This window comes from Hippocampus guttulatus, chromosome 5 (genome assembly GCF_054856545.1).
Source record: "Hippocampus guttulatus isolate MCC_2025c chromosome 5, RoL_Hgut_1.0, whole genome shotgun sequence".
Classification (NCBI taxonomy): domain Eukaryota; kingdom Metazoa; phylum Chordata; class Actinopteri; order Syngnathiformes; family Syngnathidae; genus Hippocampus; species Hippocampus guttulatus.
In genome coordinates, this window is record NC_141265.1 from 11,032,966 (window position 1) to 11,093,913 (window position 60,948).

A 60,948-nucleotide genomic window follows, 5' to 3' on the forward strand; every position below is an offset into this window, starting at 1 on the left:
AGGTAAATGAGGAACATTTGACAATCTGACTCAAGTCATGTGACTCAAGTCCCCTATCTCTGAATTTTAAACAGAATACTGCTTTCTTGACACAAAATTGAGCTGGCACACTGGCATTCTGAGTAGTTAGAAATTGAAAAAGCATAACATTCAACCCCTAAACAACACTTTCTGGAGGTAACTAGTAATGAGAGGCACTGGTGGTACAGCAGTTCCCTTGCCTGACTTCCACTCAAGCATCAAAGGTTCACTGACCACTCGGACACACTGTGATTGGTTGTCTGAATGGCTGCCTGTCTCGACATGTACCCTGTGAGTGACTGGCGACCAGTCCAAAGTGTAGACTGCCTTTCAACCAAAATCAGCTAGTTATGATTCCAGCTTCTCACAACCCTGACCAAGATAACCAGTATAGAAAATGAATGGATGCATGATTAATCATACATTAATAACCCACCCATTCATTATATATCCTCACAAGGGTTGCTGTTCATTTTAATCCGTGAAATAATTACTGTATATTGTAGCATTTCAATGTCAGTTTAGTTCAAGAGCCTCTTCATAGAACTATTATAGACATAAAAAACATTTGTGCAATGTTCCAATGCTGTTAATTTATGGCAGCTGTAATATAAACCTTACACTGGCTAGTGGTCTAGTATATTATTTTAGCATTCCATGTAGCTACCGGTAATTATGAGTAAATATATTTTTTATCAAAAAATGGATGGATGGATGGATGTAAATGTATTTTAGAAAAAGTGAACAAGAAGCTCTTGACTGTTGGAAATGTTTCTTCACCAAGGGCGGAATAAGGGGTGCCAAGTTACTCAGATATTTGTAATGTCTTTGTGCAAGCCACTAATCACACAAAGTCATTTTTACCAGGACCCCACGCCACAGTAATGTAGGCCTTAAAATGGCTGTTGAATTATTTTAATCAAAAGCAGATGGTGCTTTATAAAGGGGATTGAAAATTCAAGATATGAAGCCAACCTGTCATTACTTATAATACATGTGTAATATTTTAAAGATGTATTATGCATTAGTAGATCTACCAAAAAGAGAACAGTGAAAAGAGCCAAAATATATTTTACACCTGCAGACTTTCCCAATCGTCGCAGCCTTTTCAACACGCTTATCTGCATTTATGACACGGCCCTTTGAAGGCCTGAATATTCTGATGGAATGAATGAACAGTTCAAATCACTCGCAGGGTTTAAAACGGGTTAGCTTGACTTCACCTCGCTTCTTTTCATCTAGCCGACGCCAAAGTTTTTTGACAGCTCTGTCATCTGTGGAGTCATCCACCGAAAAAAAAACAAAGCGGCAGGCCTCCTGGATTCATTCAACCTCTAACCTTACCAACTCAACTCTTCGCTTTGCATTAAAAAAAAAAAAAACTTTCGTTATAGTCAAGTCCATGTCTTAAGTGTGGACTGCACTTGGGTAAATCATGACGTGTGCACGTGTGTAAATTGCAGATTCTTAGGAACAAATGGCAAAAAAAACAATCTGCACTGAATAGCTGAAAGTTCAAAATCCACATCAGTAATCTGCAAGCACTTCAAGTAAACATAGGTCGAAGTCAATATTGTAAAGCAAACATCTTTGGACACCGATCCGGCTGCTTTAAAATTGTTCAACAAATAAAAGTGCGGGTATGACGCTTTTAATTTCTCCACATTTGCCCCCTTGTCTCCACTTGGCACAACTTCTCCTGGAGCATGTTCCTGTCTTCTTTTTCACTAGGCTAGCTTGGCATGATGGATGGATGCGCTTGGCAGATGCACAAAGCCACCCTGGTAAAGTGAAGAAATACGGTGCCAGAAAAAGAGATTGTACAGATGGATGCGAAATGTTGCTGTTTGCGGTTTTATTTCCATTATTTATATATTCCATCGTCTCACTTGTGTTTAAAAACATCCTCCTATTTGAATGCTGCCCACAAGGTTGTCTGCTCATAGGCTGAGAATTGGCCATCAGGGTATACCGGTTGTTCAAAGGACACATCATCAACGGCTAATTAACAATTATTAACTGTGCCGCTGTGAAAGAAGACAAATTATCATAAATTACGACCTACTTAAAATGCTCGCTCAGTAGTTATAAATCATTCATTTTAACACCCTTATCACATGCTGAGGGAAGCAATTCAACAAAAGGTCTATTAGACAAAAAGGAATTCATTGGTCTGTTTCAGCACAAAACCTCACTTTCCGCCTCTCACTGCCATTGCAGAGTCATTAGCAATAATTACTCGATGGAACACATTGGCGTCATCCACACATATTAAAGAATAATTAAACTAGTGCCTAATTGCATTAAGTGAAGCCTGTGTGGTAGCTGCCCAAGCTTCTGTATGCAATTAGTGCATGTAGATGCATGAAAATGTTGAGAGAAAAAAACAAGTAAGAGGTGAAAGTACATCCTGCGGATGGACACGCTTCCTTTACAAAGGCAAAATGCTCAATTTTGATGGAAGGAATTTTCAATTCATTCAATTTCAAAATGTTAATTATTGGAGTTGCCGTGATGTCGACATACTGTGTAAAGAGAACGCGCTATGAGTGTGATGCTATGCCACTGCAACCTCAACAGCACATATATCAAAGTGCCGGCCCGCGAGAATGTTTTCAGTGGCCCCTGGAATGATATTCATTTATTATTAGAATCGGCCCGCGGACCGCAGCAAGCCCGCAGATCTTTTACACGCACCAATACTACATTTCCCACAACAACGGTGACACGCCAAGCAGTCGGCTGCTTTATTTCAATATTTATTAGTGCAGCAGTCGTTCGCATAGCAGTGACGTTAGCTTTCAGATCCATCAAAAATGGCAAAACGGAAGGTGGACACTGAGAACCGGGGGTTTCAAACAAGGTGGGAGTCGGAGTACATGTTCACGGATGTAGCTGTCTTCTGTGTGTGAGAAAGTGTGGCGGTTTTCATTAAAACTGTATACTTAAAGTTTGTGGCGAAGTTTGCCCCGAAAAAAAGCAACTGTTTTTAAACGTTGGCTGGAAGTGTTGTTTTTGGTTCATAAATTTTTGCACTTTATTTTATTGTATTTAAATCCAATTATGTTTTAAAAATATTTTATTCGAGAAAATGATCGAAAATTGCTATTATTAGATTTTCTTGTAAGTAAATTTAGCCTACTTTTGCTAAAAGAGAAAATATGGGCTATTGATGGTGCCTTGAATAATACCGCCTTCTTTCATTCATGTTATGGGTATTTTTATACAAAGGAAATTTGTTTTTTGTGCCTGTTGAAAATTAATGTTTACTGACAGAGCCATAAGAAAATGTTGCTTTATTTATCTGATCATATTGGAATGTATTTGTTAGGTTTTCAGTCAATTAACTTTGGTTCAATAAACTATATGTGGTCAGTTTTCAAATTTTCAATGAACATTCGATCAGTCCGGCCCTCGGCTTGCAGCAAATTTTTTTATCTGGCCCTCCGTCCATTTGACTTTGACACCCCTGCTCTACAGTAATAGAAGGAACTGTAGCGAAGGGCCTTATGTCGTGCTGCCACAAATAACATGACACTTAGGTCACTGTCGTAAAGTGACAAAGGTGTGGTGATGTTGACGGCTGCCAGAGCCCTCATGCCCATCGCAGCGATACTCCTTGGGGACGACGGCAACTGAAACGGGACACGCCCTCAGGGTCCTGGACATTGGCATACTCTTTGCACTTTGAGCTGCAGAGCCCCACACTCGTGATCTGTATTGTCCCAACTACAAAATTGGACTGAGCACCAAGTGGCGTTCTCATCGAGGTCACTTAAAGTACTCCTGCTGAACAATAGAAATCCGTTGGGGAGAGGTTTGACCGCATCAAAATGGGCTTCCCCTCTCTGCTACACTGCAACGTCGTTGTATTACAGAGCAACGGCACCTGCCACAGTGGAGGCCTCTCATGCTGGGATGTGATTTGCAGCCCCCTCTGGACCACCTATGACACGGCTCTCAAACTCACAGCACCGTCCCATGGGACTATATTTTGCGGCCCCCTAATTAATGTCAAAGTTTAGTGTTTGTTTCTTTCTTTCAAAATCACTATATAGCTCAGGCTCGGGACAGCTTTTGATGTTGTGACGAGTTACCCAACATGGATTAGCAATGTTAATCACTTGGTTGAAATATGATTCCGGAGAGACGAGTGGAAGTAAAATATAGTCTGTAACCCAGCCACAGTCATGTTTTTCTCACAGCCTACAGTGAAGACAAATGTTGGCAACTGTCACGGGCAGTTACAAGGAGATGGGAGACGGAATTCTCTTTTGGTGATGACAGGGGCACCGCAAAATGTCTTATATGCACAGAGAGATTGTTTGCACGAAGAATTCGACATCAGATGTTGTTACTGAACCGTACATGCTGAGGAGTATGCAAAATCCCGGGTAGAAGAGAGAGAGGGCCTGGTCACAAGGGTTGGTCATCGAGTCTTGAGAATTGATTGGAAGCGGGACTAACATTCCGATTCTCCCAGAATCGTTTGCATTCCTCCCCGTTCCCATTTCACGGTCTCGTCCGCTGACCTGTAGATTGGCTTACGTGTGGCTTAACATTGTTAAAGAAAATGACGAGTCAACTCAATGCAACAATGATAATACGATCATATTGATCAAAGGAGTTTGCGTGACATGTATGTTAACCGAGTGCCGTGTCTGACGAGTTTGGCACTCTCTCATGCTCCGAGCATCAGCTTTCAGTTTACTAATCGGATGAGTTGAACAATAAAATGCCACTATTGTCAACACTGAAGCATCAGACAACTAAACGGCGGGTCAAATAAAATGCAAATAGCCAGCTAACAAAGCATATGGGTTTTGTATGCCCGCGGTTCCAGAGCCGCATGCGCCTCTTTGATACTTCTGCCATGGCTTTCTGTGATTTTGGAATATCATAAATCATGAGTATTTCATGTCAAATTGTGATTTGAAATTAATTTGTTTTCCCCATATAAGTCTTCATTTCACAATTATGAGAGTCTTGTAACATTAAATCATTTGAAAATGTTGGATTTATTTTGTTTTTGTTGCTCAAACTATGCGTCACAGCCATGTCTCCCAGTTGTGGGTTGATTTCCGAGGGGTAAAAGTCTCTCTACAACTGCACGCAGACGGCTTTTTTTGGTTCACCACAGATGGATCATTTCAGTTTGGCTTTCATTTCATGAATATGACAATGACTCAACTAGACATTCACTTGATATTAATACTGGTTAAAAATAACCCTGTGATAAAGTCTTAGTAAAGGGAATCAGAAACTGAGAAGTTAATTGATATAAATTTGTAGATCAGTTCAAATGAGCTTATCCTAAAATAACAAGTTAGGGTCTTCATTTAAATCACGGTGTCCAAACTTTGAAGGGCCACATACAGTATATAAAAAGTCCCTGGTATTGACCGCAATTATTAAGTGATGGAGGACTTGCTCATCGCCAGACCATCACAAGGGAGCAGAATGTCTCGAAAAAGAAATTACAAGGCCATGGGAAGTTTGTTGCTGCTTCCTGTAACAATGGCAGAGCAATAACTGCATATTCTGGGTTAAGGAAAGCCCAGCTGTCTCAGAATACCTCCCGAGACATTTCTCAGCTTCGATGAGCTCATACCATTCAGTGGCGAGAAGTATGTTGATGCAGGAATTTGATCACAACTTTGCAGACTTCAAGACGCAAACTGTTTCTTAAAATCTGTCTCGACACTTTCTCCCTCAATGTGTGAGATGTCCCTCCTATGCTTCAAATGCAGCTCGATGAACTGTAGTGCAAAGCTCAAAGTGCAAGTTCAGGAAAGTGAGTGGAGAGACAGACAATTTTTGACCAGCAGACAATAATTAATACATTGTAGGTCAAGTCCAAACTTACTGAACACCATTTTCAAGCCAAACTGAGGACTAAAGTCACTGCTTGCTTCTTTAAGCCAAATGTGGCTCAACAGTGCAAAAGGAAGCACTGTAAGGTTGATAGCAGCAAAAGTCGATGTTCTGAAGAACTGTTGATGTTCTTAAGTTCTTTTGACACTGTACTCGCTCAATGTGAAAGAGTTGTGCATCAATACGGTAGCCAGCATGCCCGGATTTGGAAGTGTTGATGTCACAGTCTACCAGGGAGTATATAGTAAAAACTATTCATTCATCTTCCGACCCGCTTGATCCTCACTAGGGTCGCGGGGGGTGCTGGAGCCTATCCCAGCTGTCTTCGGGCAGTAGGCGGGGGACACCCTGAATCGGTTGCCAGCCAATCACAGGGCACACAGAGACGAACAACCATCCACGCTCACACTCACACCTAGGGACAATTTAGAGTGTTCAATGAGCCTGCCACGCATGTTTTTTGGAATGTGGGAGGAAACCGGAGCACCCGGAGAAAACCCACGCAGGCCCGGGGAGAACATGCAAACTCCACACAGGGAGGCCGGAGCTGGAATCGAACCCGGTACCTCTGCACTGTGAAGCCGACGTGCTAACCACTGGACTACCGGGCCGCTTAGTAAAAACTACTGTAGATTTTTTTTTTTGGTTTGATCACACCCCGACAAGATGCATTTATCATCGTTGCAAAAGAGAGCTCTGACCAGACGGAGAAGAAGGATACGAGCAGCAGAGAAACACTAATGGCTTGACGGAAACTTGAATCGTTTTATCATGGAGTTACTTGCAAACAGGTGTACCAAAATGACACGAAATCACTCAGCCAATTCATCTTCAATTCCAGGCGCTTGTCTGATGTCACCACCCCGTCGCTCTCAAATAGCATATTTTCCAATATGGCGCCCTGCTATCGCGGAAGATATCCGCTTGCTGCTCCGTTCCTGGCCTCCCATCGACACTCCATTCCGTGGTCTCCTCCCCTCACAAGAAGCAAACACTGAATCACTGATTCAGCCTAGTAAGCCACTTCAACATTGGCATGCGAGCTGCTTCAGGAGAGCAACATTATCACCTCCCGCGGACAGAGGGGCTGGAGCCAATCTGTTTCATTTGGACTGGGATTGGGATTTTCCCGACGCACAATCTGGAACACCGGATGGACATTTGCAAAATCCAGCTGAGACAGTCGTGACTGTGGATCATTGCCCATCGGTGTGAATGTTTTCTTTTATCTATACTGACTGGAATATTATTATTTTGTGCCAGGGTGTACTCCGCCTCTTGCCTAAAGTCTGGGACAGGCTCCAGTTTGCTCAAGACCCTAATGAGGATGAGCGGTATGGAAAATGAATAGAGGGATGTGTTTTTGGAACAACACAGCATACGACACATTTAATCTGTCCACTGACAATCAGCGCCTCATTCCCCGAACCAGAAGTCTGGCACAATAAACCACGACCTGATATATACGGATGGGCCTATGAGAGAATGCAATGTCCTGCGGGTCGTTCAGACTGATGGAAAAGAAGAAGAGGAAGCAATGCCTTTGTATAGCAGTGAAAACAAAAGATCTTACTAAAATGATTAAAAGACGACAGTGCAAGAATTTTTTGGTTGGATTTTAAGAGCTCAATCATAAGCATGGGGGGAGCGTAGTTCTTAACCTTGCCTTAAATCCCTTCACACTTGGGGCTGGCGGACCATGTGTGGGCAGGATAACAAGTAGAGAAAAGCAGCATAGATTCGCTCATCCATGTCAAGACCGGTTTTATACTCAAAATAGTAGTAAGCATAATTTTCTAATGAAAATTTTGTGTCCGATTGTTCTTAAACAGGTTCGTTCATAATCCTAGGTTGCACGGTAATGGAATAAAATTGTTTGACTTTGGAAGTTCCACTTAATGATTTTGTTTTGGGGGTTTTTTGGCGTTGGGTTGTGGTCCCTACTCTCTTCCATAATGCTGACATACACCGTACATGTGCGTCCGGTAACCCAGAGCTCCTGTTTGGAGGATTTCCATCTCTTTGTTTCCTGTTGCCCACAATCTTTACCCATCTCGCTAACAAGCCAGCTACGGGGTCCTGCAAGGTGAGGTTGCAGTGGGGAAGAGGCTTTTTTTTTGTTGTTGTTTAGAGCAGCTTCTAACTGACATCCAGGTAAATGGCTAAACGTGTACTCTCGTCCATATTCCAGCAAGCTGGGCTGAGGCGTTTGTCCAAAGCCGGGCTATGAAATATTAAAAGGATGAAGTGAAAGGTGGAGTACCCAGAGGCCCTGTGGGAACTTAAACAGCTCTTTGTGTGCACGCGTCTTCACCGCGCTAAATCCCCACCTGCCAGCCACCACTCAGAAAGGCTGGGATTTCACCATGCCCTCATTGTGTACTTCCTCCAAGGTCAGTACACTGAGCTTGAATCAAACTGTGCTCTATGATCAGCGCTTACCATCCTCAAGCACAACCACTGATGTTCACAACACAAACAAATCAATAACTCTGTAGACTGTACGACTGGAGAGGGCATGGTGAGATGCTGAAGATATCACAAAATAAACACAAACTCCGTAGCTCAGAGTAGCCTATGGAGCGCAGCCTGCTGTAAGAATGCTATCAGGCCAACAAGGACTCCGATATATCAGGTTTCAATTAACCACAGTTCACAGGGGCAGTCCGCAGAGGTGACATGGCACTCACTCTCTCCATCCCGTGCCAAATTGCAGCCCCGGGGAGAAAGTAATGAGATGGCGCTCCTTTTGGCTTTCCACCTCCTGCCTCTTTTCGAATGAAAGCCCAACACTCACGGCCAAAGAGGGCCTGTTGACACCTAGGACAGGTGCTTTGCCTATTTGGATCCAGTCTGCAGCCTGTAAGCATGTTTGGATACTCGTATCCGTGACACAGTTTGCCCCTCTAGACCGCTGTAGGGAGAGATATAATGAATAGACTGAATGCAGGCATACACATGCACCACAACTACTCTGTGTTTCAAAGTATGTATACGTTTATGTATTGTATTTATAATAGGTCTGATGATAGGGTCACTGGTAGTGTAACCAGAGAACCAGGGAAACAATAAAAAAAAACTTGTGTGTCACAAGGCAAGTGAAAAAGACCATCTAGTGTTGGATGTTTAATCGTTCATTTATTTTGTACGTCATTTAAATTGGGCAGATTTTGTGTCCAATTGTCGAAAACATATCGGTAACATCATAGCTCAATAGTAAAGATTTAGGGGAACGGATGGTTCTAGTAATGACAAAATAAGAAGTGTGGTATGCCTTCACGTTTGTGTCAGAGTGCATGCCCTTGTCGAGGGAAAAACCGCACGCCTTTCTTTACTGAGATTTCCTGTCCAAAACAGTACTACAATAAAGTATTGTGCTGCATGTCAATGATACTGTACCTCACCAGACAAATGCTGTTTATATCAATTATTCTTTATGACTAAGGTTATTGTTGTGTTATGTGATTGTGTATGTTATTATCAAGGTTGCTGCTCAGAATCATTTGTGCTGGAATAGAACTCAGCCTTTGACTGAAACAACTCCAAAAGGGACCAGCCAAGTATTTCCTTGCAAAATTCCAAAGCAGATGAGGGCAGAAAGTTCTGTGGAAGCTACAGTGCATCTGTCACCAAGAGGGATGGTGGCGTCATCACCAGCTGAGGCGGGAAATCACAAGTAGTCGCTCTAAGACACACTTCTTTACGGAGGCACTTTTTACTTTCTGCTGAGTGCCCCTGGAAAAATAAAACCTAAATCTTGGCTGTCACTATGGGGCTTTGGTGCACTATAACACTGTCCAGTACTGGGGCATTTGAGAGGCAACACTGATGCTGCTGCTGCATATGTTATTAAAATAAAAATACATGTTAAAAAAGAAAGAAATGTGTGTACGTGTGCGTGTGTGTAGAATAATAAGGATGAGAAGGGCTCAGTGTAGCTGCACAGCTGCAGTTTCTGAAAATCAAATTTGTCGGTAATGAGGCAGACAACGGAGACTCAGGAAGACCCAGAAGATTTGAAGGGCAGACAGAAAAGAGAGAGGAAGGAGGGGAGCTGAAAGGATGACAAAGGGGGGGAGAAAAATTATTGAATTAGTCAGACAGTAATAGCAGAAAGAGATGAGCATAATATGGACATGCGATGGGGGGGAGGGGAGAGGGTATTACCTCCACTAAAAATCATGCAAACAATGCCGCAATTGAATGAAACGCAAAGGTTGGCATTTGCATTATTTATCAGAGAAAGTGGTGTGCTATAAGGAATTTTATATATACTGTATATATATATTTTTTTAAAGTAAGTATTAAAAGATTCGCTGCCTATTGATACAGAAATAAAACTGTATATGTAACAAACAAAAGCAAGGTTCAAAGTAACAAAGAAACTCAGGGAATAAGCTCAAAACTCCAAGAAGCATAACATGTTTTGGTTAACGTGACTAAAAACAACACATGACAGCAATGATGAACTGACAAAGACTGAAAGAAAGCGGCGAAATAAATACAAGCAAACCTATGAGACGAACAGCCACACCTGGACAAGACACGAGTGGGAAAGAGGGAGCTGAATGGTAGACACGAAGAACAGGGCTGATGAGAACAGGAGGGAACGAAAACCTAACTAGTAGACGTGACATGAAAAGGACCCGGAGAAAAATGGCAAAACATTAAACACAAATAAAAATAATCAAAACAAAGTTATTATTAACACAACGTCAATGGGATCCACATCATCCATGTTATATGCATTAAAAAAATCCTATTGGACGTAACAGTGGACCAATCAATTGAGTCCACAATCAAGCTGGAACAGAAAAGGGCCTACCACAAACTGCTGTTGGTGTTGGAAACAAACAATTGTCCAAAATAAATTGGTTTGGTGAAGAATTAAGATTCGGGGAGAAACCAAGGCTATGTTCACACTGCATGTCAATTACGATATTTTTTTGCCCATATGCAACATGTATCTTGTATATCACAACAGAGAAGAAAAAAAATCAATTGCTTAAAAGCTGTGCCAACACGGTATAGCATTATTTAGCACATAGCGGACTTTCCTTCATGCTCCCTGTATATACAGGAAACGATAAAATCCAAAGAGTCAACAACCAATGTATTGTATTTAAAAAATAAAAAATAAAGATTTATTTGAATCACATCTACTCTTTCTCAAGTCCGGACATGTATTCTATATGACCTCTAAATCTCCACAATGCATTTTATCCACAAATAATCTTCCATATCCCATGGAGTCCGACTTGCTGGAATTCTGGGAAGGTGCTGGTCCAGAGTTACATTATTGTTTCCCCTGATCTGCAGTCACACAGCAGATTCCCAGGGAGCATGTCACTGGGGGTGGCGAAAAAGGGGGGTTCAAACGCTCCGCTCGTTACTCTAAACGCTGCCTAATTAATAATGTATCAGAGCGGATGCAGTGAGGCACAGCAGGGCTCCTCTGCTTGTCACAATCACTGACAAACGCACTCCCTACCACACGCGCCCGTGCACAGACACATACACAGACCCACGCACACAATTAGGAAGCGACTCATCAAACCTCATCACAACAGAGCCCCCAACCTAAAGCCTACAATTCTGGGCTCTGAATATTTACAAGACCTTGTTAGTGCACTCCTGAAGATGTGCATCAGAATACATTTACATCGTCGCACACTGCACTAACTGACCGAAGCAATCGTGACACCTGCATCATCTAATATGATCAAACATTGACTGTGAATAATAACAGTGTTTTCGTTCAAAGTTTTGAGAGGTAATTAATTGAATGATATGTTTCATAATCAGTTGCTGTCTGCCGGGGTTGAGAATCACACCATACTTACTCTTGCCTTGCTTCGAATATTTTTCTTAATCTTTTTGACAAGGTGAAGCCAAATCATACTCTTAAAACATGATAGTACAATTTTTGCGCACATTAATATGTCAACTATGAAACTAAAATTAATTGTGTTTGAAAAACAAGGAATTGGTCAATTGTGCATACAGCATTCGAGACGAACCTTTCACAACCGTATTCCATCAGGGCCTCAATTGAACCTGAGTCCAGCCTAAAGAATATAAATTCATTTATTACTCCTTTTATTAGTTTAGATTGAAACCGCATGACGGATTTTATTAATTATTCCTTTAGAATGCAGTTTTAGTCTTCGTTACACAAAAGAGAACTTTGACACCCAGAATTGTAATGGGTAAGCTTAGAAAATACATAAACAAGGTGGGTGAGAAGGATATTTTGATATATTTATTTTCAATACATGAGCTGGAACTGACAAACATTTGGTGTTTGCCTCTACGCCCCCCCCACCACCCACTGCCTCCTTCACATTTGATTTATTTGCCTCATTGTTTGTGTTTGTCATATGGAGAGATGTAAATTTAGCCACCCCAAGGGAGAGCATCCTCACTAGTGACACAAAAAAAGACCGTGGAAAAAATCAGAATAACATAAGCCACAAAAAAAAAAAGTGCAGGGGGGGTGGGAGTAAAAAGTAAAAGGGAGATTGTAGTTGGAGAACAAGAGGGAGGTTTGAGATGTGCAGGACTCTGTAAACAGTCAGTGCGGGGGCTGGAAAATTAACGCTGCATAAATTGTGTGAAACATGTCCTATTTTCTCTCCATTCTCTCCCTCAGAACGCTCTTTTAAAAGGGTTCAGATGCAGTGCTGTCAGATGAACGCCAGACAGGCATTTTCTAACTTTGTTTGATCCTCCTTCTTTTAAAAACACTTGCCGATGACAGAGAGGAGGCAGAAAAAGGTGGCGGCGCGTGTGCAGGGAAGTGAGGAAGAAGAGAGACAAGCAAACAGGAGACACGTGTAGTCACACATTCGCACTTATCACACCTTTTTCGCTTGATAGCAGGCACCAGCTCTCACTGAGCTCGTGTCTGATAAACGTGTCAACCCTTCAGCACATCCGATAATAGTGCATGAGGTGACACTGAAAAGGTCAACATGCGCTTGCAAAAAAAGAAAAAATTGTGTTGGAAAAATACCTTGCGCTTTCATGCAATGTGTGTAAGCCTATATCGTATTTTAAGGACATGAATCGCAAGCCGCTTCGCTAATGCACTCCGAAAAAAATGTCCACCTGGCACAACATCTGTACTGTATTGTGCTCAACAGTATCTGAATAAAAGTTAGCGTTTTTTTTTTTTTTTTAAAACATTCATTTTGACAGAGTTAACACGCATAGGGAAGAAAGTGCAAACCGATCATGCCACGTTCCAAAGAAATTGCAATGCTTTGTTTGGACGTTTTGATGTTTCGATACAATATTTTGTTCTCTTTGGGTTCATGTGTTAGTTTTCAAATTAACTTAAATTGGAAGTGCTCAATAAATAGCGTGAAGCAAGCATGCCGCTCATCTTATTTGGAGAAGTGTGTGAGCCGGTCTTTTTGTTTCCACAAAAGGATGTTATAGAATCCGCTCCCATTTCTTGACAGCAAGAGGGTGAGAACACGCACAGGAACACATCAAAAGTGCAATCAAACACAATGTGGCATTTTTCACTTTTTGTTCATTTTGTGTCCTGGAATTCCACCTTAGTTTTATCATGTCGCTAAGAGAACACTGCACACTGCTCAAAGAGCCTGGACAATATTAGAACGGTGTTTAGAGATTATAACTGCACAGGGGGGGCTTTGGTTCTTATCAACAGCAGCAAATGCCACCCTTGCATGTAAATGTATGTGGGCACGTGTGTCAACATTGGCTGTTTAAAATGATTTATTCAACTGTTCCAGCTGTTCAATTTACACGTTATTGACATGGAACCACACCCACTGTCAATGCAGGCCAATTGTGCAACGTTGCTCTCACATCGTGTTGAGTCTTTCCATTTCCTGCAGTTGTAAGGTTTGCACCGTTACATGGAGGTGTAAAAATGGATCAAATTCAACGCTTGATTTCTCATGCAGGGTGTTTGATGTTTTATCCCGGATTAATGTATACGATTAAAATGAATCATTTACGATTAAGACCGTCATTCGTGTTCATTGAGTTTGGGTGAGGATATATGCAGACGACAGCGAGCAGCACCTGTCGACTTCTGGCAGGTGTTCAGCACTAATGTTGGAAAAGACGTATTCAAATAAGAGTGAGGGATGGTCAATAAGTCACAGAGGAGTTGTCCATCTGCTCTTGTGTATCAAAGTTATCAAGAGCTCCGCTGCCCAAAACAACAACCCTAACTTCCATTCTTCTGCTAACAATATCGTCTTCACCCTTTGTGTCAAACAACATCTGCCTGCAGTTTCCTCGGCAGTTAATGAATTCCAAACAGTGTGAGGAGCGTGCGAGGGGGGGGGGGGGGGGGGGGGGGAGCATCTATCCTTGGTCTGCTTCTTTCTCCAACACAAACAACACCCATTTCCATTTACAATTTCAATTGTTAATTTGCATGAGAAAAATTAGTTGGGTGACATGCGTAGTGTCCCCCCCCCCCCCCCCCCCCCACGCTTTTATTTTCTGCTTAATTTTCCCACTAATTATAAGCAGCAATGGTGCATTATTTACATAAATAATTGTTGTTCCGTCTGTTCCCTCATATTTTCCTCCATTCTTTGTGTGTCAGAGTTGTTTTGGCATTTGTCGTCCGCAGGGGTAATTCTCCTTGGAGAACATTTTCAGATCTCTCATGACTGAAATATCTTGGATCGTGAGTGTTTTTTTTCCGCCCGGTGTTTGTTATGGTGTTTTGCTGTCCTTTGTTCAATAAATAGATTCATTCTATAGTTTTACTTCCCCTCAAAACTTCTGGCTCTCATAAATAAATATGTCAACTGTCAACACCCTTTTACTATTTTTATTTCAACACAGAAGACATTTTCACAAGTTTAACGGGAAGGTTGTGGTACAAAGCATCAAAAGCAGGCCTTGGATATAAGATTAAGATTAAGATATCCTTTATTGTCCCACACTGCACAAGTCCGAATGTTCTCTTTGTTGTCACCAGTTTGTTCGAGCTCAGTTTTCTTCATATGGCTGTATTCAAGGTTGGAGAGCAGGATGGTCTTTTTTTAATTACAGGTTGAGATTCTGACCCCGGGAAAGAATACTCGAACAGACCACGGGCCCTGTTTTGGTGGACCGGCGCCCGTGCGCTCGGCATAATAATGGGCGGAACTAGTGTGGTGTGTTTTGGGCTGTGTTGCACCTCTCTGGGTGCTCCAGTACAGGGAGTTGCCTCACCCCGGACTCATCTGACAATTTGGTAACAGAAAGTTGTCTGTACGGCGGCATTGTAATTTTCATGCTGGGAAACTGGTCTAGTTCACATGTTTTTGAATTTGGAAGTCACCCTACTCTTCCCTGGGCATTCCTGCCTGAGAGGATTAAATTGTGCCGTAACATGTTGACCAGTATTTTCTATTTGATAAGTTACTGTACCTGTTCTTCAGCTCAAAGGTTGCAATTGATTGTTTTGACTGACCACAATGACCTCATGTGTAACTTAAAGAATTAAAAAACAAAGCGTAATTGGTAATGAAATCATGCATGAAGTTTCATAAAATCCATATATTAACAATAAAAAAGGGTCGTATAACACTTTGGGACGCTAATAAAATGGAATAAACAGTGAAGCATTTTTACCATTGTCCAATCAGAAGAAAGGGGTTTGACCAATCAAAAAAACGGTATGTATAAGATGTTGCAGAACTCATTGTACTCAGGTTCTTCATTCGTGCATGGATGACCCAAGCTCTGAATTTTTCTGTAATAAAACTTGTTGTGTGATCAGCCTGAAGCATGGACTGTCTGGTTAGCTCGTCCGCTTCACAGTGCAGAGATGGTGGGTTTGAATCCGGCCCTGGCCTTTCTGTATGGAGTTTGCATGTTCTCCTTATGCCTGCTTGTGGGCAGTCCTTCAATGTTGTTGTTGTTTTTGTTTGTTTTTTTTTAACACCAAGGAGCCCTTTACACTGGAGAAAGAAAAAAAAATCACAGTTTGTAGTTCATTTTATTGTTTGCAACTCTTGGATGTTGGGTTCAGACAATGGATCTTTCATATCCTGTACAAGAATTGAGAAATGTATGATGAAAAATGAAATATACTAGGAATGTGTTTTGCACGTATGCATGTATTTTGTCCATATTCAAAATGGCATTTTTGTCATACAAGAAGTGTGTGTGGTCCTATGTGGCCCCCCCAGTCGCACAGAAGAAAAATTGCAGTCCCCCTCCATCATTTCAGAGAAGTAGCCCATCTCCGTCCTACAATATAGTCAAAATTGAGTTTGTTATCTTTGTGAAGACATACTGGGTATATTGCTTCATTTCTCGTGTGGGATCTGATTGAACGTAAGGAGAATGTGCCAAGACTCTGTATGAAAAAGTTTAGTAATAGTATTTTGTAAAAGTAGTAACATCAGTATGGGAAACAGTCACAATAATATGGGAAAATAACCGATTTTTCAATCGCATTTAAGGATCATTATGCCCACCACATGAGTAGGATCAGTCATCTTCTTTAGTCTGCCTCATTATATACAGCCTCAGACTAATTCTTCAGACCTAAATACCTGCTTGACTCAGATGTCAAGGCCCTGTTTGGTTTTGGACCTAGACCTGGAGGTCACAATAAACGAGAGAACTGGACGAGACAGTATGTAGGTTTCTGTCTTCTAATTGAGGCAAGAGTGTGTGCATGAAGTGAGGGGCAGAGGGCGATCTTCAGAGGCCAATTAATTTGGAATACAAAGTAGTGGTGCAATCTGCTCGGGTTTCTGTCCTGGTGTGTGACAAGCTCACACGGACCATGTCTGTGAGGTATAAGAGACGGAATACATTAAAGCAAACCATCCTACCTAATCACCTCCGACTTGTTTTCAACAAACTGTCCCAGCTACTTTCTTTTGTACCTGTAAATACGAAATAAAAAAGTCATCATATGCTTTTATTTTTTACATTTATCAAGGGACAACCTGTCTATGTTCAACAGAGACAAAAAAGTACCGAAAAAAAGCAATTTACTCACTAAGTTTTTCTCTCCTGCTTATGCCGAGGTGCGCTGGCAATGTTTGTCACGATTTCATGTTGTCATACCTGATAACGCCAAGCGTGATTTCACACCCATCCCCTTGAGTCCGTTTGTTTTTCCCCTTTTAGACAAGAATGAACGCAACAGGTTGCTCGTCACGAGTCACGACACAGACACAGTCAGCGAAGCTACATCTTGGATAAAACTGCAGCAGTGCATATAGCAGAGAAACAGAAACTCAAATACTGATCCCATGGAACCAATATCGATCAACATCAATCCAACTTCTTTATTGATACTGCCAATACTTGGATTGATGTTGTTGACAGCTTCACAACAAAGTGGCAAAGTTTGGTGGAATCCTGTTATTTATGTAATGCGATAAAACATTGTGTATTTTTATCTATGTTTTATGTATGAAGTTTATTGACAGCGGAGGTGATCACTTTTGTTCTGACCCATTGAGAATCGTTATGGCTTTCATTTGTATGGTTTCTGAGTAAATTTAGGTTTGGTGAATCATGCACATGTAGTGAAAATAACACCGTCATAAATTGATTTCATTTTAAAGTGCAATACGGTCATATACTTTCCAGTTCCAAATACGCTACTTATGCGTTGGTTTCATGCCTTTACAGTCATGACGGTAAATTATGATAAACAAATGTGGATAATTAACTGAAGCAAATTCATTTTTGGGGGGGGGGGGGGGGGCTGTTTGGGGCCCCTGAACTACACCGAGTTTGACAGCCCTGTTTGAAATTCAGTACTTTCAATAAAGAGGTACAAAAAGCCACAGAAATCTGGTTGTTAGCGCCATCTTTGCTGCGCAGTGCAACAAATCCAAGATGTGCATCCAACATAGTCATTGCACCATACATTGTTATATGATGAACTTGAATGTATAAAACATGAGGACATTGGCTTTCATGAGTCCACGCAAGTCCAAGCCTATGTGAGAGAAAAGAGATAAGGGTTGCTCAGTAAAAAGCACAAGCCTAATTGTGGAGGAGAAAGGATTGCAGCATTGGCCTCCTCTGTGCGATGGTTAATTTATAAGATCAGTGGCGAGGTAACGCGACAGTTCGAGCAATGGTCAGGAATTGTTTGGCGGATTCTTTTGTCTTCTGGTGCAGTCTTGCATTGACGGGCACTCTTTTAACTTCTTTTTCCTCACTCTTTGGTTTTCTTTTCCCCTTTTTCCTCAATGTGAAAATGTTGCATGTGCAATGTCATCGATTTTGACCGTGCTATGAATGAAACATTCGTCATGGTGTACACAGTACCATCTCTGGGATGGATCATCCCCTCTGTCACGTTATGTATTTTACAATCATTAAAAACAACAACAACAACAACATAAGGATGTGACATTTTAGATTTCCTTTGAAGCAAAGCATTCCATGTTTTAATATTTTCTTAAACTTGTCAGATTCATGGCAAATCGGACAACAGATATTCTGCCTCCTTGTCTTTCCTCAATCTCTGGTCCTTGAAGTCCACCTATCTCCCAAAGTCACACTCTGTCTCACTCCACCGACCCCTCCCATTGCTCTTCCACCTATCTATATCTGTAGCTCATTGCTCATGCAGGCCGCATAGCCGCAGCCATAGACCTCGGTGTGGAAACACCCAGCAGACAAGAAAAATGACGTCCGGCGCAATCTCATTTTCGGAGGGGCTGCAAGTCAGGCAGGAAATGGCAATGGTATTAAGTTATTTCCTTCTCTAAATACACGAATGTTCATGAATACCTATTGAGTTCCAGGTGCAAGCACGGGAGTTTTTGTCACCGCACACGTGGGTGATTGCAACCCTATATTCTGCGCTCTCACTTCTGAGATTGAAGTGAAAGACAATGGTAGTGGAAATTGGTTAATAAATCCAGCGGAGGCGCCTGTTTGAGTTATACCACCAGTTCACACATGCTTTTTAAGAAAGACAATGTGTCTTTCCTCTCCCAGATGCTTTTCTTCAAACCAGGCTAAATAGCTTCAGTCTTGGTTTACGGTCGCGCAATAGTCGTATTAGTTATGTGCAGAGCAAGCCATTAGACCAGCAGAAAACTAGGTATGTTTACATGCACAGTTTAGTGGAGTTGGCGCTTGGGCCGTAAAGTCATTGATCAGACAAATTGCATTGAGTTCATTTGCGCCTTGTGATAGTACACATGCTCTGGCCGAGTACTGGCCAAGACCACTTTCACATCCAAAGTGCTGCATGTCTCTTTTACTCGTATTACTCACCTATCGCATCACATCATACTGCAATTTGGGTTCACAGTCATCCTATTGCAGTGGATTAGTCCATGATGTCATTGACATTTTTTTCTGTACAATACAGCGGGCTCTAACCTTTTTTGCGCCACGGAACAGCTTTTGTAAAGACAAATTTGGACAGACTGGCATAGAAATACCGACCATTTCAGGGACGGCGGTTACTACAGTCGACAGCTTGCCGTGTTATCAGATTACAGGGTGCATGAAAGGGTTAATATTTCAACTCTTCATTACACCGAATGTAGTCATTGTAAATAGTAGGATTGCTCTGTCGATGTTTTATTCCAACGAGCCCTATCTTGCATTACATAGCATAGCACAGCATGTTGTAAGATGAGACATCATAGCCAGGATAAAAACAGAATTGACAAAAAAGAAAACAAAATATTTCTGTTTGAGTGTTTCTTTTTCACTTTTCTATGATTGTATTTGAGGATAGACCTGCATCTTTTGCTACCGGTCTTATATTTCCACATGCGTTTAGCATACTGCTACACTGACATCAATGTCATGGAGTGAGTTTTATGTGATGATGGTCCGCGCTGTGTCACAAAAGGTTTGCGAAGAATAAAGTTCTTGTTCACATGACATGAAGCACCTCTGCGCCCCTTCCTAGCCTCCGGTGCCACAGTCCGTCCGGAATTCATCTTTTAAGACGAGTGACAAGCAGAAGCTGAAGGCAAACTCAGCTTGCAACCTGAAGATAACTACTATGTTCATCCACAGCCATCTTATTTTTCATACACTCTGAACTGCACGGACGTGGGAAGGCTGTGACCCTTTGTTAGCCCGAAATTACCCTGCTCTACACATCACTATATTAACGCAGATTATCTTTCACCAGCGACAGAAGCGGACAGACGAGACAAAAGTCCTCTATAAACTGGCCTATTGGAAGATGAGATACTAACAACATGCGATTAGCCATTAGTCGATTTTAACGACGCACTACTGTCTGCTGATGGGTCAACATACAATTCTCGGCCCTCTTTGAACTTAATAAATGGGAAAGAAATAGAAATTGACCCTGGATTCAAAGCTTTGCTTTTTGTTTGCAGATATGTTCAGCACACTGCAGCGTACACATGTGCTTATTTTCCTTGTTTGATACGCTGACACAGCTACCACCACCCTGCCGACGCACCTCGGTATGGAAATGCAAAGCTGAACAGCATTCACCTGAACTGAACCTTACTGGGACAAACTGACCCCAATTGCAGGTCCAAAGACATGCTCACAGCGATCCATCCCACACATCTTTTGTCACAGATGTTTGAACAGGAGCAGAATTAACCTGCATTTGGTCGACGAGGACAAATGCGTGTGCAAAAATCAGGAGACCAAAGATGCAGGCTCTTGGGGATGGTAGCCAGATCACATATGCCACGCAGAGGCAGCGCACTCTGTTACACCTCCCCAGTAACGGACAAAGAGATGTACATTCACAGCATAGACGGAGCACTTATGTCAGACCTCGAGTCAATTTGCATTTGTCCAAGATGTGCTTTTCTCCTTTCGCCAATAGCTATACACATTGTTAAGCGTGTCTCCGCACATAGCTTCCATTCAAGAAGTGATCATGGTGGAGGGTGGCAGATGAATAGTCAGAGAAGGAAAAAAAAAAAAATAAGAAAAACGCCAGCGGAAATGGAGAGCTGTGGAGCTCTGCTTACATGTGTTCAGTCAGAGGCAGTTCATCGCAAAAAGGAGACGGGCGCAGAATTGATTGAAGGTGGTGGACCATAAATGAAGGTATTGATTTTGGGGTCAGAGTCACCGGATGAGGTCCTGAAATAAATTGAAATAAACATATCAATACATCAAGTCTATTACAGCCCAAGCGCACACATACACTCTCACAGATATATTATGAACATTGTTTGGCCTGATTGATTAATGCACATGCAATGGCTCTTATAGGTAACTGGGTGAAATAAGTGAACTCGGTAGTGATTTTTGACCGACGGTCAGTCTGTCAGAGATAGCACATGTATTTGAGTTCTGGTGATTCAGGGAAATTACTTTTGTTCTTGGCAATATCTGTTCCAACTAATTTATTATTTGAATGCTATTAACGAAGCTTTTCCCGTCATTACTGTCAGTGTTGCAAAGACAGCAAAATGGTGCTGAAATGGGTTTTCAAAAAAACAAACATTAAAAAAAAAAAGGGGGATTTCATAAATGGCAGTCATGATTGCTACCAGACTTTGTGTAATTCGAAAACCCATCTCATCTGCATAGTAAAAGAATAAAAAGAGCACCATAAAGAGAGCACTCAAAAAAGGTTAAAGCACTTCATATTTATGGGTCAGAGGAAGACCATTTAGAAGCAAGACATGAAATGACTTGGCTGGGAGACCAACAGAATCTAAGTGTAAAGACACAGCAGCCAATTAAGAGAAAGGTCAAACCATAAAAGACGATCCGTACAGGAGAAGCTCCGCATGCATAGCAATGGCATCTCCTTTTTAAACTGACTGTCTCGCCACAGCTTACGGTATATGCTGCTTGTGAGTTGTATTTTGTCTTGTATCTATGATTTTTTTATCATGATTTGTTATGAACCACAGTGCATATTTGACATGGATGAAATGTGTCAAACTGCAGTACATTCAAGTTGTGCTCCATATTGAAATACTGTACAGATTTGTGATGTGCAACACAAAAGACATGAGACAGAGTGTGAGTTAAACTTTCCCCTGAGGCACTATAATGTGTATCATTAAAAAAAAAAACATTACAATGATTAAAAACAGTGTTCGAAAAGTGTTTTTTTTTTTTAAATGATAGTTATTGTCTCGATTGAAACCGTTGCCGTTTGAAAACAGAGTGCATGCATGTCAAATCCTTCAGACCGGAGATGCGCAAGTGTGACAAAAGCAAAAGCAACAATGGCAGACTTGATGCGTGTTTGTGTTTAGAACTCTTCATTTACCGTCGAGCTACATATGTCGCAAAGAGTCACATTACTTATGTGAAATTTTTAAATCCGCAAATACACCAACGAAGGGTAGGCTCCTCCACAAGGCTGTTTCACGATGAGGACGAGCAGTTGGTCCACATCTCACCACATGGTCTAGCATACAGTCATATTTGCTTTTTTAGTTTTATCGTGGATCATTCGACAATGTGCCTGTAAATTAGACTGAATTTTAAAAAAACAAACATATGAAACAAATCATAATAATTTTAATGCTATCAGTAGACGAAGTAAATATCCTCTCGATGGGTGTGTTGCACAGGCCCCACTTGCCGCTGACAAATATTTACCAAAAATTATGCAACCCAATAATAATAAAAAATGCTTCAAATGTAGATGATTTTCAATTGTTATTTTATCTTGAAATACACAACTACAAGTCTTAAATACTGACACACTTGCTCATACTATTGAATGAGGGTTTATGACCAAACTTTTCAATTATTAAATGAGACTTAAACTTAAATCAGACCTCAGCGATGTCAATGACCTCCGAGTATCAGCAGCAACATAAAAAAAAAAAAAAAAAGTCAACTATCCTGCACATAGTACCATTGCCTTATCATCAGCAAACCGTGGCTCCAGTCCCAACCACGTTTAGTGAATTTTGTCGCTGCTTTGCCACTGGTGGAGTGTGGGGGACGCTGGAATCCAGCTGGGCAAACAGGAGGGTGAACAGACCACCCCAGGGAGTCTATGCACTCCCAAGGATGTGTCTCTTGAAGCCCTATGGATTACATTTACTGAGGTAATGAGACAGAACAAAAGCTGTCTATATCAAGCTGTTCCATTGTATTTGTCTTGTACTGATTTTCATGTCCAGAGGCTAAAAACTTGTATTTTTTTTCTTTAGAGATATATGTGCTTGTGTTATATTTGTAAAGTTGCCCCAAGAAGAACTTTAAATCTCCAACAAAATAATAGAATTCCATTCATCCATCCGGAGGCGTTTCTAGACTCTATGGGGGCTCAAGACAAGAAAGATCAGGGAGCCCATCACACAACACCCCTTAACAAAAATCTAGCCAATGGATAAGCAAAGATATCTTATTAAATAATTGACATAAGTAACAATAACTTACTGAAAGCAACCGAAAGAAGAACACAGTGTAATTAATATATTTGGTCAACTTACTGAAAATGTTCTTGCAAGTAAAGAATCGTCTTCAACATTTGAGATCTCTATGGAATAATTGATGAACAGCCATTTGCTCACATTTTGTTCACTGTAAGATTTAGGCCGATACTGCACCAGGAATTCTGAGGACTCATATAATATTCTATTTCAAACACAAATGAGTACCATTATGACAGACCATGCTGACAGTTAAACTAATGTTATTATCTTTTGACAACAAATAATTGATTCGGCAAATAAGAGACATTCCAACTTGGGTAATGGCATACCCGTTACCACTTCTATATAAACAAATTCAAACAGTATTTTGTGATGTATATCATTATTTTTCAACTAGTTTATGAGCCGGTCTGTGTTTAAATAATGTCAGACACTGTAACGCGTACTAAAATGCTCACCAGCCAATCGCGGTGTGATAAAAACCTCATTTTCACACCTATGGACAATCTAGAGTTTTCGGTTAAAAGTGTTTTTATAATACATGCATGTTATTTGAGTCGTGAGGAATTCTGCAAAACAGTAAACTGTTACATCAGAGGTGGAGAAAATTTTGCAAAGAATGCCAGATTTAGTGAGGTGAAAATGTGTTGGGGCTGACCATTCAGCCAGTTTATTTAAAATTTTCCAGACAGTTCGTTCCTAGCCTTCTTGTTATAGTTTGCATGTTTTGTCTGGTTGTGTCTCTTGATATTGAATTCCTTGAAAACCAGTCACAGTCTCTTGGCAAATTAAGCAGACACAATGGTTTCGTATTTCTATGAAAAAAATGTCAATTCGCACTTGCTCGAGAAGCAGCGGCCCCCTCTGTCAACTTTCTTTTACTTCGTTACAGTCTCATTTTAGAAATGGGTTGGAAAGAGTCACACAAGGGTCATTCAGGGGCGCGTTCTACGGAAATTTACTGCGATGCCAAACACCACTCTGACAGTTGTTTGGAGAGGCAGAGCATGCTCGGAGATTATTTTCGAATGCACCCGAGAGTGCGGCCACACGCCTGCTGACATATTCTGATGAAATATAAAATATTTTTTTTGTACATGCGTATTTTCTACTGTGGTCAACAATGCTGACCGTTTTAATTTCATGCCAGAGGCTATGGGCTGGAGGGAATTTGAACACCGGCCACAATTTGGCCCCTGGCTGGACATTGGACATGCCTGCATTAAATTATGAGTTAGTTCCACCTCACTCTTCATTCACCCCTCTACCTTCTCCAGAGCATCAGACTGTGCACATGAGCACAGGGCCGTGATACTGCTGCTATAAAAGGAGTGCAAAATAAAGTATTCACACCCATGTCCTGGTACTACAACGCTTAGATATTTGCACTACTTCTTAAATTGCATGTGTCGTTATTGTTATGAAAACAATCAATTTCTTCATTCATGAATGAATAATTCCGAGGTTGTGAATGCATTTTGTCGATGTAAGCACAACCTTGTTGCTACAACAATTCTGAATTGCGTGGACAATTTACAGATTTTTTTTTCGTATATTATGTTTGCACACAAAGTATGCAGCAAAGAAGGAACATGTGCTGATGTTAATTATCTTCTGTCTGTTTGAATGGTATAGTTTTGAGGAAATTTGGATACTGAGCAGGAAAAATGGAATGTTTATTTTTTTTTAAATCAGCTTCATCATGGGTCAGGTAAAAGTAGAATTTTACGAAATCTCTTTTTGTGACACACAGACAGATCCTAAGAGTAGGGGCAGCTGTCCAGGCTTCTGTTGAGTGAGTGTGGTGGGGGCAACATTGCACATCAACACACATGCCTCCTTCATCCTTCCTACCTCTCTTTGTGGGGCTTTTGGGCAGAATGCCCCATGAGTAGTCCATCTGAGCACAGACGCAAGCACTGCCAAGCACAGCTTCCAGTAGAAGACTCTGATCTGGCAGTCCAACCAGAGTGTGAAGAGGCAGGGCGTAAGGGCGGCCTGGCCGGATGGCTGGTTGTTGCTTCTGTATTGTAAAGAAGCATGGAGCATGTAAAACCACAGCCAGTCCCTCTTGGGACTCCACAAACCTGATTCACTGGAGTGCAGGGGGTGGAATCGATATGCAGCCAAGTGGTGAGAGGCCACCATCAATGGCAACAAGGAAGGGAGGACGGGAGGTGCGGGTTCACTATTTTCTGATATAAAACGTGTTTGCGGTGTTTCCGGTACGTTAGCGATACACACAACGGGGTGCGTGAAGTCGGCCTTTACTGCTGTGCCTGGTTGCCATTGGAATGGACAGAAACGGCCAAAGTGAAGTTGCGAGCGGTGTGGGAACGATGGAGAACACATACTGTATTTCCTAAGACTGGGAGGCAGTGCCAGCATCATTTCTGAGGAGCTGCACGGCAACGAGACTGACTCGGACAATGACGTGAGGGAACCTGGAGTGTTTGATTGGGAACTTGCCCTGCTGTTCATTTTGGATACTGAAGATTAGGAATTTGATGGATTTGAGGATGAGAATTAATCAATAAAATAAAACGAGTACATCGTTAAGTACTTCAACAAAGTACAACTGAACTCAGTTTTGCTCCGGTGGCTTTTTTTTTTTTAACATACGCTAGCGTGCCTGCATGCTACCGTATTTTTTTTAAGCTTGCGTACGTTTTACCATGCCTGCGTCCAATAATACAATGCGTCTTGTGTATGTGTTAAATACAGAAATAGCACCCATAACTGTGACTGCGCCTTTTAATAGAGTGGGCCATATGACCGTGAAAATACGGTAATCTTCATCGTGGTGTTTTTAAATTTGGTTCATCTATTTCTTGTTTGTTTTCTCTTCAAAGCCATCACCCGAAAGTGGCAAGAACAGTAAGTGGGCTTGCCACTTGTAACGGTGGTGCGTATGGCAAGGGCAGTTAGGTTCTTCTGTATTGCGTTGCTGTACCTGCTTGCTGGCTTTTTGTCTCAGTGAAAATGAACAAATCAACCTTGTAAATGGTTCATAAATTTGAAGTTGAAAAAAAGAGCACTTTAGTCTCCCTGGTATGCATCCCACCATTTTTGGCCTATGACTGAAAGTTGATTTCCCGGACTTGCACAGGTAATAGATGACTAAGGTTGCTCGAAGGCTGCCCACTGTTCCATTAAAAGGCTTGCTGAGTTCATCACTGTTATGGGTTAAATGCAGAGGTCACATCTTCTGCAATGAACATAAAATGTGGTTGTGACTGTAAAAAGGTTGTTCTTTAAAGTTAACCTTATATTTTACGCAGATTTTCATGTCTTCCATTTGAGTACCGGTATATTTTCTGCTGACTGCCATGCTGTTCAGTCCGTCTGCTGGTTTCGTATCCCGTGGGTGCTGCTTTGATACATATGGTATCAGAAGTGGGCTTGCTTGCCATGAGGTTGTTGGATGTTTGCCCAGTGCAAGGAATAAAAAGGGACATTCTCTGGAGAGGAGTGAAATGCAATAATGTATGCTCGTGTGAGTGCTTCATATTGTTCTACTGTCGCAATAAATTTGTCGGAAATTAAATGAAAAGTTGTGTACAATTCTACAAAGAGTAACCTGTAAAGTTGTAAGCCAAAAGCTTGTTCAATTTGGGATTAGGCCAAAATACCACTTTAAAGTTGCACAAAGACGAGGCAGAATGTGTTGTCATTTTGAAGTTTTGAAGTGAACATTGTTTGTATAGAATGTAGCACTCAAGACCATCAAGAAAGTAAATTGTGCCGCTAATTGTCAAAGAGATTAGTCTCAGCTGCAGGTCATGGGTTCTCCAATTGGATAATGACTCAAAAAATAAAGCTTAAAATGCCCAAGAATGACAAGAAGAACAAAACATTAGACCACTCTGAAGAGCCCTAAGCTCTACCCTATTGAACCACTGTGATGGCAGCTGAAAGTCTGAAAAAGGCATCTCATCATCAAACCTGACAGTTGGACCCGGTTGCTCACCAGGACTGGGCCAAAGCACTTGTCTAGGGTGTACAATTCTCTTTGAGAGCTTCCGAAATAATTTAATTGCAGTGATTGCCAAAAAAACAACAACAACAACAACAAAGAAAAACAACATAAGAATACGTCATGTTTCCCCAACTCAGTTCCATGAGATTTTTTTTAATTCTGTTTGACCACAAAAATAAGGCAATGTGTCATTTTTTTGTTTTGTTTAAATTCCAGTAAATTTTTGTTCCTTTTGTTAAAGTTATTTTAGTGACCATTGCAGGGTTTCCTTTCTTTAACAACTACGTATGTGTCCAGCACTGACTCAAGGGACCTCAAGGGAAGCTCACTTTCCTTTTAAAATGCCCCCGCCCACTCCCTTCATAAAACTGGTGAAATATGTTCCGCTGTGTGTAAACATTTCAATATCTTCATCTTTTACTCAGAATGAACTACTTATCACAGTTAACTGAAATTACATCCCTCTCATTTGCTCCACAGTACCACCATGACGCTTGGACCCTGAGCCACTAATTGCTCAATGTGGAAGCTTGGAGTGGGTCTTCTAATGGGTGAAATTGGACTGTCATTGGGAAAATTCTGAGCTCTATCCCACCAATCAGAAGATCAGCGTCTATGGACCAGTGGGCTGGCCGTGACACTTTGCTTCTGCAAGATGATTGGATAATATGCCTGAATTGGAATCACTCTCTGATTGGCAGTGACGTAAGTGAATCTGCGCCCTTGTAGTATAACCTCCATGAGAAATGACTACGAGTGGCAATGCCAAAAATCAACATTGAACGCCTGTGACCCAAGTGGAAAAGTGTTCTGTGGTCTGACGAGTCCACATTTCAAATTGTTTTGGGAAATTGTGGACGTCATGTCCTTTGGTCTAAGGAGAAAAAGAACCATCCGGACTGTTATGGACACAAAGTTCAAAAGTCTGCATGTGTGACTATATAGAGGTGTGTTTGCATCTGTGAATGCATTACAGTATAATGCTGAAAGGTACATACAGGTTTTGGAGGAACATATGCTGCCACCCAAGCATCGTCTTTTGCATGGACGCCTCTGTTTATTTTAGCAAGATAATGCCAACCCAAATTCTACACGTTACAACCGCATGGCATAGTAGCTGACAGCGGTACTGCAGGAATGATGAAAGCTTATTTTTATTTTTATTTCTACTGCATGTGATATTTTAGTTTTTCATGTGAATATGCCGTTTTCAATCGGAAAAGTTTGGACACCTTGGCTGTACTGCAAGATATGTGGTGGGGTAGACCTCAATAGGCTTCTGCTTCACTCTACTCCTTTTGGGCTCTTTTTACTAGGTACTGAATATTGTACGCCAGGGGTGCCCAAACCTTTTGGATCGAAGATCTACTTTTCGATCAACTAACCTCCCGGGATCTACCCTTACCGGCCCGCGCATGCGCGCGCGCAGACACATGCACGCACACACACGCACACACACGCGTGCACGCCATGATGAGAAACAATCTGAAACAGAGGCATGCGACGCACTTTTGCAGCCTGTTAACTATTGTAGCTCACATGTACCGTTTGAAAGTGCTTCCCTGGGCCCTCCTAGATTCCTATTCTTTGCCCGTGCCCTCGGTGAATTGTACACGAAGCAAACTCTGAATGAGAATCATGACGATAGAGCGCAACAGCTCTGATCACAAGCTGCAATTGCAAACTGCTGAGCGCTAACAACTTCCGGTGAGGTAATCACACGCCACCGTAAATTTAAGATTTACCTGCTTTATTTTATTTTTAAAATATTTTTTTTGTGAAAATGAGACTGATAAGATGATTAGGGTACATTAACACAAAAATATATTACTAACATGTACAAAGACACACAAATGGTTGTTTGTTTTTTTTCTCCTCGACATTCCTCGGATCTACTTGGGACCTGTCTTAGATCTACCGGTAGATCAGGATCGACCTAATGGGCACCCCTGTTGTACGCAAATGCATTTTCTGGATTATACCATGTGCAACTAAATTAAACTAAACTACATTAAGCTAAACTAAACTAAGCTGTACATCATGGCAGATAATGCTACTGCATGGATCATTTTCTTGAAAAGGAGCGGAGGGTAGAATTTACATTTAAATAAATAAACAGATTTATGATGTAGGTCGGGAAAAATGAGCTTCCCCACCTTGAATGACCAGCAGCCGCCACTGATGTACAGTATACAAAGTATGTTTCGACTGCATGTAAAAAAGGCAACTACATTTTCATGAGAAGAGACGACAATCGCGTCATGCTGTCAAATACTATTAATGTTGCAAGTTCAAAACTGACTTCAGTCAAAAAATAAAATAAAAAACCCAGCAGGCAACTTCATTGCAGGTATGCTCATCACCCTCAAATTTGAAAATAGTTCACCCTTGTCACCCAACGTCACCTTTCACAACCAATCATAATCAACAATGGGCGCATGCTTGTGATATCAAATCTGTCAACATTGGCAGAGGAGAACTTGATCGTCAATGACATTTTGTTTGTTTACAACACAACCAGAAAGGGTTACCAGATCAGCACTTAAAATCAGAAGCATTGAAGTACGTTGTCATTTCAGGTCTCTCATCACCCACGAATAAATTAGACTTGAAATTCATTTTGCTGAATATCACTGACCATAATGACAAGCAGAGAGTACAATAACATTGTTGTCACAAACAGTCCACAATTAAACTAAGCCTTGACTCAATTTCTCAGTTAATGCAAGATTTTTACGTTTATTACTGAAATGCCAAAGTGATGTCAAAACCAATGAATGCTCAGAGACTCTTGGCGTATACATAGAATACATGTTTGAGGTTTCTCAATTCATATTCCCAGAATCTTTTGAAAACATGTATGGGTTGAAAACCACTTTAAAAAGAAAATAAACTTCCTTCAATGTTTTTATTTTCCAAGTCAGACGCGCAAGAGAGTCAAACTACTTTAGACAACACAAACAGGCTCAGGGAGCCTATCAGTGTGTGATCTGTGTTCAGACTACACCGCTTGCTCACATCATTTAATGAACCAAGTCCTCTTGCTAATGAGGCCAGCAAAGAACTCAAGGGTCAAGTTGTCTCGTTCACACAAACACACGCACGCTGACTTTGTCTCCATTTAAGTGCAGTTTTGAAGCTCTGCACGCAAGGAGGGGAAAAAAATCAAGTGTAAAATTGAGTGGTTCATTGTTAATGAGTTAGGACAGAGACACTTAAGTTCATTAACCTTCATTGCCACTGAGCGAGTGAGTGTCTCTTTCATATTTCATTATTGTTGGAAATCATATCGTCATGATCTCAAGCGACACCGCTTGCCTTCTTAGTATATAATCTTGTTTTAAAATCACAATGGGCATTACAAATGATTGGTGAAAGAAAGTCACGTACCAAGTAAATACGTATATTTGGCATTTCCTTTCTAACAGTTATTTGACCAGATGATTATGACTATGATGACAGTATAGTCTCAGTCTTGGTATGGTCTGAGTGGCATACACAATCATAATAAAATACCAGCAGGCATGCACACAATGATATTCTATCTCCCTGCAGGTGCTGTCATAGGCCTCTTCAGCCTCCCAACTTTTCCTGACTCTCCTCACTTTCCCTTTGTTCCCGGATGGCACACCACCATGTCCAGGTCTCACCTCCAGGGAGTTCTGCCTGGCAGGAGGTTTGTTTTCAGAGCTTTGCTCGTTTCTCCCCTTTCTCATCTCCTCATCTCTCCTCTGTCTTTCCTTTTTTTTCCTTCTTTTTTTTTTTTTATCCATACCGGTGCAAGCTAATTACCGGCGCATTCTCCTCCTGCCAAGTGCATGCCGCTTCTGTCGAACACCTACCACTTCCCACCCCCCCTGTTTCTCTCCTCCTGGAGAGGGGGGGCAGAGGGGGGAGGTACAGATGTGTATTAATGAAGCAGTGAAGGGCAGGGGGGTGACTCATGGTGAGGGTGAGCAAGGGAGGGGATGGGGAGCAAAAGGCAATTTGCATGCAGAGACGAAGAGATTCTCCACTTTTTCCCAACGCCTCGCTTCGCTATCTGCCTTTCTCTCGCTCACTCAATCTCTGACTGTTCCTCTCTTCCTCCACGTCCCCTCCCCATCATACTGGGTTCTTTCACTTTGCTGCACCCTCAGTCTCCTCTACCTCCTCGTCCCTCTCCTTTGCTCTCTAGCTTGCTGCCACTGCTGATTTGAATAATTCAGCACAAGCTGGTATTCTCCAGGGCCCCATTGTCTGTGCGCAGCAGGCAAATAAGGAGCGAGGCAGAGCAAGAGAGAGGGAGCAAGAAGAGGGATGGGGGAGTCCAGGGCAGTGCATGTATGAGGATGTGAATGGTGGAGGGGAGTGGGAGGTCCGCGCAGGCCGCCTTCACCTAGCGGTGGTGTAGATCAGCACTAATGAGGTAGAGGAGGAATACCTGGGCCTTGTAAGAGACTACAGAAGACTCGGGTAGGCAAGCACATGAGAGCACATGGACAGACGTGCATGTAGCCATCTGCATTTAAACAACACCGTCATAACTGTCACTGTTTTGCTTTGTTTTCAGTTATTGACTTGTTGCGAACCTTCACTTCTATGTGTATGCAGTCTGGCACTTGTTCAAAGCCATCTTTCAGTAGAAGGAATATGGCAAAAAATTAAAATAAAACAAAAAAACTGCTCCTATGGGTAAAAATACAAAATTGTAAGGATAAACCATCGTCGCCGCTGATATCAGTGTACATCGACTGGAAATACTCTTTTATAATATTATAATAATATAACACAATAATATTTTTCTATGCTTTTAGTGTTTACTGAAAAGATTCCATGATTTTCAAAAATATACTTTTCATGTACTGTATATTTTACCCCCCATCAAAGTATCACCAATGGCTGGATGCTAAACCCTGAAAGTCAAATGCGTAATACCAAATAACCAAAAAACAAAGAAAACTGAAAGCCAACATGTGTTCCTATGCTGCCTGCCGACAGAAACAAATATTCCAGCTGAACCTATAAAGCACTACTAATTGACAATATCTCTCTCCAAACACCTGGTCCCTGATATTTCTGTCAGGTGACTTCAAATAGTGTACACTTTGACATTATTTTAGTTTTATCAAGTGTAGAGTGCTCATCCATCAATATATACACCTATCACGTATCAATATATGAAAAATATGTCAGACATAAATTAAATTTAATGGGCTTCACACAGTCATACAAAGCTTCATGAACCTTTGTGAAAAGCTTCAGGATGCTTTGTGAAAAGAACACCACCTGTTGCACGACATATTAATCACCAGTCCAGCACAAGATAGGGCCAACCCCTCAAAGCTAGCTACTATTAGCAAGCCTAAAAATTTTTTTTTTTAAAAAGGCGAGTCGAATCTGCTCGAAATCCTTTCGGGCAGCAGGCAATTATTAAAACAAAAATAATGTCAATTTGTGTTTCAAATATTTGGATATTACGACAAGCATTGCCTGTACAAGTTTTGTGATGGTGACAATTTGAGCCTGTAGCAAAATTAACTTTTCATCATTTCGTATGGGGGAGAAAAATACGTTGAAATGAGCGTAACTTGAAAATCATTCAGACTGGGTTCCACTTAGGAGGCTCAACTGAATCTCTTTGCTTGAACGTTTCCAATCCCTTATACGGCAGAAGAAAACACCTCCAGTCACTGTCGACCTTCTTCCCAATCCGCTATCAGCAGTGACTTACATAAAGGAGGGGGTTGAAATGTGTCCCGTCCATGGGAACTTCCCCAGATGACAGTCAATACAAAGACAGGCCTCAGATCAGCTGCATCTAACAAAGCTCCTGAGACTCTATCTACACGGCAGATTCTTCACACCCTGCTGGTGATTTGTTCCCATAAGAAAATTTGTCAGTAATTGCTACACCTTCATGGATATGAACCAATGTGGTGGCTTCACGGTGACTTATGTCAAATGGCATTCTCTTCGGAGATGGCACAGTAGCCCATGAGAAAGAGAATTGAATTTCTTTGATTGATATTTTTTTTTTTTTTTTGGGGGGGGCCAGCACGGTAATCGACTGATTAGCACGTCCGCCCGACAGTGCAGAGGTCATGGGTTCTACTTCAGCAATTTAAAATCATCTCTGTAAAGAGGAAGCATGATCACAAGACTCATCGCCTGTTTCTCTGGTTACACTTTACAACTCAATTGTGAACACTTATTAGGTTATGTAAAATAACTAGCTTGTTAAAATGTTAAATGGGCTCATTAAACAGCAAATCACAAATCAGTGCACTCTTCCCTTTTTTCTCACTCATTTTTTAGCTTGTTTTATGTTTATACCATCCTTAATTCAATCCAAAGTGTGAGTATTGTTTTTAGGCACAAAATTAGGAGAGGGTGAATTGCGAACCTCATTTTGACAAGAGAAGATTTGTAAAGCGGTCATTATGCGTAAATTATCAAATATATTTCACTCAATCAGAGATATGAGGACATATGTGTCTCTCTTTGCACAGATTTCCTTTTGAGTAACATACAGTATGTACTTGGTTATGGACAAATCATTTAGCCAAAATCAGATGAGGGTGAAATATTCTAAGTACAATTTAAGGAGAACCCCCCCCCCCCCAAAGAAAACGAGACCATAGGACATCTGCTAACCAGCTGATAGGAATGCTTGAAGATGCTTAGAGAAACTGAGGGATTAAATATAAAGATGAGAAAAAGCTGCAAGAATGCTTGAGCAGGAAGAAGAAACAGATCCAAAATGACAGGAGTGTATTATTAAATGATTGCATAGGTTTCTTGAGCCACGCCATTCAAAGCTGATCCAAAGTACATTCCATTCATAAAATGTAATTTTACCCTAGCGGTGTGACCACTTGACTTCTTGTCTAACATGTACCATCATCAAGTGTCTAACTCCTGCATATCTGAGTTGTTGTTGCGATTTAATTCATATTTGAAGACTGCTCAACAGCTAAAGCAACGGTTTACTGTTCGTACCGAGATACACACAAACGTCATGAGCAGGCCTTGTCACTCCCACGGGCACAGACGGTAATCAGGAGGAGAAGTGAGTGCTTAAGAAGTGTCAACAGAACCAAACCCAGTGCATGGTTTAGGCTAGATTGAAGTGATAGCTCATTGCCAGCGACATAATGTAGATGAATGGTGGTGCAATCCATCAGAAGAGGACGGCTGGCGTGAATGTGAGGCTCGAGGAGAGGAGGGGTGTGACCCTCTCACTGTCTTGGCTGCTAGTGGGGATCTCCTTACCCTACACCTGTTAACAACACCAATCCCCCTTGTACAAACAGTAAAATGATCCAAAAAGAAGGCCGCAGCAAAGAAAGTAAACAGGGGGGGCAGAGGCAGCGAAAGAGACAGACAACAAGAGAGAGAGAGAGAGAGAGAGATGAAGAAAAGAAGGTCAAGAAAAGAAAAACGTTTGTTTGCTTTTGAAGAGACTCACACTTCCGGTCAAGATGGATTTATTAAAGGTTATGGTCACATACCGTAGTTCACGTACACACTGTAACTAACACAAGAGGGACATCTAGTGGTACATGTGTGAACATATTTGAAATACAGTAAACAAGTGGGAATGTGTCCAAAGGTTTTTTTCTATGGATGTCAAACGTCACAAAGTCAGCTGTGATGAGTTATTGTAGTATGAGACAACAATGTCATGAGAAGAAAAGAAAAAAAGATTCTTTCAGATGAAAGAGAATATAGTATGCTTTGAAAATGTTCTTTTGTACACTCCATCTGCATGTCATCATCTTTATGCGCAACTCACATGACCGCCACATTTTGTTGATCGGCATGACGTAATGTTTCCCTGCCCATATTCTGTCTTGTCAATGAATAACGGGTGCATCACGATAGAAAGGAAAGCTGTGGAATACAAGCCGCTTAATAAATACTTATTTACGTCATAAACATTTTAAACCATATGATAAAAGGTTAAAATTGTGTTTTGACAATGCACGATCAAAAAAAATTCAGAGCGTACCGACTGCACATAGATGTCACGTCACAATACATCCATCCATCCATCCATCTATTCTCTACTGCTTATCTGGGGTCGGGTCACGGGAGCGACAGCTTTAGCGGGGATGCTCAGACTTCCCTTTCCTCCGCCACTTCTTACCGCTCTTCCCGAGAGATCCCAAGGCGTTCCCAGGCCAGTCAGGAGACATAGTATCTCCAGCATGTCCTGGGTCGTCCCCGGGGACTCCTGCCGGTGCAGGAATCGCCTGCGCCGAGAAATTCTGTCCATAAAGGTTATGAACAGAATCCGTGACAAAGGGCAGCCTTGGCATGGTCCAACCTTCACGGGTCTGACTTACTGCCGGCAATGCGAACCAAACTCTGACATTGGTGTTATAGGGACCAAACAACCCGTATCGGGGGGTTCGGTACCCCATACTCCCAAAAGGACTCACCACAGAACTCCCAGAGGAACATGGCTGAATGCCTTCTCCAAGTCCACAAAGCACATGTGGACTTGTTGGGCGAGCTGCCACATACCCTCGAGTGTCGGTGCTTGTGCAATACACACAAATTGACCACGGGAACTTGGCACATCTAATATGGCCTCTACACACATAGACATGGCGGCCGCGGACATATGAACGGACTCTCAATAGGCCCCTCACAGCTCAAGCTAGTGGGCAGCCATCTTACTTTGCCACTGTTTGCCAACCTCTGTTCTTTTTTTGCTGAAAACACTTATCAAATGTATGTTTTACGCTAGGATCCCTATATGGAGTAATGACCATTCAGAGTTGCCTCGATGTCATGAATTGTGACGAACGGAGGTTAGGTTTACATTTCACAGTCAATTTAGGCTTTCATTTCGTTGTTGATGATTCTGACAAATCTTTGAGTCACAGTCACAGCACAGCTATACCTTATAAGGGATTTTTTAAAATTGCATTCTTACCGATGAAATGTGCACATCGCATTTCTCCCAGACTTACTGGTACGCTATGCCATACCCGTACGGTGGCCTTTTTGCCATCGAGAAAGAAAATATTGCAAACATGCTGTGGAGAAATCAATGTTTTCAAGTGAGGTGGACGAAGCAAGCGGCACCGTAAAACGACCTGCACTTCTCCCGACAGCACCATTGTTATTCCATTCATACATAAGTCCATGTCTTTGCGGTGACCATATTGTATGTGGCTCAGCCAGGCTTCGACAATCTACGGTATTTCTGTCTTCATATTCAACTCAGTGAAGTCTTCTGTCCACCTTATAACTGCCTCATATTCTGTGTCGTGGTTCAACCTGAGGTGTTTCACAAGGTTAGTGTGACGCCACGACTCCTTGCCATTTACCACAAGCATCACAAGCAGCGACTTGGCTGTTTGGGGAGTGGCACGAGCTCCACGAATGATTGACTTTGTTTTCACTCTACCGCAGTGGCATTGTGTCGACAGAGTCACACTTGGACTGAGTGACTGACTGACTGACCAGTCTGCAAGATAAGATGTCAATAGTTTAGCTACTTCCACTTCCAAAGCTTCCACTTTGCCACTGTTATTATTATTATTTACAAAACCTCAAATTACGAAACATTAAAAGTATCAATATTTTTTATTTGAGCAATGATTTTACAGCATAAAGATGTGTATTGGAGGTACCGGTATTTATATTTCAGTATCAATCACAACTTCAGACCTAACGTTCCTTGAACTATTTGTACAGAAAATAGATTAACTCATTCAATGATGCATTCATTCGATGGACTTTCTCTCTGCGATATTTGTGGCTGTTCAGCGTTCAGATCTGTTGCGAACATTCAGTTGAACACCGAAGTAAACCTCAATTAATTTGACAATGGGCATTAAAAAAAACATCTATACATAGGCCACCCACCCTTCAGTCAAGTCACACATTTTTAAATACAACAAGAATGAGACTATTTAAAAACAATAAATAAATGCAGATTGGAGACTTTTCGAACACAGCCCTCCATCACTGCCTGCTCAACTGACAGAATACACACAAAGCCCTTTTTTTTTCTGTTCCTCATTCTCAAATGTCTGCCTTCCTTCTCTCCCCCTCTTTCTCCCTCTTGCACTGCGTCTGCAACGAGTCACGTCCATCTAGCAATTATTATGAAATTAAAGCTATTTTCCATGGCTGATGTTTGCCCCGGTAATAAGCACACCGAGATAGGCTTCATTCATTTCGCATTTTAGTTCAGCTCAATTCCTGTCGCATTAGCAAGTGGAACAAAATCAGAGTGTCACTCAGATATTCTGCTTAATGGTTTGGCAATGGCCCAGGCTTTTTTTTCCCCCCCTTTTTCCTTTTGCGCTGCTCCTAACCCTATCTTCCTGCCAATTACGCTGTTTAATCTATATGTAGATAATGGTGTCCAGGACCTCCCTGTTGAAATGTCAGGTGTGAAGAGGTTATTAGCTAACTTTTAATTACTGTCCATCATGCAGTAGCTCGTAGGACATATTGGCTTTCTTTGACTGTTCGCTTATCTGGATTCTGAATGTTGGCTGCAAGAAGGGGAAAGAAAGACATTCAGGAAACGCCAGGTTGTTGTGATATGAAGTCAGAGCTTCATATCACCATTTTCGCACTATTAAAGGGGCTCGTGTGTGTGTGCGTGCGTGCATGGGTGGGTGGGAGAAGATGGGTTGACCAAAACCATCCTTTCTAATGCGCATACATTTTAAAAGGTTTAGAGGCAATAAGTAAGCTTGAAGTCAGTCTAGATACATGCAAGCAATTTTGCATGAACAGTCATCAGAAAAACTGTGTGCTTTTAAGTTTTCCTAAATACTTAAACCATACTAGGTTTTGTGGTTCAGCAAACTCTCAGCCATGTCATCCTCTGCAGATTTGTTGGTCTCGGGAATCTATACCAGCTTTGGGACACAGATGGCCCTTTTCATTGCTGTTTTTTTTTTCATTGCCATTTTCTTCCCCTTCAAATGTTTCAAAAGTCTGCAAACCATTTTCTCAGACTCCCCCTGCCCCTCTCTTAAAGACCCTATTGTACATTTCAAGACCAGCAACCCCTCACCCTTAACTCTGCCGCTCTCAACTGCAACTCATGGTCTTCTACACTGTGTGTTTGGGGCCCAAAATAACATAAGCGCCAGCCAGAATCTCTGAAATCGGTGAATCACTTCATAGTGCATACAACTATGTGCAATTATGAAAATACAATGTATGCCCATACTGTGTGTTAGCAGCCAATTCCCCATTTCTAAGAAGTAAGAAACAACAGTGTACCTTTTTTTTTTAGGGTTGCAGGAACCTTTGTCGATCCCAGTATTTGTTTTTCATTTTTTTACTTGGCATGCAAGATACTTTATTGATTTTTGGTAATCTGAAGTTTTAATTTACCAGAACCCTACCATTTGCATTTTTGGTCAAGGGGAGCATTTTAATTGTCCCTACAACAAAATAAAAGCAAAATCAAAACAACTATCAATAGACATTTTTATGACATCTATCAATCAATTTTCGGCCGTGTCTATTCATTTTAGGAATACAAGCTAATGGCAGCTAAGTGTGGATAATGGGCAGATACTATCTCGGACTGGTTGCGGTCAATCACAGGTCATATACAGTATGAAGCTGGTGAGTTATAACTTCCAAAATTTGTGCTTCCTCATTGGAAATTCAAATACATCTAAAGCCTCACAATGAACCACAGTAATGAAGGAAACATTGATCTGTCCGTTTTCTCTCCCACATATCCGATAACTAAAACCACAGATAAAAACTATAGTTCCTTGGAACTGTTGAAATAATTTGCAGTGAAATACTTGCGAGTGCAGAAACAAACACCTAAATACGCAAGTGCATGCAATACTTTACACCCTTGAGCTACCTGTGAATGAATTTACTATTTTAAACACTGCATTGCAGAGTAATGCCAATTCCAGCTCCCCTAAAACCAACCACACCTATTTTTCTGCAAACATTGTAACATTAGGATTATACTTTGACAGATCTCAAAGTAGTGCTTTTTTGCTTCTGCCTTCGTCCACATACATGTACTCAAAGAGTATGTTTTTATAGACTGGCAAATGTTAAACCATTTCACTGAAAACATCATTAAGTCGATTAATGCTTTACATGCCAGACTGCCTCCCTTTGAACTGGAGTGTGTGTGATATTTAAGACTTTAAGTGGAGCTGGAGTATTCTTTGAGGGGTATTGTGTGTGTTAGGACTGTGCTTGCAGCGCTGCCGTGAATTATGGATGACCCATGAAGACCCCGGGCCCCGCTACCCATACCTGTGGAAACCTCTGTCATCTGGTTCGCATCGAACTCACATTTTAGGAGTGGGGGAGCAGTGCACCCTCAAACATGTGAAGAATCAAGCAAAGCTGGTGCTGGGGTCAGTGAATGGGGCGGGGGACCATAATGACATTAGTTCAGTTTAGATTCAAACTGGCTTTCATAAATAGCATTGCAGTCAAGAAAGACTTCCAACAAGGCACACAATCAAGAGTTGGATCGGCACTTCCGCTCATACCCAAAGCTTGTCATTGTCATTTTTAAAAAGTCATGCTTGTTATGCCCATTACGATCGCTCAAAGAGGAATTCATTTTATACCGTGTTCCATGTCTTTCTGTAGCACGACACATAGAAGCGGATCACACAAATACAGGCATGCAAGAAAAGAGAAGTCAGGTTGATGGGACGTGCTGAGTCGGCCTGTCTGGTGCAGTGGTAGCTCATTACACAATTTCGAGGCAGCAGCTGAGAAAACATGGTCCCCTCTAAGTTTTCTCTTCAAATTTGGGCCGATGAACAAACAGATCTGTCAACCTAAGGGAACACACTGGGCTATATGGCTGGAGCAGGTCAGAGAAATATTGTAGGGTGAGACCATTTTGGTATTTCAAAGCAAATTTTAAAAAAGTGATGCAGAGAGGGGGCCGGTTTAGTATTGGTCAGTTGACGCAATTGAACAAATTTTTAGCTTTGCATCCAGTCTCACTCCAAGATTGGTTGCTGGTTTCAAATATTGCGTCAGAGCACCCAGGTCACTGTTTACTGTGGTGACATCACCAGGTCCAAAAAATATTTACAATATCCTTTCATTTCATTTCATAAGACACCTTCTTCCACTTCCGCCCTCCTTGGTATTGAATTTCTTATGCCAGTGTTGAATATGAACTGACAAGCTAAGTTAAAACGAAATGATAGTGCCCCGGCATCCGCAGTAGGGCACAGCATATCAGTTGGGCGAATCGCTGAACTTTGAGTGCAGCCGAGAAGGGAGCAGCAGTGGAAGAATATACAACATGACGGTATTGCACAGTAGCACATGACTTAGTTTTATCCAGCCAGAGAGTAGGAAAATAAAAACAAAACATGTGGTCTGAACAGATCATAACACCATCATTCAAATGAGAAAACTTAACACCATCCGTTAAAAACAAGTCAACAGTGTGCCCACCCTCATGTGTGGGACCAGAAATGTACTGTGCAATGTTAAGAATTTCTCCATTGCGAGACTAAAAAAGGATTTCTTATCTTATGTTATCTTAACTCATTCACTCCCAAAGACGTTTTTAAACGTCTTTTCAGACTAGGCCCAGAATTGGCTGGTACTGAATGAGTTAATAGAGCCTAAAAGGTTTCAAAATTAGTTGGCCAATAGTATTTTGGAACAATAAATTCATATACTGTATTTAAGTCACCTAAAATTAAAACATGAGATGTGATGGTTTGATCCGTATAGTGCTAAATAAATTCACTAGTGAAAATTACTACAGACAAACTTAAAACATGAAGACCAAATCAAAGGCTTTGAAAATGCGGATTAGAACACATTTTTTAAAAACACTGTGAAAAACGGTCCACAAGGTCACTTTTAAGACAATCACAGGTTGCAAAAGAACAAACAACCAACATCAACGGGCAATTTTGAGTTTTAAATTAAAAGAGAGTGCCTGCTAAAACATGAAGTTATCAGCAATTTGGGCCCGGCTGCAAGGGTGTTTTAAAAATGACAGAGGAAGAAATTCTAGCAGCCTACTTCATTTTAGTTCAGGTTATCAACTGGCGGTAGTTTTCTAATGCTTCAGATATACAGTGATTCAAAAGTCTGGAGGGCTTCAGACACCTTTACACCTGTTGAAGCTTGACGAGGGGTATTGGTGATTGTTAGAATCTTGGAGAAATTAAAGTGAGTCAAATGTTGAAGAGTATAATATAAAATATATATATATACCTGTATATACACAGTATATTTATTATATATTTTATATTATATTATATATTATATATATATATAGTTCCTTCTACTCATGCGTATGCATGCACAACTAAGCATGGAGATGCTTGCAGAACATAATACCGCAACATGTCAACATGAATTACACAGGATATCTATGCCCAGCTGAACAAGTAAATCTGCAGAGCAAAAATGGTTTTCCCCTGACACAGAGAAACTTGGGTGACAATCAAATATCGTGCTTCAGTCATTTTAGTGCGCAGCAAAGTGCGTAAATTGTTTGCCAATAAAACAAGAGGTGCACAGGGTGGTACCTTGTAGATCATTAAAGTAAGTCACTCTATGCCAGCCACCATGTCAGGTTAAATTCTCTCTCTTATAAAGGTATGCTGAAAATGATATCAAGGATGTTATTTTAAGGCGAAATATACGGTTTTATTTGGCTGTGCTGTGCTTGTGTTAAATATACAATAACAAATAATTCCATTTGCATGCTGCTGTGACTTTTGTCTCTATATGTGCAAGAAGGCTCAAAAACAATGGCGAGATGTAGAATGACGTTGAAGCAAAAGTACGTCGCCAGGCACCTACAATCATCCTCTAATAATTTGATGATGCTGCCCCCTCCTGGTACATTGTTTCAGAACGGTATCATCTGGTATGAATGAGCAGAGTGATCATGTGCAGTAATCATGCTTCAGTACGATTACAGCAATCATGGAACTCGATGTGTCATTTTGAATAATGGTGCTTCAGGACTTTGCACTCCAAAATACCCCGTTGACTCTACATTGAGCACATAACAAGCGCAGCAAGGGGGAGAAAAAATGATGACGATTCAAGGGCCCACGGCTGAGAGGGGGCATTGAAAATAGAATTGTTGGCACCCCAGACATGGCCTCACGTCATGTGTGATTTCACGTTTCTTTATAGCGTAGTACGACATGGCCCCCAAACTGCATAGAATGAACAAAAGTTCACATCTTCAAATATTTTCTATTTTTGGCAACAAGCCACCTGATAAGATATTAGATTGACCAAGTGCCAAGTTAACATCAGATATTGTTTTCATGTGTGCGGGAGACTCCACACTAGTATTTGGCAATCCCTTACATTATTCGAAAAGTCACCATAATATTTTGACATTTATAGACAGTCATTTTGTCATTAAACTGGAGTGAGGGTCTACGGAGAGGAATACGTTATACTCATGAAATCCAAAATATTAGGGCGATTGTTCTAATATTTGCAGAGGGGGAAGTCCACATGGGTAGAGATGCTAGTATAAATGTTGGTGAGGTTTGATTGCAGTTTTATGACATCAAGCAACTTGAAGCTTGTTGACATCAAGCATGTGGTCACCATGCAGTGGAAAGTAAAAGGTTTTGCGAGCTCATACAGCTGCTGGAAGCTAAATTAGACTGTGTCCAACCTCTTTTTAAAAATGCGACAAATTCTGTGACTGTGTCGGGACTGATACGTCTCAGACCTTTTGAGATTGCTCATTGCCTCACGGCTGAAGCGACAGAATTTGGAACGTAGTTAAACGTGACCGTACCTTGTTGCTGGCCTCTTTACGTCATCTTCCTACCCCGCTAGATCGGCAGGTTTAAATGTTTCCTTTTTTAGGTTGCAACACCTGGCGTTCCCACGTTGTTCAAGGCTGTAATTGTCGTAGGAAGTGGACACGCACGCACAGTTTCCATTTAAACGAAACGTCTGTTTTATGATCTCGGAAACTGCGCAGCTATTTCACGCAAAGGTTCATGGGTCGTAGGAATACGGTGATTGCAGAAGGTCTTCATTGATATGTTAAAGAAAAGAAAAGATAAGAAAGGGATTTTAAAAAACTGAATTTAAATCTGCATAAGACTGTTCTTGGCCAGCACAAAGTAATAGTGCACAAAGCATGTTTGCCTCACCATCGGGAGGTTCTGTGTTCTTTACGTTGCTTGGGTCTTCTTGTGTGGCGATTGTGTTGGTACTCCGTCTTCCTCAACAGTGGGGGTTTCACGTACGGCATGTGCTATATGCAGTGCTATAAGTGTGCCGGGGCGCATCGGTATGGAGTACCGGTCCCTCTCAATTTTAGTCTCTATCGGGACTTCTCATGCGCCTCCTTTCATTTGGGCCTGTCAAAGCTGCAAACATACATGTCCAGTACTCATAACGCGACACGCCTCCAACCCAAAAGCTAACTTCAAAATAAAAGCTTTTAAAAAAGGTGCTTTTAATTTAAAGTAGGCCCTCGTATTTTATTGTCGAGATGGTTCGCTTCACTTACCTTCTCGACAGTTCAAGTTGCATTACTCAGTGCGGTGCTGCCAACTTAGCGTTTTTCTCGCTATATTTTGCGAGTTTCCAGACCGCTCTAGGGGTGACAAGGGACAAATGTAGCGATTTTTTTCTGGTGTTACTGGAAACTCTGATATGAAAGCACATATTGTTCTTATTGTTCTCGAAATGTAGCACGAGTGTCTCGATTGGGTCACTTTTGCCGGTCCCACGCCCGGGCAAAGGAAGAGGGTTGCAATGGTGACAATAAAAGAAACAATAATTGACAGAAGAAAGTTGACTTGTAATTATAAACATATTTAGGCTGTTTTCTTTTTACTTAGCTTTTGTCTCTCCTACAGCGTCCATGACAAGCATGCACATGGTCAGTTGTGCAAATTGGGTGATGCCGTCATTTAGCGACTTTTAGGACATCCAATAGCTACTCTCCTTAATGTGGAGTTGGCAACACTCACTAAGTGCTACCAACATCAATACAACGCCATCCCGAAATCAAATTCATATCATATTGAGGAAGCAAGGAAACAGAAACCGCTCCTTATTTCAGCCCTCATTGTAAGATACAATACAAGTCTCCCGCGTTCACGACTAACTGCTAGCAGCGAGCGCTGCCTGGCAACAGCAACTGATGGCTGTAGCGTTGCCTTGCTTTCTTTCTTCTTTTTCAAAGATGTGGACATAGGCGTGTTTTTTTTCTAATAAACTCTCCATATTGACAGGGAGAGGATGTCCCTTAAATTGCATCTTGAGGTATTTTTCATACATGGGCAATGTATAAAATAAGGCCTTGTACTGTATTGCGCTTTAAAGTTGTGTCCCTAAAATCTAATTGGCAGAGATTTGAAGTCTGCACTCCACTGCGTGCCTTTGTCATGTATGCTTTTGCTCAGGATTCTACAGCCGCAAAGGAGTTTTGGTTTTACAAATGGTGGTTCTTTTGTATGTGAGCAACATGGATTGCATGATTTTCACAAGGTACAATCATGAACCTAATGCCACAAAACATAGTAAATCTGTTTATTACATAATGCAAGAACATTCTAAGTGCATAAAAGGTGTTTGTTTTATAGTCCATTTAGTCAGGCACATACTAGACATAATGATGATTGGTGATATGATATCATTGTGCACATGTAGTCACCCCCAAATGTTTGTTGAACAGACACTGTACACGGACAGTAAACCTATGCTTCAAATATCTTAACTACATGATTTTTGTATTTATTGTCAGAGTTTGTTGACTAATAATGATTACATGGGCTCTTTAAGCAACTGAAATGGAGCCAACCCGTTTTTTGATTCTCTGCTAAAATAAATGAGCCATTCTTATTGTCTACACAGTGTTGCGACAGTCGTGACAACATTTTGCATCCTATTTTCACAGTACACTAAAAATATTCTTTCGAATGGCAAATCAGGAAGATAGACAGTAACCATCCTCCATATGCGCCCACCCACTCACTCGTCTGTGCACATGTTCAGCTAAAATACATTCAACCTTGACAGCAGGCTCAATATGTGCTGCATCTGTACTAGTAGTATATGATGGCATGTTGACTGATGCAGTAATCAAGCTCAAAGTGACTCAGGATCCTTGTTAGTCAATTAGTAGGTTAGTTTGTTAGTTATTTAAAGCTTTTTGGTTAGTATTTGTCATATTTCCAAGAATGTTAGTAGCTTGTGGAAACCCGTCTTGTCCGTTACACAAATGATGAGATCTAATTATGATTTCAAAAGAGAATTCTTGTTAACACAGGCCATGCTCTAGTCTGTTAATCAACAAAGACAAAAAAAAAAAGTCATTTGATTTTGTCAATACTGCATAAAATGAATTATAAAAATGAGCAGAGCAGAGATGTTAGTACTCGGCAGCCGTGCCATTGTTAGTATCAGAGGGAGTTAGTAATGTTGACCTTGGGGACAACAACGAAGGCACTCACCTGCAAAGCTTGACCACACCGTGCACACAAAGTCACACATCTATGATTCTCTAACTTGAGCCCATAGCGTGACACAATGCTGCAATGTAACAGTCACAAGATCTTTGTGGACTTTATGGTCAAGCCAGGTTTGATAAGCCACGTTCCTGCTTCTGGCTCATGTAATTTCCTCCCCAAATCTTGAAACCCTTCTTCACACACTCAGCTTCTGTTTAGATTTGATGTCCTTCTATAATGATCAGCCTGAATAGTTCACAGAAGAGGGGTTGCAGGATCAAGAGAGAGGGTTTGTCTGTGTTTGTGGCCATAAAGCAGAGGGTTAGTCACTGACTGTGAGGCCAGCCAATAGCACTGAGCGAAGAGGTTAGTAGTCATCACACTGTTAGCAAAAAGTAGTCTTGTTAGGAAGATAATGTTAGTATAATCCAGACCTCTGAAAAAGTCAATTTGCAGAGTTATAATCATATGATGGATTTTCTTTTTATAATCCGACACAAGTTTGTCCTTTAGTGGCATTCTTGCAATTATTCACAAGGATCTACCATATAGGTTCAATTCAGGCTATTAGTACTGTATAGCTTGATTTAGTAGCCAGGGCGAAATGCAAAGCAATGGTTTATTAATATTTTGTCCAGGGTCTGGTGCATTCAGCAGCGAGAAGTTTTGAATAAACATGCACATGGACACGCAAAGACACAGAAATATTGCACATGCATACAGACGTGCATTCACACAGACTCACACTTTAGTAAAAATGCACATTATTTAGTATCTAATGTAGGGCATAAAGGAATACCCAAAGGTGGCTACAGAATATTCTGGATTAGAGACACATTTTTAAAAGTGTGGGAGAATTTTTGGTCGAAAGCATGGGAAATACTATATGTGTGTCGGCCTTTTTATCGATAGTAGCTATGACCTGTGAGCTGTTCAATAATGACTGCCTTCTGGTGAATTTAGATGTATTCTTACAGGAGAAAGAGAGCAACTACGAGGAGAGGTAACCAAGGCAACAGGGGGAGGTGAGTGCACAAAGCACAACATAAAAGTGTTTTTCACCACAGTGGCTTTTTATGTGCCAAAGCGTGGTTGATAGAGGTAGTTTAGGATTTGCATGCCTGATTGAAAGACAAAGGACATAATATTGTCACATGCGAACACCTTCCTGCTTAATATCGCATCTCTTTCTAGCAGATAAAAAGGTTGAAATCTGATCTCTCAAATGAATTGTTCACTGACACACAAAAGTATTAGATGTTGATCCACCCTTTGAAGGCACAGGCTAGCAGGAACTCGGTCATTCCAGTATCCGCCTGCAGGAGAAAATGAACCAATAAAATGGAATAAATATTGTACATTTTGAAATGTGAGCAAAATATAAATTGATTTTAGAATTCTCACAATAATAGAGAACATATGGAGACACCGCTGTCCTGTTCCAGTCTAAAGTATGCACTTTATACTGTATGCACATATCACACTCTCACAAGAGTATACGTGAGTGATCCATGTAAAGGAGCGGGGGAATAAAAATCCTCTTCATTTAAATCTACACAGGCATGCATTATTTACCATCAGTGAGGCAGCACAGGGTGAGTCATTCAAGCGATGTCATCAGCACAGGAGCATAATGTGTCCAAAGTGAGCCCTAAGCAGGTGTCGATCCGTGTAACTGGCAGGAACACACAACACAAAGCTGTACAAAAGCTACAAAAACCTGCAGTCCCTCAAGCCACTCCTTGATGTTTTCCATCCACAAATTAATAAATTAATTAAACGACATCCGTAGCTACTGCAGCAAATGTTTCGCGGGATCACATTAATTTAAATGGGCTAATATTGCAAGATATAAAAAGAGCCTCTCTCTCGGATGAATTATTTTGAGTATTGAGCCTTGAGCACATAACCTGTCCAGCTGTTGTTCCAGTAGCCAGAACTGATGCCTTGTCAACAGGCCATTCAGGTTGAATCCATTAAAACTCAGCACCTTAATTCCTAAAAATCACAGGAAAAGAAAATAAAATGAGTATTTTTCTCTCATTATCTCAGCAGTCTTTTTTCCCCACGAGCCTGCAGGCAAAGCTTGTGTTGAATTTAGGTCACTTAATTCGGCAAATAAAAAAGCCTTGGAGTCAGTTACTGATATACACACAGTCGCTTGAGCGAAATGCTGGTACGATAAAACATAATCAAATCGTTGTAGCTCGGAAACAATCACGATTACCCCCTACAAGTACAAACAGAAGCACAGTGGGTTCTTTCTCTGAAGTCACAGTGAACGCTGATGAATGTTATTCAATTCAAGAAAAGATGAACCGTGCTGACTGTGCCACACGCAATACAGTGTTGCTTACAAATTTATCACGATATAGCATGGATCTGTTTCTTACCAGTCATTTGTAGGTTGCACATCTGCCACAACGCCGACATGATTGTATTAGACCGCTCACGAAAGCGTCCAACATGACAAACGTGCACCATCTTGTTCCCTGCAGCAAAAGAGGGAGATGGCCGCTCTGTGTTCAGCTGCGGAGCTGCTGCAAGCCCAAGTGGGAGTGCCAGGAGCAGCTGCACGCAACCCATTTCGGAGCACTGGATAATGTGGACATGTCTCGAAACAAAGGACCATCTTGGTTGTGAGGGGCTACGCCGACATGAATAAGTCAGTGAAGCCGCTCCCCAGCTGCTACCACAGGTTTGGGCTCTTTTGTATGTGCGCCCTGCATCCGCCATCTGTTTCCTGGGCAACCTGTGAGTATCAACCCCCCACCCAGCCACAAGAAACACTACTATTCTTGGTACCATTGTACAGCAGTATAAGCAGGCATTTGTGACACAGTTAATTTGTATATTTTCAAACATAGAGGTGTTCACAATGTTGATGCCCCTCTTTTAATGAAAGAATCACCCACACGAATAACTTGAATCTGACCAAAGTAATAGTATGTGAGAATTTTGTGAAACCCCACCACCTTCTGTCTGAATTGTCTGTCAAATCTGGAGAAAAAAAAAACAGTTGCTAAATTAGCTAATTTATAATTTTTTGCTCTGTTGACTTTTTGTTTGGTTGGGGTTTTTTTTGGACCAATTCATCAAAACGAGCATTGTATATACATTGGTCAGCAGCAAATTCTAATCAGCAAAAAAAATGTATTTTTGACACTTATTTTAAAAGATGTCTTCACTTTTTTGTGACATATCAGTACATACGGTATTTTCATGTTTTGTTTTTAAGTTTGACCCATAAAAAGCTTGTGCAACATGGATTTTACACATTTCAGAAAGAAAATCCACCTGTTGCTCAATCCAACTCTTAATTAATACATATTACTAAATACATTACTATTACATTACATATATTGTTGTTATCATATTATAATGTGCTGGGGGAGAAACGAGTGCATATTCGGATTGAGCGCAAAAAAAAATCAAGAAAAGCTTGCTTGCCTCACTGATTAAAGGTTTTTTATTAATAAACATTTATTGACTAGAATAATTGACAAAACTATTTTTTTAATTTGGTTAACTTTAGAGCCTGTACTTTCCCTTAATGTTTTGTGTTCAGTTCTATTTTTATTCGAGTAGCACGTCGGCTTCACAGTGCAGAGGTACCGGGTTCAATTCCAGCTCCGGCCTCCCTGTGTGAGTTTGCATGTTCTCCCCGGGCCTGCGTGGGTTTTCTCCGGGTGCTCCGGTTTCCTCCCACATTCCAAAAACATGCATGGCAGGCTGATTGAACGCTCTAAATTGTCCCTAGGTGTTAGTGTGAGCGTGAATGGTTGTTCGTCTCTGTGTGCCCTGCGATTGGCTGGCGACTGGTTCAGGGTGTCCCCGCCTACTGCCCGAAGATGGCTGGGATAGGCTCCAGCACCCCCCGCGACCCTAGTGAGGATCAAGCGGTTCGGAAAATGGATGGATGGATGGATATTTGTTACACAAGTAGGCAATGTGTAGAACTGGAACTCCCGGAGTAAAAGGAAGAAGAGTGACGTGAGGCGGTGCTTAAAATGTGCATTTGACGTCTCACCCAGCTGGGGGCGACAGCGTGCACAGATTTGGCCCCTGTTGGCTGTCTTATAACCGGAAGTAGCAAGTACTATTGCGTTTCTCATTGGACATGTCTTGCTTTGTTGATACAAGAGTTACTCAAATATACCTATCTTGACTGATGCTCTGATGCATCCGTCGGTCGTTGCAGGTCTTTCTGGCCTGTGTCGAGTCACCGAAAATCTTTACGTGAGTAACGGCCGAGCGGCGAGTCGCGCCTCTCTGGTCAGCGCCAACAAAATAACATGCATCATAAACGTCACGGAGACCAAATGCAGCAGTGCCACTCTTCACGGTGTGGAGTACCTCCACATTCCCTTGTCTGACACACCATCCACCCCACTTGGGGACCATTTTGACGAGGTGGCGGATAAAATACAGCACGTAGCACAGAGCGGTGGTCGCACGTTGGTGCATTGCACCGCCGGGGTGAGCCGCTCAACTGCACTCTGCATGGCTTTTCTCGTCAAGCACCAAGGTGTGACTCTGATGGAGGCTCACGCTCAGGTCAAGACATGTCGGCCCATGACGAGGCCCAATAATGGTTTTTGGAAGCAACTAATCCAGTATGAGGAGGAGCTTCGTGGGTCCACGTCTGTCCGGATTGTGTCGTCTTCCATGGGAGAGATACCTGATGTGTATGAAGAGGCGGCCAGAAATATGATGCCACTCTGACATCCTGCTGCTTCTCGTGCGTGGGAGACTTTTCCGTTTGATGAATCAGTGACTGATAATAATATACCGTGTGCTCATTGTAAACTTCATTATCTGCATTTCAGTTAGAATTCACAACAACTTTAGAGCTACATTAAAACGTGCTTTAAAAAAATGTGTTCGTTTTTAATTGACACTATCGGATCCAATTTAACATGATGTGTTATGCACTGTTTGGTTTTTGCAAAGTTGTTCAACATGTTGTGCATAATTGTGTCAAGTGTTCTCAATCTCAAACGGAAATAACCACGACCTACTTTATGATCATGCTTTCCTGTATATGTATATGATGTGGGGACAGGGGGGAAACGCCATCACACCTTTAAAGATCATAAAAACATTTATTGTGGACAGCAGGATATTCCTAATATTTTAGCCTGGTATATTGAAATGATAGCTTTACAGAAACAGACAGGTTTTATGTTACTTCATTACTAATGACCACTGCCATTTGTAAATGGTGTTCCTTTCAATACAATAATATCAAACTGAATATAATACAGTGAACCCATTGTCCATTTTGCACACACATGGAAAATCTGATTAGCTTTTGTATTCTTTATCCCCATCATTCATACACCTCTCCTCCCCCAAAGTGCCACCAACTTTTAAGGAACGTATCTGTTGATCATTTTCCTTGTGAAAATAAATCAGTTCAATTTTGACTGAAAGCAAGTCAGAATATCGGGAGAAAAGCAGTGCAATTTACAAGAGGATAGTCTGGAAGCATAATCCAATACAGAAGCAATTCAAACATTTCAGGAACTAGCGACCTTACTTCCTCTCTCTTTACAAATTTACATATGTGGTGATCAACGGGATAGTGGTTAATCATCATCCAATACAGAACCAATTCAAACATTTAAGGAACTGCAGTAAAATCCTGTGAATACTCTCGATATTATATGAGAATATTTATCAGTGGGGTTTTAATAAAAGAACAATTTAAAGTACCGGTACATTTAAAGGCAGTTCCAAAGTTACCGATTGAAAATAAAAGTAAAGAACTTAAAAAAAAATTCTAATATTTAAAGGGCGCAGAGTGTATAAGAACAAGTTTTTTTTGAAAACATGGTGTTAAAAATACCTTCGTCATACGTATGGGGAAAGAGCATAGTTTTTAACCTGGATTTAAAAGCATTTACACTTTGTTGGGATTTAAAAAAAATCTTTATTCATTCATATCATTCACTTTGATAAGAAATTATGCCAGCAAATAGGGGGACAGAATTATAGACAAGGAGAAAAAAAAACTTTTAAAGGGTGATTGGGAGGGGATGGGGGGCATATTATACACAAGTGCATTATCCTCAGGATTTTATGGTAGCCACCTTGCTTCCTCTCTCATGACCGACTTCAATATTAACTGTATTTATTAAAAAAAAAAAAAAAAGGAGCAGCGCATCAACTCTCACGAACAAAGTAACTACATTTGTCAGTTATGAAACATTTTCATTCAATAAAACATTGCATTTAGGGGTCTTTTTATCATGGAGTCTTGCTAGTTTCCAGACTTTGTGAACGACAACTCTTCCTATACACTTCTCTGCATGAAAGAAAATATATACCGTATATTTTTTTTTCCCCCCCAAATGTTTCTTATTTGGCTCACAGTGCAATCGTAGCTGTACAAACAACGCAAGTAAATAACATCGGAAAACAAATAAAGCTTTCATTTTCTGCTGAAATATCCTGAGTCATGATTTCTCATCATCAAAGTGGAATAAAGACATAGGTGCAAAAACCGCATGCATATTTAACTGGCACTGCGTTTTACTCTATCAATAAGGCAACATTGTCATCCGTATAGTCATGCAATCCGCATCCATCTACAGAATACAACCAAAATGCACGTCAGTTCAAATGCACACTTCATCTCACACCGTCCCACAGTGGATTCAGTGTCTCAAGGCTACATACAGCATCTGATTACATCTGAAAAGAAAAAAAGAATTTTCTCATCAAAGAAGGAAAACGCACAAAAATGATTCCAATAAATCAAATACCTGCTGTTCCAATTTTTGGTAGTCTGTGGATTTTGGTCGACGAGCAGATCTTGATCTCTTTCCTTCCAAAACATATGCAATGATCTAGAAGGGGGAGGAGAAAAGTAAAACCCTCTCGTATTGGATGAAATGCAAGAGATTGGAGACTGACATGGAACAAGTGCTTGATATTTTTGGCTGTTTGATAAACATTCCTGTTTTTGCTTGGTTGTAAATACAGAACACACAAAAAAAAAATCTACATTTCCACTCAATAATGAACAACAAACTGGTTTTCATTTTTCGATTATCAACATTTTGTATTTAAATTGAAACTGCACAGCAGCACACTATTTTTCTCTCTAGAAACATTGGTGATATTTTAGACAATGTTTTAAAAACATTTTACTGAATCCATCAAAATAAATGTGCATTTTTAAACGTGAATATGCAACATTTTTAAGATATCTATTCAGTCGTAAATCAATTACGTTTTACAGATGTGATTACCATGTTCAAACAAACCTCTCTCCCCATCGATACTGGCCTATGAGACTATCTGACGTCAGAACCACAATCGTAATATTGCTGGCTCAAAACACACTTGAGTGAGAGACGATAGTTTGTTTCATTCAGCATCCAACTCAGCTTTAAATGACCAAAAACGTCAATAAAAACCCGGCGACTGAAGGCACCGCAAGCATTTAGTTCCAAAGAAGATGTACTTTGATCTCCGAGTGTGTCAATTTCCGACCATTTGAGGCGTGTGCATCCAGATAAAGAGGTGAGAATTGCAGTTACGACTAAGTAAACATGAAAACAACATCAATGAGAATCAAGAGTTTCAAAAGCTTCATACCTTGCGCTTGTTGTGGTAGGCGATGTAAAGCACTGCAACCATTACTGCTGTAGAGACCAGGTATGCAAAGAAATGACTACTTTCGACTTCGTCACTTCCACCATACTGATTGTTGCCTCCCATTTTTTTATTAGTGGCTTCATCTCCTCCGGATTTTGCCTCATTGGCAGGGTCGTGCGTTTGTGACTTCTTGCCATGCTCTCCTTTTGATTTGTCATTTGCAGCCTCTCCTTTTGATTCGTCCTTCTTTGTAGGCTCGCCTTTTGATAGGTTCTCCTTTTCAGACTGTTTTTCTGATTTGTCCTTTGCGGCCTCTCCTTTTGATTCGTCTTTCTTTGCAGACTCGCCTTCTGGTATGTCTTCCTTTTCAGGCACTCCTCCTGATTTGTCCTCTTTTTCAGTCTGTTCTTTTGATTTGTCCTCTTTTTCAGACTGTTCTTCTGACTTGTCATCTTTTTCAGGCTGTTCTTCTGATGTGTGCTCCATTTTTGGCTCTCCCTCTGATTTGTCCTTTGCAGCATCTCCTTTCGATTCATCTTTCTTTGCAGGCTCGCCTTTTGGTATGTCTTCCTTTTCAGGCACTCCTCCTGATTTGTCCTCTTTTTCAGTCTGTTCTTCTGATTTGTCATCATCTTCAGGCTGTTCTTCTGATTTGTCCTCTTTTTCCGTCTGTTCTTCTGATTTGTGCTCCTTTTTTGGTTCTCCCTCTGATTTGTCCTTTGCAGCCTCTCCTTTCGATTCATCTTTCTTTGCAGGGTCGCCTTTTGGTATGTCCTCCTTTTCAGGAACTCCTCCTGATTTGTCCTCTTTTGCAGGCTGTTCTTCTGATTTGTCCTTATTTTCAGGCTGCTTTTCTGATTTGTCCTTCCCAAGCTCTCCTTCCGGTTTGTCCTCCTTTACAGGCTTTTGTGATGATTGTTTCTCTGTCTCCTCCTCTTGCTGCCCTCCTGATTCTTCCTTGTTAGGAGGGTCACCTGATTTTGGGTCCTTTGTGATTTCCTGTGTTGTCTCTGAAGCCCCCTGAGTTGCTTTGCTCTTGCCAGCTTCTTCCGACAAACCGTGACCTTCTTTAGGCTTCTGGCCTTGTGTCTGAGATTTAGCCTGAGTCCTTGAGGCTAAGCCTGTCTGGGCCTTTTTTTCAGGTGGATTCTGGACTACATCATGGTCAACTTTTGGTACATCTTTTGGATCAGGTGTGACATTTTTAGTGCTTGATGAAACTAAGGCACCTTCACCCGCATTCGAAAGTGCTGGAGCCCCTACAAAAATGAATACAATTATTATTGACTTTCAAAACCAAACAACTCTACCATGTACAAAATTCGAGGAAATCACAATATCCCATCACCGGTGAGACATTCTTAGAACAGGCCAGCAGGCTACTCATTGTCCTTGGAGACAACCTTTTATTTCACGGAAATATATGACGTAAAAATAAATAAATAAATAAAAATCATAAGGACAGCAGTCTCAATAACATGCGAGTGTTAGGTGTTGAGGCTGCCTCAGTGGAAGTTTGGACTGTGAGTATAGGCTAGTTTTCGGGCTTATAGTCTTTTTCTGTTTTGTTCATTACTTTTTGCTCTGTGTTGTTAGACAATTTTAATTTTTTTTTTTGGTTTTTTTTTTTACTCAGTCAACTAACTGATAACGACTTGTTGCGTGTTGACAAGTTCTTCGACTGGAATTTCTTGGGCTGATGATATATTTAATGTGTTCTGGTTTGACAACTTGTTTGTTTATTGAACATAAAACATATATACAGTAATAATTTGACAGAAAATAAGGTAGATAAAAAAAGTAAAAAGAAAGAAATCAATCTTCATTCAACAGTTATTATGTTCAAGGGAGTAGGAAGAAGTAAAAAACTTATCTAGTCCTACCCCGTTATGTGATTGTATCTAATAAATCATTTTTATATCAATCAGAAAAGAAAAAAGTAAGAAGAAAGAAGTCTCCATTAAGGCTCATACTTTACCCTTAACCGTGATATTTTTACAACTTTTGGTTTGTATCGGGATTATATACTTCCACACCCTGACACTCTTGTGTCAATTTTCTCTTGTATTCATAATGGATATTTATATACCTTTCTCTATTTATCAACTTAGTTCTGATTTATCATTATATTTATATTTACTTATACTAATACTTGTAGCAATTACCTGTTACGAAATGGGGTTAAATCACGCCTGCACATTACCAGAACTTGTGCCGTGCAAGCCACATTAACCCTTTCAAGGACAGCGGTTACAGTGGACAGCTTATCATGTTCTCAGGTTACAGATTGCATGAAAGGGTTCAAATTGGGTGTCTTGAAAGGCGCTTATAAATAAAATCTATTATTATTATTATTATAAATTGAAGTAAATAAAGTGAATGGTTCGTACTGTAGTAGGGCTGAGCAATAAGGTCAACAAGTCATATCCTAGGTTTTGTTTGTTTGTTTGTTTGTTTGGCTGGCTTCATCCTGCTATTTTCTTGAAGTTGGAAGTTGCTATAGTACAATTGAATTAATAACCGCATTAAAAAGATTGTGCGATTTTTAGTATACAGTATGTATTCAAAGTCACATGGGAATCTAGAAGATACTCTCACTTGCATCCAGTCAGGTTACACTTACATCATCCCCTATGCTGCCCACATTGTCGTAAGTGCTATGAGTAACCAGTGTTCATTTATCGTGTATATTTTATTCTGCTAGTTCCCCGCCCCGTTTTTTTAAAGAAAAATATGTAAGAGAGATATAATTCTTCAAATTCATTCAGCCACCTCAAATTACAATGAAAATTAGTTTTCCAATTCACCAATCAAGTTTATTTGTTTGAATGCTCACTCCCAGTACAAACCAACATTGTTTGCCAACAAGTGTGGGATGGCAGACAAATGTGCCTTGAAAGGCCATCAAGTGTATGGAGAGGAGGGATTATCCAATTTCACTTAATTGCTTGAAAATTCACCTGTTTTGACTAGAAATAATGTATATTTTGTTTGGCGCAAAAAGACAGGGAAACACGATGTTTACAGGCAAAAAGAAACATTGCAAAAACAACCTGTAACGATGCTCAGGGTGGCGTAGAGAGTAGCCCGACCAACGGACAAAATCTTAAATCATGAATTATTTCAGCTTTGAAGGAATTCCTTGGTTGTGCAAACTTTCTAACAACTTTAACAAATAACCATATCTTTCTAGTTACTTTTGTACGATTACTATCGTCATTCCATGATCAACTTTCATGGGTGACCTCGTGATTATCGTGCTCATCAACGCTGTGATACTCTTCAAAGATATTGAACATAACAAATTGATATTTTAGTTTGGTTTCGTTGGAGACGGGGATTACACATTCATCAACCAGTTCAATCGACGAGAGATGTTAATTAGGACGAGGGTTAAATGTAAAAAGCCACTCACCGATCTCCATGGAGCAAATTGATATTTTAGTTTGGTTTCGTTGCCGACGGGGATTACACATTCATCAACCAGTTCAATCGACGAGAGATGTTAATTAGGACGAGGCTTAAATGTAAAAAGCCACTCACCGATCACCACGGAGGAACACACCACCGTAACACATGCCAGGAAAACAAATCTCATAGCGCTCGAAAAGGAAGGCAAACCACGCTTAACTGAGAGCTCAATGCGAACGTTAAAATCCGCGTTGCAGACTATGATCGGGAAGTGGAAAGTGGAGCTTTAACAGCGTCACAGCTCAATCTGCCTCCTTCTTCCGTGTACGCACCAGGCTCTTCTTCTGGGCTCTGTTCCGCACGCACGCACGCAAGCACGCAAAATGCTCATCAGTGACATCAAGAGCCGAGTGGCAGAAGTCATCTCAACGATGGTATTGAATTCGCCGCTAGGTGTCACTGCTGTCACGCGATAGCAATTTTGGACAGCACCACTTTTCAAGAGAAAACTTGGTAGGGCTTTTCATGAGTCCTCGTGGGGAAAAGACAACTATTTATGTTTTACGGCCGGGGAATGTTTTCAAGCAATGTGTGTTGTTTGAGTGTGAATAAACCTTAAAAGTAATCACCATGTGTCTTTAAAAAAAAAAAAAAAAAACATTTTCCCACACCTTTACCATTAATATCGTACGGAAGAGGATTAGGGCCAATGAAGAAAGAAAAAATAAGGTTGGCAAGATTCTCACTTTAATCTCAGAATTCTGACTTAAATTCTCATAATAATCAGAAAGTGAGAATCTTGCCAACCTTATTTTTTCTTTCTTCATTGGCCCTAATCCTCTTCCGTAATATCGCATAAAACAATGCATTTCCATCTGCGATTTTCACAGGAGTTAATTTCAAATACAGCTTTATCCTGTAGAGATCCTTGATTAGCCAGTATTTTATTTTCTGTCTTTATATTTTCATGGTTGCCCAGAGCCGTTTCTTTGCGGATGGCCTTACAGTTTGAGAGATCAGCAATGCTTGTGCGAGAATGCAAAATCACTCCCTAAACTGACTTACAAGCACAGTGATAGTGTCATCCCATGCTAAGCATCTGGAGAAGATCAGGTGAGTAACCAGTCTTAAGGCCGTTTTCATTCATTCCATTGAGTGAATGTTCCTAATGAAATTTTCAAACAATGTATCCTGCATGGCAATTCTGTGAAAGGACTGTGTGGTTTTATGGAGTAAGGGACACAAGTGTGAGGGAATGCATATGTGTTATCTTTGGTTCCGTCTCCAGTTGCTTAATATCTCCCAGATACACCCTATCTCTTGAGGTCCTAGATTTACCAACAAATATGTCCATAAACTATGTAAAATATATGTCATATTTTATTTTGTGGCTTTTTAAATTTATTATATGCTATATTAATCAGTCAATATCAGTCCAACAAGTTGAATGTCTCTTTAACACTTATCCCCATGAGGGTTGCGGGTGTGCGGCAGCCTATCCCCACTTGACTGGATGAGAGGCAGGGCGTACCCTGGACTACTCACCAACAAATTACAGGGCACATCTAGATAAACAACCTGAAGCAATTCACACCTATGGACAATTTAAAATTCTTTCTTCACCTAACCTACCATGCATATTGGAATGTGAGAGGAAACCGGAGTACCCGGAGAAAACCCATACAAGCACGAGGAGAGCATGCACACAGGAAGGCCAGAGACTGGATTTTAACCCACAACCTCTGAACCATAAGGCGCGTGTGATCACTATTGTCAAGAGATAAGAAGAAAATGAAAAAGCACAGCGTGTGATCCGTTTCACCGTCTTGTTTTCATGGGACTCTGCATAACATGCCCATTTTATTCAATATTGTATTGCGGTTCGTGTCTTAATTTTAAAATTACATTTTAGATATATTTAAGTGACACAAAATGGCATCTGAAAATGATTCAAGTGTCCCACTGAACACAATTACTACTAATTAATATTGGCATGATATAAATGTATGGAAGAGATAAGATAAGGTTACTCTTCTAATGTTAATTTAAGGTGTTTTACATCTCAGCATGGTGTCTGGGACCTTGGGTCTTGTAATGAATATGTCTTAATTGTTCCAGTTGACATTTGAAAAGTCCAATAATACCTCTCTTTCTTGACAAACATTAGCATTTCCATTTTTAAGGTCAAATAGGTATGAATAATACATTAGCAAGGTTCTTAAGCTCACAGTCAGATGTAGCTAACGTCACAAAGGCAGCAGCTGAGTCTTGCTAAGGTCAGAGATTGTTTCAGAAAAAAATGGTTCATTTCACTTTGGGAAGCCACGTTATACAAACATAGCATCCGGTTATTTACAAGAACATAAGGTCGATGGAAGTCTCATGTGCATCGGCCAGTTCTCTGTCAGTAGTTGTAGTTGATATAAGCCTACATTAGTATGATTATGCAAACATCTCAGTACCACTGGGTACAATGGTGTGTGATCAAAGTCAGTGAGGAAAAACCTTGGCGAGAGATTTGAAGAATTCAATGAGCAATATTAACATCTATTAAATGTGACCGTGGGCTTTTATGACAGACACTGAGCAGTGCAGCGAATGGACACTTTCTTATATGCATGTATACTGTATGGATTGTGGAGCATTGCGACTTCATGATGACATGCTGGTTGAAAACCTAATGCATGATCCCCAACATTATATACAGTACATGCAAGAATTACCTGGCTTTCTGTCGAAATTGAATATAAAATGTGATGACATCCAAGCCAGTGGTCCCCAACCTTTTTTGTCACGGACCAGTTGAGACAAGTACATGTTGTTCGCGGAGCGGCAACCATTTTTTTCATTGCTTTTAAATTGCTTTTACAGTGCAGCAGTGCACTGTTTGATTCCGCCTCTGGCCTCCTCGTGTGAAGTTTGCATGTTGTCCCCGTGCCTGTGTGGTTTTCTCAGGGCACTCCGGTTTCCTCCCACATTCCAAAAACATGCTTGGCAGGTGAATGGAACACAAATTGTCCCTAGTTGTGAGTGTGAGCGCGGATGGTGGTTTGTCTCTGTGTGCCCAGCAGTTGGCTGACAACCGGTTGGGTGTCCCCCGCCGACTGCCCAAAGACACCTGGGATAGGCTCCAGCATTCTGTCTCTGTGCAGCCTGGTCCCAAATGGGCCAAGGCCCGGTACCGATACAGTAGTTTGTTTGTTTTGTTTTGTTCTGTTTTTACAACATGTAAACACCACAGGCAGGAAGAATTTTGGACCTTTCCACTTTACAAAACTGTTGTTGTGTAGCAATACTCTTGGAATGTCTTGTTTGAATCACTATTTTGAGTTCCTGCCAGAGTAATGGGGTTGTGGTCTGGGCCACCTTAGAAGGTGTATTTTCACATGGTGAAACCATTCAGTTGCTGATTTACTTCAGTCATTTGGATCATTGTCCTGTTGCATTACCCATCCCCTGTTGAGCTTCAACATGCAGAAAGGTGGGCTTCATTTCTCGTGAAAGATTCCGTATCTTGACACTCTTCATTTTTCTGTCGATTGTTGCAATGTAACCAGGCCCTGAAGTAGCAAAAGCAGTCCCAAACCATGATGCACCCTCCAACATCCCAAACATTTAGAATGAGTTTTTCATTGTGATGTCTCCATTGTAGCCTTGTGTGTCCCTCCCAACCAGCTATTGATTGTTTCTGTTCTGTCCAGAATAGTTTGCCACAAGTGCTGTGGAACATCCAGGTACTCTTTTGCAACCTTCAAACCTGTAGCAATGGGATTTGGGGGTTTCTATCTTTGTCCAGGCAAATGCGTTGATACATCTCTTGCATCGAATGTTTTGAACTTGAAGGTTATATTCCAGATGAGTAGCCTGAAATAACTAGCATATTTAGAGTTGCTTCTTATAATTTTATAATAAGGGTACGTCTGTCTTCCTACACTCCCTCAGCCTCCAGGATCCATGAGTTGCTGGCTGCTTTGACGACTCGTTACCTATGATTTAAGTGATGGATTGTGAGGTTTAAGTGACAAGCATAGGGTCAGCTGCCATGGAATCACGTTTTGGCCTTGAATGAAAGATATTTTAAAAAAACATGTTCAGAATATGTATTACAGCTTGGTATTTTTCGAAAAGTAAATGGAGAGAATTGGTAGTTTTGGTTGTGATTTGTTTTACAGACTCAGTTGTAACCCACATAAGGATCTAATTCGAGCATCGAAACAAATTCGAGCCAATACAATCAATTTAATGTATTATCAATTCTACTTTTATATTAACA

The 60,948-nt window shown here is 41.0% G+C and overlaps 2 protein-coding genes across 2 annotated transcripts; one reads left to right on the forward strand and one right to left on the reverse strand.

Moving 5' to 3' along the window:
* The first annotated feature begins 47,931 nt into the window (after positions 1–47,931).
* On the forward strand, positions 47,932–50,751 carry LOC147205024 (dual specificity protein phosphatase 18). The gene is made up of 2 exons (XM_086111018.1): positions 47,932–48,410; positions 49,858–50,751. The coding sequence occupies exons 1-2, from the start codon at positions 48,314–48,316 to the stop codon at positions 50,379–50,381; spliced, it is 621 nt and encodes a 206-aa protein (XP_085967144.1). The 5' UTR covers positions 47,932–48,313; the 3' UTR covers positions 50,382–50,751.
* Positions 50,742–57,019, reverse strand: tgoln2 (trans-golgi network protein 2). Its single transcript, XM_086111016.1, has 4 exons — positions 56,808–57,019; positions 53,265–54,523; positions 52,427–52,510; positions 50,742–52,355 (listed from the first exon to the last, which is right to left on the reverse strand). Exons 1-4 carry the CDS (start codon positions 56,860–56,862, stop codon positions 52,350–52,352), a joined length of 1,404 nt encoding a protein of 467 aa, XP_085967142.1. The 5' UTR covers positions 56,863–57,019; the 3' UTR covers positions 50,742–52,349.
* Positions 57,020–60,948: the final 3,929 nt, after the last annotated feature.

Excerpts from the sequence above, each read along its gene's own strand:
- LOC147205024 (XM_086111018.1), top strand. The coding sequence starts at position 48,314 with ATGAATAAGTCAGTGAAGCCGCTCCCCAGCTGCTACCACAGGTTTGGG. Across the intron at positions 48,411-49,857 it reads ATCTGTTTCCTGGGCAACCT|GTCTTTCTGGCCTGTGTCGA; the intron begins GTGAGTATCAAC and ends CGGTCGTTGCAG.
- tgoln2 (XM_086111016.1), bottom strand. The coding sequence starts at position 56,862 with ATGAGATTTGTTTTCCTGGCATGTGTTACGGTGGTGTGTTCCTCCGTG. Across the intron at positions 54,524-56,807 it reads GTGTTCCTCCGTGGTGATCG|GGGCTCCAGCACTTTCGAAT; the intron begins GTGAGTGGCTTT and ends TCATTTTTGTAG. Across the intron at positions 52,511-53,264 it reads CCTACCACAACAAGCGCAAG|ATCATTGCATATGTTTTGGA; the intron begins GTATGAAGCTTT and ends TCCCCCTTCTAG.